This window comes from Emydura macquarii, unplaced genomic scaffold, assembly GCF_026122565.2.
Source record: "Emydura macquarii macquarii isolate MOO-44397 ecotype Brisbane River unplaced genomic scaffold, CSIRO-AGI_Emac_v2 contig_1094, whole genome shotgun sequence".
Classification (NCBI taxonomy): Eukaryota; Metazoa; Chordata; order Testudines; family Chelidae; genus Emydura; species Emydura macquarii.
The window spans coordinates 121,761-192,795 of NW_027131231.1; the positions used below are offsets into that span (position 1 = coordinate 121,761).

General features: G+C 48.1%; 3 protein-coding genes across 3 annotated transcripts; all 3 read left to right on the forward strand.

Annotated features, from left to right (window-relative positions):
* Positions 1-4,533: 4,533 nt before the first annotated feature.
* LOC137151503 (duodenase-1-like) lies at positions 4,534-8,658 on the forward strand. The gene is made up of 6 exons (XM_067545768.1): positions 4,534-4,896; positions 6,142-6,277; positions 6,525-6,672; positions 7,487-7,604; positions 7,997-8,211; positions 8,538-8,658. Exons 1-6 carry the CDS (start codon positions 4,534-4,536, stop codon positions 8,656-8,658), a joined length of 1,101 nt encoding a protein of 366 aa, XP_067401869.1.
* Positions 8,659-28,089: 19,431 nt separating this feature from the next.
* On the forward strand, positions 28,090-30,953 carry LOC137151504 (olfactory receptor 10D3-like). Its single transcript, XM_067545769.1, has 3 exons — positions 28,090-28,134; positions 30,081-30,482; positions 30,594-30,953. The coding sequence occupies exons 1-3, from the start codon at positions 28,090-28,092 to the stop codon at positions 30,951-30,953; spliced, it is 807 nt and encodes a 268-aa protein (XP_067401870.1).
* Positions 30,954-37,063: 6,110 nt separating this feature from the next.
* On the forward strand, positions 37,064-44,798 carry LOC137151505 (putative olfactory receptor 10D4). The gene is made up of 2 exons (XM_067545770.1): positions 37,064-37,970; positions 44,365-44,798. Exons 1-2 carry the CDS (start codon positions 37,064-37,066, stop codon positions 44,796-44,798), a joined length of 1,341 nt encoding a protein of 446 aa, XP_067401871.1.
* Positions 44,799-71,035: the final 26,237 nt, after the last annotated feature.

The following is a 71,035-nucleotide window of genomic DNA, read 5'->3' on the forward strand; positions in this document are numbered from 1 at the left end:
AGTGAAAATGGTTGATGTCTCTTTAAAACCAAGTACAGATTTGAATCAGATAACAGTTAAGACTTTGGAAACTCCTGAACTAGCTAGTGTGTGTGGGGGGGAGGGAGGTAATGCAAATTACCTTCTGGCAGGGGGAGGAGAATCCACCCATAGCTGTTAGCCAGGACAACTCATCTCTGGCGTGGCCAGCTGAATGTGGTTTGGTTGTGCCTGGGACGGCTCTGAATTTGAGTGAAATTCAGAATGAATTTGTTAGGGCTCAAAGAGGAGATGTTTCTTTGGAGGGGGCCAGAATGGGTGTCCAAAGCCTAGCCCCAGCAGGGGGAGCAGGCAGATTTTTCATGCACGAGGGCTTGCTGTACAGAGAATTCCCTCCAGGGGAAAAGCAGCCTCATGGAAAAAACTGCCATCAACTTATAGTGCCTGAGGGATGTGAAATTGAGCTGTTAAAGTTGGCTCACAATGATCCCTTTGCAGGACATCTGGGCGTAGGATAAATTTGTGACAGGCTGAAACAAAACGTTTATTGGCCTTACCTGTCAGACACAGTGAGGAGTTATTGCAGAAGCTGTGATTTGTGTCAGGAGCACAGGAGTTTGAAGGGTTCTAGGAAGGTCCCCCTGCAGCCTTTGCCCATTTGGGGAGGTGTTTTCCAGAGTGTCTGTGGATACTGGGGGGCTGCTCCCTAAACCTTCCAGAAATGGGAAGGAGTATATTCTGGGATGGGTGGATTTGGCCACCAGGTACCCTGAGGCTGTGGCTTTATCTGATGTTAAGACTGAGATAGTGGCCTCAGCTCTGTTTACTATTTTTAGCAGGGTGGAGTTTCCCAAGGGAATCTTGTCAGACCTGGATGCCAATGGTATGTCAGAGGTGTTTGAGCAGCTATGGGAAAGGTGTGAAATAAGTCATCTGAAAGCTGCCCCGTATCATACAGAGACCAATGGCTGGGTAGAAAGATTTAACAGGACATTGAAGGCCATGCTAAAATGTATGTGGGCAGACGCCAGAATGACTGGGATGTCTTGTTACCTTATCTGATGTATGCGTACTGAAGTGTACCCCAAGAGTCTACAGGGTTTGCTCCTTTCGAGCTGCTTTATGGGAAGCAGGTCAGGGGACCCCTGGATCTGATTTGTGATTCCTGGGAGGGTAATGCAGAGGTGACAGAACAACCAGTGGGGTGTATTTGTCACAGTTCAGAGAGCACTTGCAGGACATGATGAGTCTGGTTCAGCAGAGCCTGGAGATAAGTCAGGGAGTTCAGAAGTCTTGCTATGATAGGCATGCTGAGGAAAGAGCTTGCAAGATCACATAAGAGAGCATTGATTATGCACCAAGAACCCACTATTGAGCTAACTGAACCCTTACAACTGTGTGTAAAACTGGATAACATTGTTACCCCCATAATGAACCTTACAAAGAAAAGCCTGTTTTAGCTAAACATGATTTTGCTGTTAACATTTATGCCATTGTTAAATCTTGTAGTTAATTGGTTGCTAATGCAAGTATTGTAAGAATGGACCATGTGCCTGATACTTTGTAAAACCCTTGAAATATGTTAAAAACTGAAGAGGGAAAGTTCCTGTGATGCATTCAGCAGTGTCTAGGGACACCGCTTTCTGCATCAATTTTGTGTGCGGGGTGTCACGTTGGCTGGATAAGGGGAGCCTTGAGGTGTATTCAGAAGCTCCGATTACTCCTTCCTACACCAGTCTCCTGTTGGGCGTGTGACGCTGGTTAGATTGGGGGGAGGGGGCTTTTGTCATATTGTTTGACATCAATATGTCAAAATCATATTAATTCACGTGGGATAGGCCATGTCAGGCACTGTTAGAAAGGCTGTAATGTGCTCAGTCAGATGACGATGTTTATGTTCATGTCTGATGTGTTAAATGGAAGTTATAGATATATTTGATGTATCTTTATTTCTTCTTGTACTCTCTGGGTAACCACTCAGACAGGATGGCGGCAGGACAATAGCCTGCTTAATGGCCCATTAAGACATTCCCAGGTGCCAGGGGCCCAGGGGGAGAAACCAGAGATGTACCTGTTGAGGCACCAGGACTGGCCCATGTGGCTCTGGACTCCATTTTAGTTCCTGTAAAACTCTACAAACCGCACGGCCAGGGCCAGAGGGTATATAAGGCAGAGGCCTGGGGAATTCATTTTGTCTTCAGTCACCAGTCCTTCAGTCGGGACTCAGCTTCAAACACTTATCTACCTCTGAATCCAGTCACCTGCAACTGAAGCTGTGAGCAAAGAACAGAGACCCATCCATGTTCTGGATGTATAAAAGAGAGACTATAAAAGCCTGCAACTCCACAATTCTTCTAGAAACCTGATGTATATGGACTTACAACTATTTGTATGTAGCTGATTTGTTCTAATCCTTTAACATTTCCCTCATGGTTTATTTCTTTCTTTTTACAATAAACCTTTAGTTTAGTTACTGAAGGATTAGCTGGCAGCGTGGGATTTTGGGTAAGATCCAAACTCATATTGATCTGGTGCTGTGGCTGACCCCTTGGGGTCAGAGGGAACCTTTTTAGTAAAGAGCAGAGAGTTTAAATATGTGGTCTCTTTACTGGACCCAGTGCTGATTTAGGAGTTAGAGACTGGAATGCAGTAAAGGGGGCTGTGTATATTTGTGTACTGGCTTCTGTGGGGAATCAGAAGTGCAGTTTGTGGCTGGTTGGGAAGCCTGAATTCAGTGTCACCCACCAGTGCTGAGAGAATCTGATCTCCTTTTGAGACATCTGCAAGGTTACTCAGTCCTGTTCATCTCTGCCAACCGGAAAATATCATGCCCCCGGGGTCAGAATAGCCATGGGAGCAACTGTAGCTAGGCTGAGCCTGCAGCACAGTGGTCACGCAACTCGAATTGCACCGGGCCTCCAACAGGAAATACTTTACAACACCCGCAGCATGTCTATCACGTCTTTGTCGACTTCAAGAAGGTGTTGACAGAGCCTGGCACGAAGCTCTCCGGGCAACCATGAAGTAGACCAGCCTTGGTTGTAAGCTTATTTTTACCATTAAATGACCGCGTGCCCAGGCTGATAGTGCAGTTCTCATCAATGGCACAAGAGAGGAATGGTTTTACAGCATGGTTGGAGTCTGGCTGAGCTGCCTCCTTTCGCCCACGTTGTTTGCCATCTATGTGGAGCGCACTGTGACCCATCTGTGCCCAGGGCAGCCACCTGAAAATGCCAAGGTCAGGTCAGGCTGCAAACAGAGAGCAGATTCTCCCAGCACTAGTGGGTGGCACTGAAGCCAGACTTCCCAACCAGCCACAAACTGCACTTCTGAATCCCCACAGAACCCAGTACACAAATGCACACAGCCCCCTTCACTGCATTTCAGCTCCCGGCTCCCAAATCAGCACTAGGTCCAGTAAAGAGACCAGTTATTTAAACTCTATGCTCTTTACTAAAAAGGCTCCCTCTCACCCCAAGGGGTCAGCCACAGTATCAGTTCAATATGTTTGGGTCTCACCCAAAATGCCACGCTGCCAGCTAGTCCTTTAGTAACTAAAACTAAAGGTTTATTGCAAAAAGAAATAAATAAACCATGAGATAAATGTTAAAGGGACAAAGCAAATCAGATACATACAAATGATTGAAAGTCCAGATACATCAGATTTCTAGAAGAAATGTGGAGTTGCAGCTTGTACAGTTCCTCTGGTACACATCCAACACCTGGATGGGTCTAAGTCCTTCGGTTCAGTTACAAAATGAATTGATCCAGAGGCAGGTATGTGTCTGTAGCTGGACAGAAAGAAAGACAAAATGGTTCGTGTGGCTTGGCCTTATCTACCCTCTGTCCCTGGCCATGCTGTCTTGTGGGATGTGACAAGAACTAAAATGGAGTCCAGAGTCACATGGGCCAATCCTAGTAACTCTTCAGATCTGCCTTTAGTTTCTTCTTGGGCCCTTTGATTCTGTAAAGGTTTTGATGGGCCATTAAGCAGGCTATTGTCCTGCTGCCTCTCCATCTGGGGTGTGTCCCAGCCGGCACAATTTGAAACGCAGATACATCAAATATGTCCAGAACTTCCATTACAGATAGAACACGTGAACATAAGTATTGTCATCTGACTTAGCACATTACAACCTCTCTAACAGTACCTGAACATGGCATATCTCCATGAATTATTATGATTTTGACACACTGATGTTAACCAGTTTGACAGATGCCCCCCCAATCTACCCAGTGTGACACCCCCAACGCGAGACTGGTGTAGAAGGGAGCAATCGGAGCTCCTGAATACACCTCGGGGGCCCCCTCATTCAGACAGCACGACACGCATAACGATGGATGCCCTGGAGAAGATCACGTTTGGAGCGTCGGTATCGGGGGGGCGGACAGGCTCAAAGCTTCGACTGGATGATGACACTGACGGCCGGGCAGGCAGGGACAAGGAATTTGTGAACCTGGTGAAATGATTGGCTGAAACCTCGGCAAAGTAGGGCCTAAAAATGGATGCAGAGAAAGCCGGACTGAGACAAGCTGAAGTAATGGGATCAACCCATGCATCAAGAGCTGGAGGCAGTGAAACAGGTCAAGGAGCTGGGGGCAGTCCCCACTGATGAGGGGTCGAAGGCAGAAAGTCCGGCAAGGAGGGCACAAACAACAGCAGGGTCGGCAAAGCTAAAGCCAGTTACAGCAGGTGCTGGTGGTCTCCGGTTTTCGGTCTGCGCGCGAGATGTGGATCTGCTGGCAGAACTCAAATGGCCAATACAGGCCGTGGAGCTGAGATACATCCATAAAATCCCAGGCATCTCCCACCTCGGTCGTGTCCCAAATGACGGGGTTCGGAACACCATCGCCCTGTGGGCTGGGGCGTGGGAAGACGTCCCGATGACCGCGAAGGAGCGGCCGTGGTCTGGCCGTGTAACGAGATCATCCGGCCTCTCCCAGCTCTTCCGCCCAGGGACAGGCGAGGGAGGAGACGGAGAGGCTGGCAGAAGCAGGGTGACAACATGCAAAGGGGGCCAGGAATGGACATCGCGGAGACTCAGGTGACTGGGGGAATTAAAGGGGATGTTGGGGAATTAAAGGGGAGGTTGGGGGATTGAAGGGAGGTTGGGGGGATTGAAGGGGAATACTGGAGGGATTAAAGGGGAGGTTGGGAGGATTAAAGGGGAGGTTGGGGGAATTAAAGGGGAATACTGGAGGGATTAAAGGGGGAGGCTGGAGGCTTTTCAGGGAGTTCAGTGGGATGAGAGGGGATGCCGGGAGGCTGGCAGGAATTAAAGGGGCATGCGGAGAGAGTTACAGCACTGCAGGATGTTGAGGGTGTGGTGAAGGGGCCTGGGTGTGTGGTGGCACTTAGGCAGGACAGCGAGGAGGCCTAGCAGTTAGTGCGGGGGTGAGGGCTGGGACCCAGGACACCTGGGTTCTCTCTGTATCTGCTGTGTCTTTTCCTGGGAGCCAGGACTCCTGGGTTATATCCCAGGCTCGGGGAGGGGAGTGGGGTCTAGTGGTTAGAGCCAGGGAGGTCAAGGCCAGGACGCCTGGGTTCTCTCTGTATCTCTGCTGTGTCATTTCCCCTCTGGCTCTACATGGGCACAGCTCCCAGCCCTACGGCATCACAGATGCTGCGACATCCTCTTCGCGTGGTCACAGACTCTCTGGTAGGCTTCTCAGAAACCCTCCCGCTGAGGTCGCTGTGATGGGGGCCAGTGGCAGCTCTGCCCAGCCCACCCCTACCGACGGCTGGGCCGCGGTGAGAAAAGTTAAAGGGCTTCATTCCTGCCTGCCTCCGAGATCCAGGGCTGTCACCCACAGCCCCCAGCACGGAGACATGGGCGGGGAGCTGAGCGTGGCTGGGCCTATGTGAGGAAGGCCCCCAGATGTGTCCAGGCGTGAGCCGGCTCCCTTGATCCAGTTAGATACGGCCCCACCGTGGTCTTCTCCATCCAGGGGTGCCTCATCCCCCACTGGGCAGCCACCCAGCTGTGCATCATCCATCCATCTGTGCTGTAGCACCAGCTGTGCAGGATCCGCAGCAGCCAGGCTGATGCACGGCCCGTCCTGCCCCCCAGCCTGTGTGGTCAGCTGTGGCTGGAAACTGAGATGCCTCAGCCCTGCATGCAGATGAGCGTGTGGGCAACCCTGAGGTTTTCTGCCCCCCAGCTCCCTGCCAGCTCAGTCTATAAAGCCCACCCGGGCCTAGGCAGAGGCATCATCCTTGCACTGACTCTGAACATGCAGGTCTACGTCTGGCTGCTCCTCCCCACGGCCCTTCTCCTGCCCCCCGGGACTTGGTCTGGTGAGTGGGGCTGGGATTGGGGCCCTCTGATATTTTGGGGTGAATAGGGTGTGTGTCTAGCAGCCCGCAGGGCTGAACGGGGGCTCTTAACATCTGGATCGGTGCAGAGCAGGAGAGGGGCTGCATTCAGTTGTCTGCAGCTGTGAACATCTGGGGCGTGGGGCTCACCAGGCCTGGGGGTGACAATGCTGGTCCTGCCGGGGCGTCCCATGGGCTTCCGTGCTGATCCCTCCCTCCTCTCTGCCAGGAGAGATCATCGGGGGCCGGGTTGCCAGATGCCGTTCTCGACCCTACATGGCCTATCTCAGCAGAGAGACCTCCACGGATACAAGGATGTGCGGGGGCTTCCTGGTGTGGGAGGATTTTGTGCTGACAGCCGCCCACTGTGCCAATGGGTAAGAGCCTGTCTGTCTCTACATCCCGGTGTCTCTCCGAACCCAGGACCAGCTGTGCAGAGCCCCCATCTGTGCAGGGATCCAGCTGTGCAGAGCCCCTCTTCCTTTTACTGGTGTCCTGTGGGACAGGCAAAGAGAAGCCCCTTCGTATTCATGGTGTAAACACATTACGACATAATTTGTTCGTTAGGGGCCAGTTGTGTGGTTATTTAGTGTTCTTTAGCACCGAGATCAGGGCCTCCCCGCCCCCCCCCCGGTCGTTCCAGGTGCTGCCCAGACCCTGGCTGAGCCTCAGCCCTGATCCCCGCAGCCGGCGCCCCCTAGCTGTGGGTCTTCCCCTAGGTCCCAGCCCTAGGACAGCTGGGCAGAGCTCTGGACTGTGGGAGCCGGGCACTGACCCCATCTGGATCTAGCTGGGGGGGACCCCGGGGTGCAGAGAGCTGAGACCAGGGGCCGGGAGGACACCGGGCAGCGAAGGCGCTCAGGGGAACAGCACAGGGGGCTGGGGGAGACACCAGCTAGGACCCCCAATGCAACAGGGCAGGGGATCTGAGCTGCAACCAGCGCCCCCTAGAGGAGAAAGGCCCCTTGTGCCCCCTTCCCACCCCTGCAGCCAGCCAGTGCGCAGCCCTGTGGCCGGATGGCAGCCGAAACGCTTGCAGCAGGGTGAGGGTTTTCAGGCCGGGAGCTGAGTCCGAGATCTCGGCCTGAGAGCCCCAGGCTTCCCCGTCCCCCCATATCACTGTCCCTGCGCCTCTCCCCCAGCTCCCCACCCTGCCCCTAACGCCCCACATGTTGCTTTTGGCTCTCACAGCGAGATCACGGTGTTACTGGGGGCCCACAACTTAAAAAGCAAACGGGAACGGAGACGACAGGTGATCCCCATGCGCACCAAGATACCCCACCCGGAATATGACATCATGCTGCTGCAGGTACCGCCCCATCCCATCCCATCCCATCGCCCCACCCTCAGTGACCTCACACTTCTGCAGGCTCCGCCCCATCTCATCCCATCCCTCCGCCCCCAGTGACCTCACACTGCTACAGGAACAACCCCATCCCATCGCTCCGCCCTCAGTGACCTCACACTGTTGCAGCCCCCCCCCGTGACCTCAAATTGGTGCAGGCCCCACCCCACCCCATCCCCCCGCCCTCAGTGACCTCACACTGCTGCATGCACTGCCCCATCCCATCCCTCCATCCCCAGTGACATCCTGGCCACGAATTGTTGTAGTTTCTCTCTCCTGGGATTGGGATGTCTCTGCCCAGCATCGACTCTGACCTTCATGTTGGCCCTGGTGCTTGTGTCTTCTCCTGTGCGCAGCTGGAGAAAAAGGCAGAGCTCAACAAATGTGTCAATCTCATCCGCCTGCCCCGGGCCCATCAGCGAGTGCGTCCAGGGGCCAAGTGCAGCGTTGCCGGCTGGGGCCGGACTAGTGCAGACAGTGAGTTGCTCTCGGATACGCTGCGGGAGGTGGATGTGATGGTGATGCCGGATGCCACTTGTCCATATCTTCATTATAACCCCTCCATGATGCTGTGTGCGGGAGACCCACATGAGGGCAAAAACCCTTCCAAGGTGATTCTTCTCCAGACTTCAAGGCCCCTTGACCAATAGTTGTGATTTATGAGTCTGTCGAGGTCGCAGTCAGGTCACAAAGCACAGATCAAAGTTCAGGTCCCTCCCTGAGCTTGGTGCTGTATGAAAGAATGGGAAAATAGCTGCTCTTTTGCCAGGGGAGGCATAGAATGGGCAGATGCGATGCTGAGTTTGGCTGAGCTGGCGGGGGCTGGTGCTGGGACCTGTTCTTTATCTGGTTCCTGGTTCATTTCGCAGGGTGACTCTGGGGCCCCCTGGTGTGCAGGGGAATGGCCCAGGGCATCGTCTCTTTGGTACACAGTCGTGGGACCTGCCCCACGGTGTACACAAGAGTCTCCACCTTCATCCCCTGGATTGAAGAGACAATGAAGAAGCTGAAACCCTGAGCCCTGCCGCAAATCACTGCAGGGGCCCGAGCTGTGCCGTGTCTATCCTTTGGAGAGACCCAGCCATGGGGCCTGCTTTGCAAAGGAGCTCAGCCCCCTCCCACCTTTCGCTTTGCTCAGGCAGCACCCAAAACGTAAACCTCAAGGCAGGGAGCCTAGGGCAGTTAGGAGCCAGGTTCCAGGCCAGCTCCCTTGGAAATCCCAGGCCCCAGCCTGCCTCTTCGCTAGGGAAACAGACGGTTATTTCCTCAGGGTGATGGACAGACCCCAATGCTGTCGCACATGTAAAGTAGAATCCCCAAAGACCGACAGACGCGCACACAGTGGCACCGGATACAAAGTAACTTTATTGAAGAAGAACAAAATAGGTCTTTTAACAACTAGCAGCAGCAGTCAAAATTGCAACAAAACTATCAATCTATTAGCAGCTGGCAGAGGCACTTAAACTTGCAACAAAACTATCTTGTTATATATATATACAATTATTATGCTAGACCCTTGCCCTTACGGGGTAGGAGGAAGCACAGTATGCTGATACGTTACCAACAAACAGATTCGGCCGGCAATCGATTCACGCTCGGGGGAACACACGGGAGCAGGAGAGTCAGGACCAGATGATCAGGCTGGTAAGTTTCGGTGAGGCTTTCAGCCTGCCGCCGCTGTGCAGCGTCTTTTTAGGGGGCTAGGGTCAGGCGGGGCAAGCACCGCATAGGTCATCCTCTGCCACAAGGTGGTACACTGGGGAATGCCGTGGTCTGATTGGCAGTTAGGCTCCGCAGAGGGAGGTAGTAAATTCCAGGTGTACGAGGTGTACGTGTGGATCATGGCTTGCTAAGTTTCACTTTCACCTGGTGTTGTAGGTTTCGTTTTTACCTGGTGACGTAGGTCGGGGGGGGGGAGCAGCCGATCGTTTTGGCGGGTGCCCTAATAAGGTCAAGTCACGGCCAGGCAACAGGGACCCGAGCGTGCTGGGCGGTGAGGGATGGCCATGTGCGAGAAATTGTGCCGCGACATGCCCCCGTGGCCTGCCCGAGCCAGGCCGGGATGTATGACACCGCAGACATACCCAGGGCGAGAGAAAGGGAGGGGGAGTAGGAAGGGGTTGCCGAGCACGAAGCAATAGGGGACGCCTAAACGGCATCAGGTTGTAATCAAATGGGGACATGGAACTGTGTTTCTTCAGTACCCAGGAAGGGAGGGGGGTTCGTAACATATAATATACTTAGCCAAATTAATTTCAATAACAAGAGCAATTAATACTTCCAAAGAAATTAACAATTAATGATTAATAGTCGATGCCCATGACCCATTCCCAATGATTTGAGGCTAGTAAGCCACCAGCTCCTTCGCTCACGATCCTTTCAGATTTCAGTTGATAGGATGGTGAGATCATTGATAACATGAGACAAATTGTTTCAACTGGGTTTAAGGCGAAGAGAACAACATCCCACAAAACGAGGATTCCATTCTTCTTAAAGTGAGGCAAAGAAAATATTTTCGAAGCAATGACTGGAGCTGGATGCCTGGGGGATGGTGCGAGTAATGCGTTGCAATGGGACAAACTGTAACAGGGACGCCTCCCTGGATGGCCATGGGGGCCAAGCAGATGAGGCACTTGTGAGATGGTGGGACCTCGGAGAGGTTGCCGGCGGGGACTCCTTGAAGCATGAAGTTCCCTCCCCAGGCCTGCAGAGGATTAGATGGGGGGGCACGAAGCAGCCGAACTTGGGGTACATAAATCCTGAAACAAAAAAACAGAAATACACGGTTCGGATGCCCCCGTGTGGGGCGTAGGTTATGAACAGACATTTAGACAATTATGATGAGCTAAAACTGTGTTGGGGGTATCACAGAGCCGGATGTGATAAGTGTTGGGGTATTTTCCTGAACGGAGAACTTCCCACAGGAGGGGCCTCCGGGTATCGGTCGCATTGGGCTCAAGCATCCAGACCTTCTGGTTAGGGGTAAAGACCGGCTTCCATGGGCCTTGAGGTCAGGGAATTAGGTGAGGCCATCGTGAGTAGGCTCGATTCAGTGCAATTATGACGTTTGGGAGGTGACACTCCCATCCCTTGTAGTCCCTGATACCCAAGGCGGATCATAAAAGCGCTTTAAGGGAGCCGATTTTTCGTTCGACTACTCCATTGCTTTTGGGGTGGTACTTGGTGTGTACGTGAAGGTAGGCCTCCCATGAAGCAATTAAGGTCCCGAAAGCTTTGCCCGTAAAGGGCGGTCCCCCATCGGTTTGCACTTACAGGGGGAGGCCCCAAGAGGCGGCCAGAGAAGTGAGAGCTGCGGCTACCGCCTTGCTCGTAGAGACACAAAGGGGCTGGCACCACACTTGCCTAGTACCCAAGTCGACTACAACAATGCCTTTCGGGTGGGATTTGGATCCTGGGAGGGGCCCCATAAGGTCAACTTGCCAGGTTGATCTGGGGGCATAGTGCTTGGGATGAAAGGCACCCTTCTCAAAGCGGGGTCGGTTCATAGCTCGGGCCTGATTACAGTTAAGACAAGCTTGGGCCGTTCGGGTGCATTGACGAAGTGAGATTTCTGAGGGTTGCTGCCCGTGATTGGTGAGCACATTATACATGGCTCGCGGTGGCAGGTGGCCCCACTCATTGTGTAGCCATCGGGCAAGGGAGTCAGAACTTTGGGGGTCGGATTGAGGGCGGGCAATGGCCACTTCGGGGAGACTAAGCTCCTGCAATTGCTGATCGAGTTTAGAGTGCAGAGGGTCAGAATCAGGTCGATGGGGGGGGCAATGGGTGACGAACCAGGGAAGTTTGGTATGCAGAGCTAGATTGGTAACTTCCTCCCAGACTGCTGAGTGTGCGGTAGGTTCCCCTTCCCCCGTTAAAATGGCTATGCAATAAATAGAATCGAGACCAAGGACGACCCGAGAGCGGGGGTGGGCTAGGGCGATATGCCGGGCTGCGAGGCGCACAGCTATGGCCTCAGCCAACTGGGCCGAGGCATCAGGGGTCGGGGTTCGGCTTCGAAAGTATGGCATTTGGAGCACAACATTCCTGCCCGGGGCGAGGGGGATGTATCCCCGTCGGATACAATCCAGGGAGCGTATCCGCTTTCCTCCACCAACAAAGCCAGCACGTTTGTGGGGTTGGGTACAGAATCAAAGGCCCACGCTTGAAAATGCTCCGTCACCGCATACACCATTTTTTCCCAAGTGGCCGGGGTACCGCCAAATTGCGGTGTGGGGGGGTGAACGTGAGCCATGGGATAAGTCCCACATGTGGCCCCCGGACTTTCCCGTGGGCACGTCGGCCCCAATTTTGGGCTGCCATTATGGTTAGGAACATTTTTCCTATTTCCCCATAACGATGCTCCAGCCCATTGAGTTTGTGTGACCAATTATAGATGGCTTGATTCTGTTGTGAAATGGTATACCCAATATGGGTGGCATCGATATAGATTTCAAGTTGCAAAGGCAGCAAGGGTTGCCACCGGGAAAGAGTGGGTTTGGACTGGAACCACGTGACAAACTGGAGCAGAGCCAATAGTGCCTCCTCCATCCAGATCGATTTCTTTTTGCGCTGACTAACGCGCTGCTGCAATACGCCCAGTGAGGGGAGCAGACTTGGAGGTATAAACTGGCAGTGGTAGTTGAGGACCCCAAGAATATGTTGGACGTCCCGCTTAGTGACAGGGGTGCGTTCGGCCCAGGATAAGAGGGAGGTAGGCATGGAGTGGCTAACAGTTTTGTCTGTGACTTGGAATCCTAAGAACTGGAAACTTTGTGTGGGAGTGAGGACACTTTTGGAGGTGTTTACTTCCCACTGGTCGTCTTGTAGGGCTTTAAGGACTGACTGGGTGGTCTCCCCCATGGTTGTGGGGTCCGGTAGGCAGATAAGGATGTCATCTACATAGTGAATGAGATGAACCGTGGCTGGGACCTGAATTTTGATCAGTGTGCACACAAGGGCTTCGGTGGCACAGGCCGTGGAGTTACGGTAGCCCTGGGGACATACCCGCCATTGGTACTGCGCCCCCTCAAATGCAAAGTTTAGGATTCCCTTGGGGTCGACAAGGGGGATCTGGTAAAACATGTCTTTTAAGTCTAGGGTGCATCCCCACTGGTTGCTAGCTTCATACAGGGCGTGCTCTATTTGAGGGATTTCCCACTGAGCCGCAAATGCCAGAGGTTTAATACGTTGATTGGCCTGCTGATAATCAATGACCATTCGAAAGGTGCCCGAGGCGTGGGGTTTGGGCACCCCCCATGCGCTAGATAAAAACAAGCTAGCCCTAGTTTGTTTAATTTTTTCTAGATTGACCAAGGTTCGCAGGAGTGTGCGAATGGGTTCAAGACCTGCCGCTGGGATAGGGATTGCCTGGAACTTCCAAGCGGTTTGATTCATGAGTGCGGGGTGTTTCATTGTGAGGGGCTCGGATGAGGATCGGGAGTGCCTCATAAATAATCTGGGCCAGATTAAACTGCCGGATTTCATTGACCCCAAGGAGATTCTGGTTCCCAATGAGTGCCTTTATGGTTTTAACCAGAGGTCCGTGGAGGAGAGTGACTCGAACGACAATGCGAGATTCCACACTATTGAGCCCCTGTACGTACATAGTAGAATTGCTAAGGCGATGGGGGACATTGGACCGGATTATGGATACCTGAGCTTCCGTATCCAGGAGGAACTGTACGTCCTGCCCGCTAGAGGTAGTAAGGGTAACGTACGGCTGAGTGTCATCGGAGGACCTGCCGCACACCCGGCCGTTAATCATTTTTTGGTTTCCTTTCTGTGGGTCCGGGATGGTCTTCCCACTACAATCGTACCACCAAATGTTTTTGCTGTTCATCTGACAATTTTCTAATGGCCTCTTTGGTCAAACCCTTGATGAGCAGGTAGCCGAACATGGCACGCTCGGCTTTTGACCGTTCTGGATAACGAGGCTTGCCGGGTTGGGCGGCCGGTATAGCGGTGGGCTGCATGAGGAATGCCTGTGGACCTGGACCAGGGACCCCCGTCGGCCATTTCATGCATTCCACGGCCTCATATAGCCAACTAATGGGTCTTCCTACAAACCCTCGCAACCACATAAAGCCCCCATATCTCCCAAATTACTACCCTCCAGGGCCAGGTCGACCCCCCCCTCGTCTATAGGGATTGTGGTAATGTCCTGGACGAACCAGAGGGGGAGGGGTCGGGCTACCTGAGCCAGGGTGAGCGCCAGGGGGTGTTGGGCCGGTGACCATAAAATGATAGATGCCCCGGCCAGAGCGTAAATAAGGGTTTGGGGTGAATTAATGCTACCTGGAGGGAGATGGAGGCCACGGAATGAATTGTGTAAGTGGAGGTGTGCTATGGCCGGGGTGGCGAGGGGCCAGACGGTGTTGGCCATGACCTCGTGTCCAGGAAACCCTCTGGCCCAGTTAGTGGTGCGGGAAATAAGGGTGCCCTCCTCCTGGTCAATTGAATCCTGGCCATTTTCTAAGGCAAGGTGGCCTAGCCAAATCAATGGGGATTCGTCAAATCCCCGGGTGGTTTCACGCATAAACTCCTTTAGTTCAGGTTTGGTTCGAGTCCTATACTCGGTGACCTGAGTGGTGTTTCCTTGTTGGTCAATTTTAGTCTTAGTTACCACCACCGGGAGAGCCTCCAATGAGGCCGTTGGGATAACGGGATCCTCTTTTAATGGAAGGGGTGGGTATAGGGGCGACAAGACTTCCCCGGTAGGGGCTGCTATCACCGGGCTCTCATACGGCAGGGGCTCGCTGGGATCGGGTGTGGGGATTTTTAATGCTGTATCCGAGTGTGGTGCGGGGCTATAGACCGACAGAGGTGTCTCCCGGGCGGTTGTTACCAAAGCCCCATGTACTACAGTCAATTTATCTAATACCCTCCCTAGAGTTTGATGGAGCACGGAGGCTACATCCTCCGGCTTGTAGGTGTCCTGTTGCATTTTTTTTTTCTTTATTTCCTCCATGGCCCCTGTCAATTGGACCAAGAAGGTATGGCCGGGAGACCCCGAATAAACTCTAGGTTCTGGGTTGAGCTTGGATGGGCTGCCCCCGCACGTTTTCACAACTTTAGAGCAGTGCTTCCACAACCTCGTGGGGTCAGAGTCGGCTGCTATTTCCCCCGTTTGAGAACATTTGGGTTGGAGACTAGTGTCGGCGGGGGTTTCATGGAACAATGGGTGACTGAACATTAAACATCCGGCATCCGGCAAGGGTTAGAGGGACCGTATAGGACTTACAGTTCTGACCCCATCCTATAGAACAGACCCAATCTAGGGCCTGGCACTGACTTTTACTAGTGAGGAGGTGAAACTGGAAATGTTTAAGTTGGTGGTCCTCACTGTCGTTTTCGGTGGAGCCCTTCCAGGGACACTCGTAACTATTGGTATTTGGGGATCCTGTTCATGATGCCATGTCGCACATGTGAAGTAGAATCCCCGAAGACCAACAGACGCGCACACAGTGGCACCGGATACAAAGTAACTTTATTGAAGGAGAACGAAATAGGTCTTTTAACAACTAGCAGCAGCAGTCAAAATTGTAACAAAACTATCAATCTATTAGCAGCTGGCAGAGGCACTTAAACTTGGAACAAAACTATCAATTTCTTAGCCGCTAGCAGAGGCACTTAAACTTGCAAGAAACTATCTTGTATATATATATATATATATATATATATATATATATATATATATATATACAATTATTATGCTAGACCCTTGCCCTTACGGAGTAGGAGGAAGCACAGTATGCTAATACGTTACCAACAAACAGATTCAGCCGGCAATCGATTCGCGCTCGGGGGAACACACGGGAGCAGGAGAGTCAGGACCAGATGATCAGGCTGGTAAGTTTCTGTGAGGCTCTCTGCCTGCCGCCGCTGTGCAGCGTCTTTTCAGGGGGCTAGGGTCAGGCGGGGCAAGCACCGCATAGGTCATCCTGTGCCGCACAAGGCGGTACACTGGGGAATGCCGTGGTCTGATTGGCAGTTAGGCTCTGCAGAGGGAGGTAGTAAATTCCAGGTGTATGAGGTGAACGTGTGGATCGTGGATCGCTAACTTTTGCTTTCACCTGGTGTAGTAGGTCGGGGCGGGAGGGGGAAGCAGCCGATCATTTTGGCGGGTGCCCTAATAAGGTCAAGTCACGGCGAGGCAACAGGGACCTGAGCATGCTGGGCGGTGAGGGATGGCCATGTTTGAGAAATTGTGCTGTGACACTCCCTAAAGCAGAGAGGAATAATTCCTGCTTCCTTGCTGCAGACCAACTCCTAGCAGACTGACTAAGATCTCATAATTTCTTACAGAGCCCCCTAGTCTGCTATAGCATGACCAGGGCTAACTCCCCTCCCACCTTAAAGTGATAGCTTGCAATTCCAACACAGTCTTCAATACATCACCATTTCCTCTGGAGACACCTACCTGTCTGGTTGGAAATGGTCCCTTCTGGGCATGGAGCACAGTTATAGCAGCAAAGTGGCTCCCCCTGGCGAACTGTTCTAAAGTATTCAGGACGGCAGCTCTCGGTGCATATGGACTGTGGAACTGTCTGAACAGAAATAATAGGAGTGGGTTAACAACAGGAGGTCCTACAATTATTGTAGGGATTTTATCTCACTGACCAGTAGCTCTGAAATTTCAATGGTTCGGTGACATGATATAGTATTTGTACGGAACAGTCTTCTGTAAAGATCTCAGAGCACTTCACAGATGATGGGAAAAAATCATCATCCCTATATTACACAGAGTGAAACTGAGGTCTAGGGAGATGAAGCCAGCTTGCCTGACTTCCATTCCTGGACCTTACGCAGGTCTACCAGAGCCAGAACCACTTCCTTCCAGAGAAGGGAACAGAGTCCAACTCTTTTGACTTCCAGTCAGAACCACTAGTGATTGGTACATATTACCTTTCATAATTATTACTTTTAGTAATGATTAATGGTTGCAGGCTTCTGTGGTGATGCTTGCATGGATAAGAGCATCTTATGCGGACGAGGAGGAAAATTAGGCACAAAATTAGAGACCAAATATTGGGAACATTATAATTTTATGCAACTACATTGTTCCTAAATTAGTCTTTATGTTCATGAATCTGGGCTCAATTTTGCAGGGTTCTGAAAATCCTTGTGTATATGAGCATGATCAAGCCTCACTGATTTCAACAAGAAATGAGGAAATATAGCCTTTTATTGAATCAATCACCTTGACGCTATGGCTGAGATTTTCAAAGCTACCCAAGAGATCTGGTTACACAATTCTTATTAATTTTAATGGGAGTGGAGTGGCCAAATTCCCTAGCCTACTAACCTACATTTTGAATAAAGCTGGCCAGTTTTTTTTTTTTTAGGGGGAGAGTTTTACAGAAAATGTTGATGAAGTTGTGATTTGCAGATAAACCCCCAAATCGGAAAACTAAAGAATTTTGGAAAACATCTGAAAACTTAAAATCTTGCGGTTTTCATCTGCACATTATTCTTGGTTTGGAAAGCAGATGCTATAAGCAAACATTTTTGTTTGATTAAAAACCCATTTTTTCCTAGAAAGAAAGTTATTTTGAAAGAAAGAAATAATGATTTTTAGATTTTGGTGAAAACTAGAGTTGATTAGATAATGTTTTCTTCTTTTTGTGGAAAATTTCTACACAAATGAAAGAGCATTTTCTTGACTAACTCAAACCCAAAAATTTTCAGCCACCAGAAACTGAAATTTTAAAGCAAAACCAAAACAATAAACACGAACAGGTCAGCCAAAACGCAAATTTTTTTCAGCTTCTATGTTTCTGTGATCTCAATGTAAACCTGAAAATGTTCAAGGAAAGCAGATGCTGGCTTTGAAAGCTTTCATTTAACCCTAAACCCAACTAAAGGAGATCACTGGCTGGAACATTCCAAGATACAATACCTTGGGGGCACATTCAGAAAAGGTGACTTTTTAACTGGTAAATGTAAGTGTTTGCACCAGAATCATGTTTCTAAGAGTAACAGTCATGCATTCAGTGAACTCACAGTTCCAATCTAAAGTAGCATATTGAATTTTAATACAGTGGCCCACAGAGTTAGATTAAAGATATTTTTTGTACCAGTAACGCAAAATCATACAGTCCTACATTCTGTAAGACATTAGCTTACATCAGAGGTCCCTGAATTGTGTAGGGGAAGGCATGGAGGAACCTTTGGGGCGGGGCACGGTGGGACCTGGGCCAGTCACCGCGGCGGCAGAGAGGAAGCCCCATCCAGCCCCACTCTGCCCCTATCTCTGCTCCAGCCCCATCCTTCACCTGCAGCCCAAGCCTCAGCTTCCGGTTGCAACCCCAGGCCTCACTCTTGGCTGCATCCCACACCCGGGCCCCGCTCCTGGCCACAGCCTGCATCAGTGCCCCATGTCCCGGGCCCAGCAGCTCTGTTCCTGGTCCTGGGCCCTGTGGCCCCATTCCTGGCCTGTGGGCCTGGCTCCTGGGCCCATTCCCTGCCCTAGGCCCCATGGCTTCAGGTCCAGCCCCCACTCCAGCCCCAGCCGTAGCTTTGGACCTGCTCCTGGCCCTGGTTCCTGATTGTGGCTCCTGAGGAGGGTGTGGACCTGGTAAGGGGTTGTGTGACCCCCAAAGCTGGAGGACCACTGGCCTACGTAGTCAGCATAAGGCTTTGAAGCCCATGAGCTTTAGCACAAGTGAGTTACCCAACAGTGACTCTGAGTTATTGGGGAACCGGGAATATTACATTTAGAGTTTTGGGGCTGTGGGGTTATATGAAATGATACCAGGTAACTGCAGGAATAGGATCTCACACCAGCTCTTCCATATTTTAGGATAGGAACATCCACGAACTTGCTTGGCAATGAATTGACGTAGATGTCAATATGTTGAGATCATAAATCTACTGGCCTTTAGGATAAGGACAACCCCACATTAATAGGGTGAAGAACTCAGTAGTGGGCAAAGGAGGCTGGGTGTTTAGATGAATATTCCTGGTAGTCACCAGACCCTATAACAGGCCGGGCCACCATTTAAACCTCGAGATCTTGACCATCAGATGTGCCAGAGGCAGGGTAGGCCTCTTGTAGATCTTCTCCTCCACAACTAGGTCTCCATGAGCAGGGAGTGAGTATGCATAAGGCATGCCGCCTTCATTCTCCATCACAGTTACTTTCACGTGGGGGCTGGAACATTGGTGGTTATGCTAAGCATGGTAATAAAAGTATTTAAAGTTTTGCTTTGCCCTCAGTGAGTGCTGTTGTTGTGCAATTTGGGGTTCCCACCCAACCTCTGAACTTAGAATAATGGAATCATAGGAGATTAGGGTTGGAAGGGACCTCAGGAGGTCATCTAGTCCAACGGTTCCCAACCTGGGGTGCAGGACCCCCTTGGGGGGGCACCAAAGATTAGAAGGCGTCCATGAGGCTTCAGTAATATTGAGGTCATTTAGTCCCCCAAACCCCACGCCAGTCAGGCTCAAGCCCTGCACCACCCAGAGTGGTGGAGCAGCCTGAAGCCAGCCGGAACAAAGGATCAGCCCCGCCCCGAACCCAAGCCAGCCGGGTGCCTGGCCGGAGCGGAGCAGACTTGAATTGGTGAGGGCCTGGAGCAACCACGGCCAACCCGTCAGCCTCTACTGCCTTCATTACCCTCAGTCCATGAGGCACAGGAAGAGGAGTGTGTGTGCTGTGGCGGCTGCACCAGGGAAGGGTTAGTTTCTTACTCAGGTAAAAGTAATTTATTATTATTATTTATGTCATGTTGTGGTATTATTATTATCATTATATGTGTTTGTAGGAGAGTAGAGTTAAAAGCTGGACAAAAGGTCAGGCCTAAGCCACAGGGAACGGGTTCAAGACAAGGGCACACCTTGTTTCTGTTAATTGGTGTGAATTTTAGTTACAGTCTGTTATCTCTCTTCTTTCCTCCCTTCCTGGCCATCTGTGCTGGGAATGAGGCTAATAAAATACCTATCGCCATTCCTGTGCAAGACCTTTTGGTGGGAAGAAAGCATTATCTTCCTTCCCCCCTGGCATGCCTTTACTTCAAAGAATGTTGGTGTAAAATTTATAGGTTTTAAGGTGGTGTGCCTGCCCTCTGTGTGGTAATCCTGTAAGCAACAAACAGGGGCGGGTATAATTGTATTCATTATGTAGTTGTTAATATTCATTTTATAGGTGTCAATGTAACCAAATAAGGGTCTATGGGGAGTTGCTAAAAATGTATACATTTACATACTGTTATGGATAAAACAATTGTAAAATAACCCCTCGTTGCTCACTCCTGGCGTTGAGGTGGAATGAGCAGGCAATAAAGGGTTCTGTCTCCCTAGTCCACCCCCGGCACAACCTGTTTGATTATTTATAACAGTGTTTATTGGGGTTATATGAGTTTAAGGCCAGGTCAGGGGGTGGGCTGTGGGGTGTGTGTTTTATATAATGTTAACTAGTGGGGCTTTCATTTAAAAAGTTTGGGAACCACTGCTCTAGTCCAACCCCCTGCTCAAAACAAGACCAACCCCAACTAAATCATCCCAGCCAGGGCTTTGTCAAGCCAGGCCTTAAAAATCGCTAAGGATGGAGATTCCACCACCTCACTAGGTCACCCATTCCAGTGCTTCACCACCCTCCCACCGGACTTCGTTCTGTTGTGCCTGATTCTGGGACTAGAACCTTTTAAACCTCAGAAATGTAATCAGTGACTAACTGGAAGTTCTCCAAAGTCAATACACTCAATAAACACTCAGCAAATCAGACATGAATACTGAGTAACTATACACGTGCATAATCTTAAGTCTGACCCCACAAGATTCACTTATGATTTTTTTTAACCTCAGGGCCAGTTTCACCCTTGGCTAGAGATGCAGCCACGTGAGGAAAGTTGCGGTGATGGGACCTGAATTGAAAACACATGAGCCCTGCCCAGCGGCCTTAAAAAGGGAGATCACAGAAGCCAAACAGCTAGTGGGACATTATGGAGAAAGTGGGAATTTTTTGTAATAATTTCATGAACTCATGTGACTCAGTTTACCCTCCCACATTATATTGCTGCCACTGGGTGCCCGTGACTGAGGCACAGAAGTTGTGTCATGTGCCTTTCTAGCTGCAAGCAGCACAAATGACCGGAGTGCCCTTGGAAGACAACAGAAGATCGAATGACCAGACATTAACTTTAAATCACTGGAAGCCAAAGAAGACTAAATATATGGACACAGCATGGCTGCAGCTAGAGACAAATGGACCACATGTGAACAGCCTGGTTTTTGAGTTTTGCTGCTGCCCACAGCAAGGGGACACAGGATCAGAGAGAAACACATATTTAGATGGGCTCCAGCAAAGTATGGAAAGTTGGAGCCATTGCTTTGGCCAGCATAATCTCAGACAAGCTTGGCTTTTCCATGCTGACTTAAAGACTCTCAAAGACTGTGTTCCAGTGGAATATTACACTTTGGCTTTTTAGGACAAGGCTGCCCCAGGTCACTGCAAATATTTCTGGTTGCATTGCTTCCTGAAGGGGGAGATGTCTCCAACAGAAGTCTGAACTCCTTTGGACTTGCTGGAAGACCACAGAGAGAAACATGTATGCTAGAACCCAGCTATAGGGTTTAACTTTGCACAAAGCTCGGCGTAGGGCTTGCCAAATAATAGGGATACTGCCACGGACTGTGCAGTATGTGGGGCATTGAACTCCCTGTAGATCCATTACAGACGTGTCTTCCTGTTCTCCAAGAGTGGCTGTATCTGTGTCCTCTGAAATTAATAAAGCTACAGCAATGGGGAATTTGGCCCCGTATGACTGAGCTGTGAAACTCCTCTAACACCCCTTCACTCCTTACCTGTGAGATCTTGTAGATGCCTAAGATGGTTGCTATCTGGATGGATGTTTCAGATCCGAGCCCCCCAATGACAGCTGACAACTTGTCCTGTGTGTTGCAGTTGTAATTGGGGACCAGTCCATACCTGGAGGAGAGCAGGGTAAGAGCAGCCTCATAGGTCTTCCTTGCACTGAAAAAGATCTCGTAGATGCGGAATCCCAGCGTGCTATTGGGTAACAGCTCGGGATCCTGGTTGATCTCATTAATGGCAAACACCAAAGCCAAGACGTGCTGGTAGTTTTTAGGCAGCAGCCTGCAATGAGATTTCCATGGCATGTCACATGTGCACCCTCCAACCACTGAGAATGTGGCTGTTAGGTGACAGGAGAGACACAGAACTCTACACCCCAGCTGTTTGTTAGCAATGGTTGCTTCCTTCACTCGCAAGGCCGAGTCATCCTTGTGGCCAGCGCATTGCTGCAATGGTGCCAAATTTTGAGATGTTATTCTGAGCCTTGCAATATTTGGTGTTTTCCTTAAAGTCCCAGCCCAGGAATCATGTGACTAAGTTGTAGGAGAGTAAAGAGTTAAAAGCTGGACAAATGGTCAGGCCTAAATTACAGGGAACGGGGTCATGGCACGGGCAAACCTTGTTTCTGCTAATTGGTGTGAATTCTAGTTAGAGTCTGTTATCTCTCTTCTTCTCCTCCCTTCCTGGCCATCTGCGCAGGGGATGAAGCTAACAAATAACTATTCCCCCTCCTGCGCAAGGTCTTGGTGGGACGAAAGCATTATCTTCCTTCCCCCCGGCATGCCTTTACTTCAAAGAATGTTAGTGTAAAATTAATAGGTTTTAAGATGATGTGCCTGCCCTGTGCATGGTAATCCTGTAAACAACAAACAGGGGCGGGTATAATTGTATTCATTAGATAGTTTGTGGAAGAACAAAAGCAAGGCCTCGTGGGCCTTACACTGAAATGAGTGATGGAAATGTAAGTTAGCATGACTATAGATGGAAAAACCCACTGAAGACGGTTGATTGCACTTAAGCTGTTTTTGCAACTATCTGCTCTTGTAATCGCTCCTAGCTATTCTTTTAACAGCCAAGAGGATAGCCATTAGACTTGTGTAAGAGATAAGGATGTGTGTGTCAGACTTGTTTTGCAATGGAGAACTCCACTATGCGATCAGTATGGGAAGAGCTATCCCATATAAACCAGAGGCATTCAAACTTATGGGGGGTCTCCTGATAGCAGCACAGAAACCCTGTGCTGTCCAGGGCTCCCCTATGACCATAGCTCTGTGTGTGTGTCTGTCAGAATAAATCTCTGCTCGATTTGACCCAAAAGAGAAGCTATATGATCTTTTCCACGACAATTTGGTGCTGTGACTCGGGTCTCCAAGCGCTGGTATCGTCCAGGAAGGACCGTGGACCGCTCCCCGCCGAACCCCAGGCACCACTCAGAAAGGTAAGAGACCTTTTAAATCTCTATTTGGGGTTTCGGAGGAGATCTGCCCCTAGGCTTCCTATGCGAGAACAGCCAAGTGAGATCCAAACTTTGTTAAGGGTCAAGGTGAGCTTTAAAACTGCATGTCTGTCTGTCCTGTCTGTCTGTCTCTGAAAAGCGCACAGGGAGAATCTAAGGGTTTGTACTGCAGGCTGAGGACACTATCAGGTCCTCACCTGGGCATTTCTGAAACATTACACCGAACAGCACATTAAGGGGTGCTAAGATGGATGAGTGAGTCCCGAATGATTGTGTTTGACAAAATGAGCCGTTGACCAGGTCTTGGACTAAGACAAGTTCCAGCCACCCTGATTCCATTGTGAACCTTGTTGGCAATGACCAGTGTGAGTCAACTGCAAGGGGGGCTTGCCTGAACCCAGTGACCCAATGGATAAGCGGAGTGTTTGCAGCTGCAAGGCTACCCTCTCCCCTTCTCTGGATCATGAGCCTCCTTAGATCTGTTGTCCAAAGACACCTTAGCCCCTGTCAGTGGACGGGCCTAGGGTTCGGACTCCTGTGACTTTGGAGGACCCCTTTTGTGTCTTGTCTCCTTCCCAAACCCCCTCCCGCTAAATAAGCATTCCGATATCGGGTTCTTCCTCACCTCGGCAGTGGAGATTGCGGGCTGAGAACAAGGTGGTGAGGATCCCTCAATAAGCCATTCCTGCGTCTTGTTAGTGAAAATGGGAACAGGACAGTTTAAACAAGTGCCAATTCCCTCTAAAGGAACCCCAGCTTGTTATATGTATACACATTATTCTCCCAAAACTTGCAAGTTTCTGGGTAAAGGGAATTTTTTCACTAGAGATGATCCCAGCAAACAATTCCCCGAGGCAGGAACCTTTGATCTAGACAAAATAATGTATTTGAGAAGGGCATTGGGATGTATGGGATGTATTTTTTGACTGGTATGATGAAGCTTCAAAAAGGCATAATAACTCACAAATTCAGAATCTTAAAGATTCCCAGGAAAAATTAAAACAACAATTGAAAGAGGTATGGGAGAAATTGGCCTCTCCCCCAAATTCGGGCCCTAGACAGCTGTATCCAGCATTAGAAGGGGTACCCCATCTTCAAGAAACAACTGAGGACCTGCTAGATCTATGGTCCCCAATTCCTACTGCACCCCCGGGTCAGCCAGCTAGTTCTAATCAACTCAGACGGCCACAAGCTTATAAAGAACAAGAAGCTCTGCCTGACTCTACTACCAGCCCTGACTCAGGTATATCTGCCCAGACTGCCAGCCCGGGACCCACTTCTGTGATTACTAGTCAACCCCAACGTAGTCCCGACTCCTCCGGATATGACCTCTGGCCGCGACTCACTGCAGATCCAACTAAACTATTCCCGCTCCGGCAACTTCCAGGCCAAGGGACAGAGCTAGTAACTGTGCATGTCCCATGGTCCCCGACAGACTTATTTAACCTATCTCGAGCATTTACAAAAATCAGGGAAGATCCCGTAAAATTCCAAGAAGAGCTCCAAACCATTATCACTTGTTATGACCCTACTTGGGCAGATTTAAATCAACTCTTGCGTGCCATCCTTCCCCGAGAAATTATTCAAAGACTTCATACCGCAGCCCGCTGGCCAGCCCAAGAGCCTGGTACCCACCAACTGTTAACCGACGCTCGTAATCAACTACTAGATGCGGTACTTAAAATTTGCCCACGGAAAGCCGATTGGACCAAAATTAATGCGTGCAAACAAAACAAAGGGAATGAACCAGCTGATTACCTCCAGAGATTAAAGCAGGTGTTTGAACGCCACTTGGGTATGAACGATCCTGAGCAAAACGCGCCACAAGCCGTGGCTGCTGCCTTTGTTCAAGGACTTTCACCCAAGATTTCAAGTGAAATTCAACGGGTAGTGATCGGCTGGGAGGAAAAACCTTTGCCAGAACTATTAGCTGCTGCACAACATTTCCAGAAGAAATTAGAAAAATCAAAAGAAGATAGCGAGACCAAGTTAATGGCCCTTCAGATTCAACAATTACAAAATTACAAAAAGGCAATGGGGGAAGACAACCGAATAAGGGGCAAGTACAAATACCCAACCTCGGCAACATGGTCAATGGGGTCTACGGAAACCAGTGCCATTATTGCAAACAAAATGGTCACTGGAAATCCACGTGTCCCAACCGACCAGGTCGGACCACAAACCCCACATTTCCCCTCCCGCTCTCCCCAACCAACCCCAACCCTAAACCACTATAGTAACCCCGCATAGGACAGCGCGGAGGGTTGTGACATCATCGCTCCCTTAATTCCCCTAGATCAGTCTGGACCCAGCCTGCAGTGCCTTGTAAATGGTCAAACTGTATCTTTCCTAATTGATACCGGTGCCTGCCACTCTACTTTAAGGGTTTCAGAAATCTCCCATGTTCCTGTTTCCACAGAAATTGTGACTGTGATAGGTATAAGTGGTCAGTCTATCCCTCACCCTGTGTCTCAACCCTTGTCAGTTACTATTGGAGCTATCTCTGAGCAGCATGCCTTTTTGCTCAGCCCATCCGCACCAGTTAATCTATTGGGCAAAGATTTGTTACGCAAATTAGGTTGTGTCATTTATTGTACCCCGGATGGTATTTATCTTGACATACCAGAACCCGGAGGAGAAGCAATATTGACATTATTACAAGAATCTGACCTCAGAGACACCAAGCCTGACACTTCCTCGTTGCAACAGGAACTGTTAGCATAGGTGCCTCCACAATTATGGTCAACCCATTCAAACCTATCTGTCTGGCCCATAACATAGGCCAGAAAGAAAAGACCAAACCCTCAGCACACCCTCCTCCGTGGGGACCTTTTGTGAACTTACAAATGGATTTAATCCAAATGCCTAAATGTTGTAATTTTGAATATGTGTTAGTCATAGTTGATATGTTTTCAGGATGGGTAGAAGCATATCCTTTTAAGCGAGTGGATGCAGTAACCGTCGCCAAGAAACTGTTGAGGGAATTCATACCTAGGTTTGTGTTGCCCCTCATTTTGGACAGTGATAGAGGAACTCACTTCACAGGACAGGTCATTCAGAGCTTATGTAAAGCTTTAGGAATTCAACAACACCTGCATTGTGCATATCACCCCCAGTCTAGTGGAGCTGTGGAAAGAAAAAATTCTGATTTGAAAACTAGATTAGCTAAAATATGTGCAGAAACTAGCCTGAAGTGGCCAGATGCCCTATCCATAGCTCTCATGTATATTAGAAACACTGACAACCAGAAGCATGGACTATCTCCATATGAGATCCTTATGGCCAGACCTCTGAGACTGCCACACACCTCTCTGCCAAACCCGCAAGAATTTGACTTCCAGTTAACAGATAATGTGATACTGGACTATTGTAAAATGTTAATACCGTGTATCAAGTCTATCCACTCACAGGTTCAAGAAGTCCTCCCAACACCTGCAACAGAACCCTGCCACTCCCTCCAACCTGGAGATTGGGTCTACGTGAAAGTCCACCAGAGAAAGTCAGCCTTGGAACCACGTTGGAAGGGTCCATTCCAGGTATGCCTCACCACTAACACTTCTGTAAAGTGCCAAGGCCACCAATCCTGGATACATGCCTCACACGGTAAAAGGGCCTCTGGACCTGAAGAAATAAGGTCAGAAGAGCAGGGTGTAAGTGCTCGTAACCTTTCCCCTGCACAGGAAGAGAATTTGCCACATCAAAGGGAAAAAGACGTGATACAACCTCACCCACATAATTTGAGAAGCAGAACTTAACCCCTATCCAATGATCTACAACAATTCTTCCCCTGAAAACTACAAATCCATGGATTATTCTTGACAACTATTGGGACTTAGAGGCGAGACAAGGACAAATTGCTTTTTGCTTAATGGTATTGATTGTGTTAATGCTTATTGTAGTGTGGAAACCAAAGTTTTAAAACTTTGGGCCCACATTTGTAGCAGGCAAGGGCGAGTTGGAAGATTGTACCGCACCATAATAGTGGGATGCGTTGGTGAACTCACCAGGAGGTGAAAGCCAGGGTGTCTATGGTCTCCAATATCTCACTGCTACAGTATAAGTGGTACAAAATGCAACACTTTCTTATATGGACCCTGAGACTCACAGCCTTTGTTAAAGGAAATACTTTCCTATCGACAGTAATTCAATATACAAAAGATGTTAATGTTTCAAATTGTTGGATTTGTGCCCATCTTCCCATTCATGCTCACGTAGGAATTCCTATGATCCCTGTACCTGTTCCCCTAGAGACACCAAACTAGGCATTTGCTCAAAGCCCTCACAATTGGAATGCAACCTGGAATTCCATAAAATGAAATATAACTGAATTTATTAGAGTAGTAAACCCTAACAACTTGGTTCCTCTGTGTTATGTGTGTGGAGCTATAGTCGGAATGCATCTTACAGCTAAAACCTTAGGAGAGGTACCAGACCATCAATGTGAAATGACCATAGGGAGTACAACCCCAAGTGCTTGTTATACTCAAAATCCTACACTAGGACAGTATTGGGTATGTGGCACGCGGGCTTATAAATATTGGCCATGGGGATGGGCCGGTAGATGTTATAAGGCATATTTAAATCCGGCCATAAGGCATGTTCAAGGAGACCTTGTTAAATCACCAAACTCTCACCGGTCTAAAAGAGAAATAACGGAGACTGGTAGATTCTTTGCCATAACCTTCCCTAGCTATGGTGTAGGACGAACCATAAAAGAACTTAGACAGGTTGCATTAGTCTTAGAGGAGGTAACAAATGGAACTACTGAAGCTTTTAAATTCGTCACCACTGAAGTTTCAGAAATAAGGCAAATGCTCTTACAAAACAGAATGGCTCAGACATGGTGCTGGAAGCAAAGGGAGGGGGATGTGCCTTAATAGGAAAAGAATGTTGTACCTATATCCCTGATAATGATGAAGGAATTTATAATGCCTTAACAAAGATACAAGAAGCCACTGCCAAATTGCACCAGACTGACTAACTGGAGTCTTTGGAGCTGATTTGGAGATTTGTTAGGAAATCTAGGCTCCAAAATTGTTCAAGGGTTACTATCGTTCCTTGGAATAATAATAGGAATATATGTACTGTTCATGTTATTCAACTGTTGTTGTCAATGTATAGTAACTTAAACCCAGAAAAGTATAAAGACCACAGAAATAAAACAGATGGTCCGACTGATGTACGCAGAAGTACTAAGAGAGAAGGAAGAAGACGATGAGGAGGTAAATGGATTAATGCAAATGAGTCTATAGATGTGGTGCTACAAAGCACCAAAGGGGGGAATGTGGAAGCACAAAAGCAAGGCCTGGTAGGCTTTGCACTGAAATGAGTGATAGAAATGTAAGTTAGCATGACTATAGATGGAAGAACTCACTGAAGACGGTTGATTGCGCTTTAAGCTGTTTTAGAAACTATCTGTTCTTGTAAACCCTCCTAGCTATTCTTGTAACAGATAAGGGGGTAGCCGTTAGACTTGTGTAAGAGATAAGGAAGTAGCCGTTAGACTTGTTTTGCAATGGAAAACACCACTATGCGATCAGTATGTGAAGAGCTATCCTATATAAGCCATCAGAATTCAAACCTGTAGGGAGACTCCTGACAGCAGCACAGAAACCCTGTGCTGTCCAGGGCTCCCCTATGGCCATAGCTCTGTGTGTGTCTATCAGAATAAAGCTCTGCTCGATTTGACACAAAAAGAGAAGCTGTGTGATCTTTTCCATGACACCTCACACCTTCCTGTAATGCAGGTGGCCCATTATCCCCATCTACTAACTGGAAAACAGCTGAAGCAAATTGCTGGTTAATTGCTCCCTTCTCTCAGGTCTCAGACTGGGAGAGGGGAGTTGCCCAAGGGATAAACTCCCAAAGGCCAGGCCGGAAAGCAACATAAATGTTCCTGCAGCTGGAGATCCTGGATGATTCTGGAGTCACTGTGGTGGCTGTGTCAATGCTATGTAGGTCTTGTGTGCAACGGTTGCACTGTCCTTAAGAGAGAGCATCTCCTCCAAGTCAGAATAATGAACAGATCTCAGCCTCTTTGGATATGTAGGAACTGCTTCAATGTCTGCAAACTGGGAAGAAAGGGCTAAAGACTTCCACTGCACGGTGACTGTGTGACTCTTGGCTAAGGCACCGAGTGTGAGGTTCTGGGGTAACCTTCTAGTCTATTTCCTCCCCTTTGCTCTGTCTCTTTGACTCTCTCTTTCTCCATTTCTATCTCCCATTCTCTCTCTCACTGTCTCTCCAAATCTATGTAGCAGCTTGGGTTGACTGGAACTCTGAGCTGGTACAGAACATTCTCAGTCTTAGATACTTGACTGGTTGGTATTTGCTCACATGCTCCCAGTCAAACTGATCACCAGATTTGGGAGTCAGTAAGAAATTTTCCACCAGGTTAGATTTCCAGGGACCTTGGGGTTTTTTCCACCTTCTCCTGCAGCATGGGGGGGTTGTGTTTCCTGCCAGGATCAGCCAAGTATATCGCACTGTGTCAGGCATTGGTGATGCCTGGGCCTCTCCTGTTCTCTGCCTGAGTCACAACTGTTTAGTCTTTGGACGTCTAAAGAAGTGCTTTGGTTTAAGTGAAATTGTTGGCCTCAGCGTGGGGTATATTTAATGGCCTGTAATGTACAGGAAGTCAGACTAGATTATCTAATAGACCCTTGGGGCCTTAAACTCTATGAAATTCTCTCTCTCTCTCCACACAAAGAGGAGAATTTTGCATTATCATACTGAAGTATTTTGGTGGTTTCTTTCAGTCTTGCACTCTCTCTGGGAAGGTACTTAGGAGTCAGCTAAATTCATGTTCCAATTCATATAATTTGCTTTCCTTTTATTAATTTTTCTTTGGCTCTCTGATACCACGATGATGGATGAGCTATAAGAACTAAATAGACTAGAAGGTAGTTGAATAGAAAAGAAGAAAGGAAAATAGAATTGAGTAGAATTGACCAAATATGAGTCCTGGTTCTCCACTCACTTCCACCAAATGTATGCGGGTTAGAAAGGTTTACAATTTGAGAGTAAAACTTGTGGGGTCCAAAGAATAAACAAATCATGATTTATTGAGATTGCTAATCTGGCTGCATTCTCTCTATACCTCCAGGAATGACCCCGTCTCGCATGGAAATGAAGAATCGCACTGTGGTGTCAGAATTCATTCTCTTAGGGATCCCCAACACCAAAGGCCAGGAGACCATCCTTCTTCATCAGATTCTTAGCTTTCTACTTCTGCACCCTGCTGGGCAACTTGCTCATCTCATCAGTCTTCCTCGCCAACTCCCGCCTACACACCCCCATGTACTTCTTCCTCTGTAATCTCTCTGTGGTGGACCTTGGATTCGCCTCCATCAGCACCCCTAAATTCCTGGTCAGTCTCTGGACCAAGAGTAGAACCATCTCGCTGGGAGGGTGCATGTCCCAGGTCTTCTTCTATCACTTCCTGGGCAGCACAGAATGCCTGCTCTACACCGTCATGGCCTTTGACAGGTACGTGGCCATCTGCCACCCGCTGCACTACTTGATCATCAGAAACTGGAGGCTGTGCGCCATCCTGGCTGCCGGCACCTTGGTCACCAGCTCCTTTCACGCCACCATTATCACCAGCCTGACCTTCACGCTGCCCTACTGCGGGCCCAATGTGGTGGACTATTACTTCTGTGACATCTTCACCATGGTGAAGCTGGCCTGTGCGGACATGTACGTCATCAAGACCGTGACGTTTATCAACACTGGGGTGGTGCACATGACCTGCTTCCTCCTCATCCTCATGTCCCACGTCAGGATTGCTGCCTCCATGGTGAGAATGCGCAGTGCTGAGCACTGTCGGAAAGCGGTTTCCACTTGTGCATCGCACCTGTCAGTGGTATGCTTCTTCTTTGGGCCCTGTGCCCTCCTCTACACCCAGCCGTCCCTGAGCAATGTGCTGGCTACCCCCACTCAGATCTTTTGTAACGTGGGCACCCTGATGCTGAATCCGGTCATCTACAAGCTGAGGAATAAGGAAGTCAAGGCAGCATTCAAGAAAATGAAAGGGGGCTAATCCCAGTCCTGCAAAAATTGCTAGCTGAAATGGAATGTCTTCCAATAGAGGTGGTCAGGAAGTCAACGGATTTATGCCAGGGCTAGGTTAGAATTAGAAAGGAGGCCAGTGGAGTTGCTCCAGGGTTAGAGTTAGATTAATGGATTATAGGGCCAAAAGGGTCCACTGTGATCATCTGGGTCAGACCAATGGTCCGTCTAGCCCAGTATCCGGTCTTCCAACAGTGTCCCCTAGAACATGTCTTTTAGAAAAACATCAATCCTGATATTAAAATTGTCCTCGATGGAGACTCCATTAAGGCACTGGAACAATTTACCAAGGATCAAATTACTCTGAATCCTCTCCAATTTAGCAGCACACTTCTTGAACTGTGAACCTCAGAACTGGATAGAGTATACCATCAGCAGTTGCATCAGTGCCAAATCTAGAGGTAAAAGTATCTTTCTGCTCCTACTCGAGATTCCTCCTCTATGCACTAGGATTATATTTGTTCTTTTGGCCACAGCGTCTCACTGAGAGCTCAGGTTCAGCTGATTTTCCACCACGACTGCCCAATCGTTTTCAGAGTCATTGCTTCCCAGGATACAGTCCCCCAACCCATAAGCATGGCCTAGATTTTTTGCTCCCAGATGTACATGCTTACATTTCGCCGTATTAAAATACACATTGTTTGCTTGACCCGCCCTTACCAAGAGATCCAGACTGGTGAGGAGGTTGGTGGGGTTATTCCAGGTTTAGGATTAGGTTTAGGATGGAAGTCAGTGGAGTTTTCCAGGGCTAATGAGGAGGACATGGGTGATTTCTTAGGAGTACGGAAAAGGTCAAAGGAATTATGCTCTTACTGAGGTTGGGCTGAGGGCAGTTAGGTTATGCTAAGGGTCAGGTTACACATGAAATCAATCAAATGATCCAGGCTTTGGGTGAGGCAGAAGTGAATATATTTATGCCAGGGTTAGTATTAGAGCTTGGCAGGAAGATAGACAAGTGACTTTATCTCCTTAGGGCTCAGTTCCCCAGCTGAGGCATTGAGGTACAAATCATTATTTTCTCCCACCCATTTCTCCTGTAAGCTCTCCGGGGCAGGGTCTGTCTCTCACCAGTGTGGGTGCAGTGCCCGTTACCCTCTAATGACCTTCTACAAAAGAAAAATAATAATATTTTTGTGAATTGTCATCACCTCTTATGAAGTGAAGTTTACCTATAAATAAAAAATAAATAAATAAATGAAATAAAAAAAGGAAGGGAACCCGAGGCAGATAATATGAGCCATGTTGTTTTCCCTTTTCCCTGCAGGACAGTCCACACTACCACAGCATCCCGGCATTGAAAACAGCCTTGACTGAGGGAGGAGCGTCCCTCCTGAGTTGCCTGCACTACCCCCTGCACTGCAGCTCCCCTTTGCACAGCTGGGGCTAAGCCTGAATTTTCTCTGCTGTTTCTTTGCCATTGTCCAGGAAACCAATTTCCAAAGAGCCACAAACCCACAACAGGGCGACTGAGCAAAGAGAACTTGGAATGGAAGAGAGGTGCACAGATGTGGACATTGACTCTAAAAGCGGCTGTAACTTCTGATGGACAATGGGAAAGCTCCATTGACCTGCAGGCCCTGGGCACTGGATGGCTACCGAGAGAGAAGGAGGGAGAGCAGGTGGCTATCACGTTTAGTAACTGAGAACTGTATCAGTTCAATGTATCTACATTTAAAGAGCCCATGGGAATTATTTGCAAAGCATTATCTTGTGGCTAAGACAAAGGTGTGGGACACAGGAGATCTGGTTTCATGTACATTTTCTGTGGAAGATTCCCTATTTGACCTTGAGTAACTCACTATAGTGCTTTGTGCCTCAGGTTCCCCAACTGTTAAACAGGGATCATTAAATCCTTTGTCTCTCCCATCCATTAAATGTGCATCCATTTCAGACAGTGACAGCCTCTCACTATGTGTCCATGCAACACGCAGCAGAAAGGGGCCCACATCTGAGTTCCACTCTGTAGGTCCTACCAAAATACCAATGATAAAAATCAGAGGCAACCCAGGGTGGGGATATGAGGACTCAGGTGACCGTGCAGATTTGTGCCAGTGTTTGCTGGCCAGGCCCCCTCCCTGTCCAGCAGCTCCTGGAGCAGGCTGCAAGCTGCGACCCCGGGGAGACGGAGAAGCAAACACTTTGCTGTGGGAGCTGCAGGGAGGGGCAGCTGAGAGCAGAGCGTGTGCGTGCCTTTGAACTATGCCCTCTGCCCACCAACAGCAGGTTCCAGCCGCCTCTGATAGGAACAGTGAGAATACAAGTAAAAAGAGTAAAATGCAGCTCCGGCCCTGCTGTTTGTGGCAATGACACATGGAATTCAGCTGTTGCCAGCCAAGAGTAACCTGGGAGCTGCTACCCAGCACAGTGATAAGGGCCCCCCTGGGCATTCATTAGAACACCTGCATTTTAATTAACCCCAAAGGCCATTCCACGTCATGGTATGTTATGACTGAGCTGGGATAATCTGTCTACAGAGACTAATTATAACTTCTGCCTTCTGCCACTTCAGTCCGGCTCCCAAATAAGATGTCCACCAGAGGAACAGCAAGAAATGACAGCGATGAAAAGAATTGCAAAGGGCCTTACTGACACTGCTCTGCTATGGCAGCAGCAAACGGATCCATGAGCTCAGTGCTGACAAACCCCTAACACAGCCCTGCTTCCCTGGCTCTGTCACACCCTCTGTGTGTGGGGTCTATGGCCTGGTTTAGGTTACAGGCTATGCCAGCGATGTAGCTAACCACTGCTAAGCCTTTAGCATCGAGGCACAGCAGAGGTGCAAGATGAGCCTTACCTGACCAGTGAAGGAGCAGCTTTGTTAAGTTAAATGAACCTTAATTCTCTAAAGATCCTTTCCCCCCACGAACACTGGTTGCACAAAGGGCTGGGTAAGAGAACATGCCCGGGACCCAGAAAGAAGCAGAGTGATGTTCATCCCAGTGGAAAGAGAAGGGATGGTGTTGGGCGTAATGCTCAGACTGGAATCCTAGACCGCTGGGTCAGATTCCCGGTCCTTCCACACACGCCTTTTGTGACCTTAGACAATTCAATCAGTCTGAGATTTTCAAGAAAGCCAATAGGAGTTAGGAGCCCAAAGCCCACTGCACTAGAATGAGTTTTGGGAGCCTGGCTCCTTTGAAAATCTCACCCTCAAATGCTCTGTGCCTCAGTTCCCCCTTGTAAAATGGGCCGGTAACCCTTCCTCTGTCTGTGAACTCTGAAAGGCAGGGACTGTCTCATGCTGTGTCTGAGCAGCACCCAGGACATTGGGGCCATGATCTTCCTGGAGTTGCTAGGGACCACAATACTGCCAGTCTATACTGCATTGCAAAAAGTGATCCCAAGTGGTGGACAGGACATACGCTGTCCATCTGCACAGCGCTGACTTTCACCCTCACAGATGATAACACAACTGCATGAATACATCCATGTGCACAAAGAGACAGAAGGGGGCACAGGAGCAATGGCTTATTCAAACCAAGGAGAAAACTCTGTTGGCGACAGACACCACTAGCTGAACACCTGGCCCAGTTCACTTCTATTTCACACTGCTGGATGGAATTCACTGGCTTGTGTTACACGGCGGGAGAGACTAGATGATAATTAACATCCCATGTCCCCTCATCATTTATGGGTTAGATTCTCAGCTGGTGTAAATCTACATAGCTCCTTTGAGTCCAATGGAGTTAGTCCTGATTTACACCACCAGGGTGAGTGACAGAGGGGACTCAGCCCCATTGAACCCAATCGAGTTACTCAGGATTGAGATCATGCCGAGTGAGAGGAGAATCTGCAGCCTGGTGGAAATGAGGATCCAGCCCTTTCAGGTTAATACTGCTACCCTTATTTATGCCAGCTGAGCTGCTGGTCCTGGGGGTCTGTGAGTGTCCTCTAAAATGATGCAACATCTCAGTTAATTGGTGACTCTGCTGAGGTCTGAGACCAGGAGCCTGGAGGGGATTCAGAGACCGGGTCCCAAAGGGACCTTGGGTGATTAAAAGACCATGGACAGCCTAAAGGCTGTGGGAAGCTTTGAAAAAGCTCTGGGACGCTGCAGCCGCCTGTGGCAATAGGCTGTGGACATCCCTGGCTACCTTCAGTGACGATTAGGTCTGCAGGCTGGATAACAAAAGCACAGACCGGGCACCTCTGCTGTGTGATGTGCTGTTTTGGGTAAGAAATCTGGACGCTTCTACACAGGGGTCACGGCCAGTGGGAAGAGGAAAATTCCATTCAGCTGGAGCGTCCTCTCCCAATGCAGCCAGTGTAAGACATCTGGTCTGGTAAAGATTTTCTCTCTGTCCCTCAGTCTCTTCCTGTCTTGAAATCTGTCAGTCTGCACCTCACTTGAGGACAATGTCACCCAAATATTTTCTTCAGAGAAAAATCTGTCCATCCATCTGTCCCTGTGTCCTTCTGGAGTACCTGTCTGCCTGTCTCTGTGTTGTGCATGTGTATCATTTATCTCCCTCTCTCCGTTAATCTCTGTGTGGCTATGTACACACCACAGCTTAGCTTGGTATAAGTTACGTTGTTCAGGGGGCTGAATAAGCCAGTGTAAGTTATACTAACCTAAGCGCTGGTGTGGAAAACTCTGTGTTGGTGGGAGAGCTTCTCTCACTGACATAGCCACTGCTGCTCGTGGGGGCTGGAGAATTTAACATGACGGTAGAGCTCTGTCCCATCGGCTTAGCCTCTCTGTACTAGCCGTGCTACAGCGACACTGCTGTAAGCTGTGTAGTATAGTCAGCAGGTGATAACCCCAACATGGCCCCTTCTCCCTTTCAAGAGAACCTCTCGTGCTTGGGGAAAACTCCCTGAGAAAATGCAAATAGACACTTCATTATTGTCCTTCTAACCAGACCTTAAAAATCCCCTGTTGTGATATTTACAGAACGCAGCCTGCTGATTATGGCTGAGCAGATGACAAGCTGTCTCTATTCCTCCTTCTTTCCTTTTCCCTTTTTCTCTAACCCCTATAAAACCACCCAAACAATTCATATATTTTAACAAACCTGGGGCAATTCTTCACCAGATTCATTATTTTGTATGTTGCATCCTCACCCTCTCCTTTAACACAAACACAGAGCATCAAAACATTGATAAAAATGAATCCCTGCCAAACAAAGTACTCCACTGCATGCACAATAATCCCTCTGCAGAGAGGATGAGAGAAAGAACAAACCACATATGACAAACGTAGGTCACATCACCTAATCCACCAGTGGAAGGATCTAAGATGCCGTCGTGATAAAGATGGGGTAAGAGCCTGTATAGAAAAGAGTTGAAGAAATTAGAACAGGATAGGACAGAAGACAAGAAACTGGAATCGAGTAGAATAGAATAGGACATCCCATTTGTCTGTTCGTCTTTGGATGGAAAGGTTTTCAAGGCAGCCATTTCCTCTTTCTGTGTTCTACACTGCACAGTGAGGACCTGATCCCAACTGGTATAATACTGATGTTAATATATACTACTACGAATTAAAAGGAGTAATGTGGTGAGATGCAGTAAAGAGGTGGGAGTGGAGGGAAGGGTGAACATTGCGGTAAAAGGATGATATATCTTTTTGTTTCAGTAACTCATGGGCATTATTTCTCTCCCCTACCACAGGAATGAGTCCTACATCGGGTTGGTCAACCACACTGTGTTGACTCATTTCATCTTCTTAGGAACCCTCAAAACTGATGGCCTCCAGACCATCCTCTTCGTCACCATCTTAGCTTTCTACCTCTGCACCCTGCCGGGAACCTGCTCATCTTCTGAGCCATCCTCGGTGACTCCCACCTGCACACCCGCATGTATTTCTTCCTAGTATGATCTATAAGAACTGAATAGGTAGAAGATGGTTTAATGGAAAAGAAGAAAGGACAATTAAATTGAGTAGCATCAAATAGAATCAATGAAATATTAGAGTCCTGATTCTCCACTCACTATCACCAAACTTATGATGGTTAAAAAGGTTTAGCCTTGTAGATTAAGTTGTGGTGTGCTATCAATAAACAAACCATAATTTATTGAGATTGCTAATCTGGCTGCATTATCTCTCTGCTTCCAGGAATGACCCCGTCTCGCATGGAAATGGAGAATTGCACTGTGGTGCCGGAATTCATTCTGTTAGGGATCCCCAACACCAAAGGCCAGGAGACCATCCTTTTCATCGGCTTCTTAACTTTCTACCTCTGCACCCTCCTGGGCAACCTGCTCATTTTTTCAGCCATCCTTGCTGACTCCCACCTGCACACCCCCATGTACTTCTTCCTCTGCAATCTCTCTGTGGTGGACCTTGGATTCACCTCCATCAGCACCCCTAAATTCCTGGTCGATCTCTGGACCAAGAGTAGAACCATCTCGCTGGGTGGCTGCATGTCTCAGGTCTTCTTCTACCAGTTCCTAGGCTGCACTGAGGAGCTGCTCTGCACCGTCATGGCCTTCGACAGGTACGTGGCCATCTGCCACCCGCTGCGCTACCTGATCATCATGAACTGGAGGGTGTGCGCCATCCTGGCTGCCAGCACCTGGGTCACCAGCTCCTTCCACGCCACCATTCTCACCAGCCTGACCTTCACCCTGCCCTACTGCGGGCCCAATGCAGTGGACTATTACTTCTGTGACGTCTTCCCCGTGGCCAAGCTGGCCTGCGCGGACACGTACGTCATCAAGACCGTGACCTTTACCATCACTGGGGTGGTGCCCATGATCTGCTTCTTCCTCATCCTCACATCCTATGTCCGCATCGTCTACTCCATCCTGAAGATGAACTCAGCTGAAGGGCGACACAAAGCAGCCTCCACTTGCGCCTCACATCTGACGGTGGTAACACTGTTCTTTGGGCCTTACGCCTTGATCTACACGCAGCCACAGCTGAGCCAAGTGGTGGTGACCGCTGTGCAGCTCTTGGGTGATGTGGTCACTCCCATGCTGAACCCGGTCATCTACACGCTGAGGAACAAGGATGTGAAAGGGGCTCTGAGGAAAATGAGAGGGGGTCAGACGACTGCACATTGATGTGCTGTATCTGCAGAAGTAGAATGTGGGTGAGCATTGAAATATGTCTACAAATTCATCCAAATGGTTCTTCAGTGGCTTGTGTGAGTCTTTCTCTTTACTGCCCCATACAGCCTCACCTATCTATCTGGAGCTCTACAAATCATAGAAGTGCTGCTAAAAGTGTCTAGCTGTCTTGGACATGCTTTAAGGCTGACATGTTCAAAGCTGCCCAAGAGACAGGCACACTCAGTCTGCATTAAAATTAATTTGAATTGGAGATCCAAATCTGGTAGCTGACGTTGAAAATCTCAGCCTCATTGCACAAATCTAGAGAAGCCAGGGCAGCATCTTCTGCAAACTCAAGAAATAAATTCTCTTCATCATCTGACACAAACCACATATCAGCAGGAAGCTGTGCTGGAGAGCTGCCTAACGATCCTGGGAGAACAGCTGGGTTTTGGATTTATGATAAAATTTTCAAAACTACCTAAGTGATTTAGGAACCTATATCCCATTTTCACAGAATAATAGAAGAATAGAGTTGGAAGGGACCCCAAGAGGTCGTCTAGTCCAGCCCCCTGCTCAAATCAGGACCAACCCCAGCCCCATCAGAAGTGATGGAGGCATTTAGGAGTCTAAGGGCACATCTTCACTGACGGTGGCAAATTTGCCACCCTCAGATCGATCTATGCGGATCAACTGAGCCGTCAGTGAAGACCCACTCAATTGATGAGGAAGTCGACTTGTATTGTATTAAAAATGCAGCTGTGTGTGTGTTATTGTGAAGACCCCCATCAGCAAGGAGAGAGATGTGGGTTTCCACCCAAGAAAGGCAACAGCTACGGAGCTGGGAGCTGAGAGTGTTGGCCCTTGCTGGACCATTAAGGGAAAATGCAGGTGCAATTGCCCTGAACTGTAACAAAAACCTTGGCATAAACACCAGGATCCATTTGAAAATCCCACTACGTGCCTGTCTGCACCTTTGAAACTCTGGCCGTTGGGAGCCTACGTCCCACTGAATGTCAGTGAGAACTGGGCTCCTTAATGGCTTTTGGAAATAAAACTCACTCTCCTAAGTCACTTGGGTGGTTTTGTAAATTTTACCCTCTGCTCAGACAGAGAGAGAAAGATAAAGAAAAAGGAAGAAAAAAAGCTAAAAGAAGTTTTAATGGATGTGAGAACTTTACACTCATCACACGCACTGTGTTTTGGGATTGTGCTATGTATGTATTGTGTCTTCTGCATCCGTCGCACTTGAATTTTGAGTATCATGCAGTGTGCATGAAACCTAAATCTGGGATTAAACAGGATTTGTTCCTGTTTCCCTCCCTCAGCTGTTTTATTGCAGCTTGTCTCTAAGTTGTCTTCGCTTTTTCTTGGTGTGCAAATTAAAAATAAACCTGCAAACCACTGTGTGGAGAGGACTGGACCCATTTATGAAACTGGAAAATAAGAAGTGAAATTTAACAAAACAGCAAGAATATGAAAGGAAAAATAGCTGGACACTGAGGCTGTGATTTCCGAAGCGCCCAAGGAAATTAAAAGTCTGCGGCAATTGGAAAACTAGTTCACTTCAGGCCCCTTTGAAATTTCCAACCTAAAGTGGAAGTGTGAGATTAGAAGTTAGAGAAGTGACAAACGCTCTGGGGCTCAGTTCTCCACCTGATGCACTGTGGTACAAATCACTCTTTTCTCCACTCATTTCTCTTGTAAGCTCTCCGGGGCAGGGTCTGTCTCTCACCGGTGTGGGTGCAGTGCCCATTAACCTCTAATGGCCTTCTACAAAAGAAAATTAATAATATTCTTGTGAATTGTCATCAGGTCTTATGAAGTGGGTTTTTGCCCATAAATGAAAAAAAAATAAGATAAATGAAGGAAAGACACCGGAGGCAGATAATGTGAGCCATGCCACTTGCCCTTTTCCCTGCAGGACAGTCCACACTACCACAACATCTCGGCATTAAAAACAGCTCTGACTGAGGGAGGAGTGCCCCTCCTGAGTTGCCTGCACTACCCCCTGCACTGCAGCTCCCCTTTGCACTGCTGGGTCTCAGCCTGAATTTTCTCTGTTGTTTCTTTGCCATTGACCAGGAAATCAATTTCCAAAGAGTCACAAACCCAGAAGAGGGCGACTGAGCAAAGAGAACTTGGAATGCAAGAGAGGTGCACAGCTGTGCACATGGACTTTAATAAGGACTGTAACTTCTGATGGACAATGGGAAAGCTGCATTGACCTGCACTGGATGGCTGCCGAGGGAGGAGGAGGGAGAGTAGGTGACTATAGTGTTTATTAACTGAGAACTATCAGCTCAACACACCTACATTTAAAGAGCCAATGGGGATTAATTGTAAAGCATTATCTTGTGGCTAAGACAAAGGTGTGGGACACAGAAGATATGGGTTGAAGTACAGGTTCTGTGGAAGATTCCCTATTTGACCTTGAGTAACTCACTATATTGCTTTCTGCCTCAGTTTCCCCATCTGTTAAACAGGGATCATTAAATCCTTTGTCTCTCTCATCCATTAAATGTGTATCCATTTCAGACAGTGACAGCCTCTTACTATGTGTCCGCGCAACACCCAGCAGAAAGGGGCCCACATCTGAGTTCCACTCTGTAGGTCCTACCAAAATACCAATGATAAGAATCAGAGGCGAGCCAGGGTGGGGGCATGAGGACACATGTGACCATGCAGATTTGTGCCAGTGTTTGCTGGCCAGGCCCCTTCCCTATTCAGTGACTGCTGGAGCAGGCTGGAAGCTGCGGCCAGGGGGAGACGGAGAAGCGAACACTTTGCTGTGGGAGCTGAAGGGAGGGGTAGCTGAGAGCACAGCGTGTGTGTGTCTTTGAACTGTGCCCTCTGCCCACCATCAGCAGGTCCCAGCCGCCTCTGATCAGAACAGTGAGAATACAAGTAAAAAGAGTAAAATGCAGCTCCAGCCCTGCTGTTTGTGGCAATGACACATGGGACTCAGCTGCTGCCAGCTGAGAGTAACCGGGGAGCTGGTACCCAGCACAGTGATAAGGGCCCCCCTGGGCATTCATTAGAACACCTGCATTTTAATTAACCCCAAAGGCCATTCCACGTCATGGTATGTTATGACTGAGCTGGGATAATCTGTCTACAGAGACTAATTATAACTTCTGCCTTCTGCCACTTCAGTCCGGCTCCCAGATAAGATGCCCACCAGAGGAACAGCAAGAAATGACAGCGATGAAAAGAATTGCAAAGGGTCTTACTGACACTGCTCTGCTATGGCAGCAGCAAACGGATCCATGAGCTCAGTGCTGACAAACCCCTAACACAGCCCTGCTTCCCTGGCTCTGTCACACCCTCTGTGTGTGGGGTCTATGGCCTGGTTTAGGTTACAGGCTATGCCAGCGATGTAGCTAACCACTGCTAAGCCTTTAGCATCGAGGCACAGTAGAGGTGTAAGACGAGCCTTACCTGGCCAGTGAAGGAGCAGCTTTGTTAAGTTAAATGAATCTTAATTCTCTAAAGATCCTTTCCCCATGAACACTGGTTGTGCAAAGGGCTGGGTAAGAGAACATGCCCGGGACCCAGAAAGAAGCAGAGTGATGTTCATCCCAGTGGAAAGAGAAGGGATGGTGTTGGGCGTAATGCTCAGACTGGAATCCTAGACCGCTGGGTCAGATTCCCGGTCCTTCCACACACTCCTTTTGTGACCTTAGACAATTCAATCAGTCTGAGATTTTCAAGAAAGCCAATAGGAGTTAGGAGCCCAAAGCCCACTGCACTAGAATGAGTTTTAGGAGCCTGGCTCCTTTGAAAATCTCACCCTCAAATTCTATGTGTCTCAGTTCCCCCTTGTAAAATGGGCCAGTAACCCTTCCTCTGTTTGTGAACTCTGAAAGGCAGGGACTGTCTCATGCTGTGTCTGAGCAGCACCCAGAACATTGGGGCCATGATCTTCCTGGAGTTGCTAGGGACCACAATACTGCCAGTCTATACTGCATTGCAAAAAGTGATCCCAAGTGGTGCACGGGACATACGCTGTCCATCTGCACAGCGCTGACTTTCACCCGCACAGATAATCACACAACTGCATGAATACATCCATGTGCACAAAGAGACAGAAGGGGACACAGGAGCAATGGCTTATACAAACCAAGGAGAAAGCTCTGTTGGCGACAGACACCACTAGCTGAACACCTGGCCCAGTTCACTTCCATTTCACACTGCTGGATGGAATTCACTGGCTTGTGTTACACGGCGGAAGAGACTAGATGATAATTAACATCCCATGTCCCCTCATCAGTTATGGGTTAGATTCTCAGCTGGTGTAAATCTACATAGCTCCTTTGAGTCCAATGGAGTTAGTCTTGATTTACACCAGCAGGGTGAGTGACAGAGGGGACTCAGCCCCATTGAACCCAATCGAGTTACTCAGGATTGAGATCATGCTGAGTGAGAGGAGAATCTGCAGCCTGGTGGAAATGAGGATCCAGCCCTTTCAGGTTAATACTGCTACCCTTATTTATGCCAGCTGAGCAGCTGGTCCTGTGGGGTCTGTGAGTGTCCTCTAAAATGATGCAAAATCTCAGTTAATTGGTGACTCTGCTGAGGACTCAGACCAGGAGCCTGGAGGGGATTCAGAGACCGGGTCCCAAAGGGACCTTGGGTGATTTAAAGACCATGGACAGCCTAAAGGCTGTGGGAAGCTCTGAAAAAGCTCTGGGGCTCTGCAGCAGCCTGTGGCAATAGGCTGTGGACATCCCTGGCTACCTTCGGAGATGATGAGGTCTGCAGGCTGGATAACAAAAGCACAGACTGGGCACCTCTGCTGTGTGATGTGCTGTTTTGGGTAAGAAATCTGGACACTTCTACACAGGGGTCATGGCCAGGGGGAAGAGGAAAATTCCATTCAGCTGGATTGTACTCTCGCAATGCAGCCGGTGTAAGACATCCGGTCTGGTAAAGATTTTCTCTCTGTCCCTCAGTCTCTTCCTGTCTTGAAATCTGTCAGTCTGCACCTCACTTGAGGACGATGTCACCCAAATATTTTCTTTACAGAAAAATCCGTCCATCCATCTGTCCCTGCGTCTCTCTTCAGCACCTGTCTGCCTGTCTCTTGTTGTGCATGTGTATCATTTATCTCCCTCTCTCTGTTAATCTCTGTGTGGCTATGTACACACCACAGTTCAGGGCGGTATAAGTTACGTTGTTCAGGGGGCTGAATAAGCCAGCGTAAGTTACACTGACCTAAGCGCTGGTGTGGAGAACTCTGTGTGGACGGGAGAGCTTCTCCCACTGACATAGCCACTGCTGCTCGTGGGGGCTGGAGTATTTAAGTTGACAGTAGAACTCTGTCCCATCGGCTTAGCCTGTCTGTACTAGCCGTGGTACAGTGACGCTGCTGTAACCTCTGTAGTTTAGCCAGCAGGTGATAACCCCAACATGGCCCCTTCTCCCTTTCAAGAGAACCTCTCATGCATGGGGAAAACTCCCTGAGAAAATGCAAATAGACACTTCATTATTGTCCTTCTAACCAGACCTTAAAAATCCCCTGTTGTGATATTTACTGAACGCAGCCTGCTGATTATGGCTGAGCAGATGACAAGCTGTCGCTATTCCTCTTTTTTCCTTTTCCCTCTCTCTCTTACCTGCATATAAACCGCCATACAATTCATATCATTAACAAATCTGGGACAATTCTTCACCAGATTCATTTGTTTGTATGTTGCATCCGGACCCTATCCTTTAACACAAACACAGAGCAGCACCTACACTGATAAAAACGAATCCTTGCCAAACAAAGAACTCCACTGCACACAAAATAATCCCTCTGCAGAGAGGGTGAGAAAAGGAACAGACCACATATGATAAATGTTAGTCACTTCCCCTCATCCACCAATGGAAGGCTCTAAGATACCCCATCTTTATCACCGTAGTAAGCGTCCATATAGAATACAGTTGAAGAAATTAGAAAAGGAGAGGGGAGAAGAAACTGGAATAGAGAGTTGGACATCCCCTTTGTCTGTTCGTCTTTGGATGGTAAGATCTTCAAGGCAGACATTTCCTCTTTCTGCATTCTGCACTGCACAGTGAGGACCTGACCTCAACCTGCTCGTCTCATTAGCCATCCTCCGTGACTCCCACCTGCACACCCGCATGTACTTATTCCTAGTATGATCTATAAGAACCGAATAGATAGAAGATGGTTGAACGGAAAAGAAGAAAGGAAAATTAAATTGAGTAGCATGAAATAGAATCAATGAAATATTAGAGTCCTGATTCTCCACTCCCTTTCACCTAAATTATGATGGTTAGAAAGGTTTACCCTTGTAGATTAAGTTGTGGTGTGCTAAGGAATAAACAAACCATAATTTTTTGAGATTGCTAATCTGGCTTCATTATCTCTGTGCTTCCAGGAATGACCCTGTCTTGCATGGAAATGGAGAATCGCACTGTGGTGTTTGAATTCATTCTGTTAGGGATACCCAACACCAAAGGTCACGAGACCATTCTTTTCATCGGCTTGTTAGCTTTCTACCTCTGCACCCTCCTGGGCAACCTGCTCATTCTATCAGCCATCCTCGCTGACTCCCGCCTGCACACCCCCATGTACTTCTTCCTCTGCAATCTCTCTGTGGTGGACCTTGGATTCGCGTCCATCAGCACCCCAAAATTGCTGGTCGATCTCTGGACCAAGAGTAGAACCATCTTGCTGAGAGGGTGCATGTCCCAGGTCTTCGTCTTCCAATTCCTAGGCAGCACCAAGGGCCTGCTCTGCACTGTGTGGAAGAACCCAAACTCAGGGGTCCTTACTTACAAGTCCATTGCCCAGCGGATAGTCCAGAAATAGCCAAACAACAGATTAGCAAAGTCAGATTTTTATTCTTTACGTAAAGGAGGTGGTCTCTTCAAATGTAAGGAACGACCCTTAACATAAGAATTTAACCATATTTATAGGCTGAAATAAACAAGTCTTTATACGTCACAGTTTCCATGGTCATACATACTAAAAAAACTACTATCTAGGAATTTTTCTAGCTGAGTATATTCAACTCTCCTTATCTAAGTTACAAGGTCTTTATCTGCATTCCATCCCTGCTGGCATCTAGGCCTCTTAATTATTTTGTTAACCCTTAACATTCTAAGATTAAAACTTCTGCTAGAAAGGCACTTTCCATGTCAGGCTTTTACAGCCATTACTAAAAATCAGTTCTCAGCAGAAACAGAGACCCCATCTTCTTTTTCCTTCACAGTTCCCCCCTTTGATTCTAATAGTTCTACTACTAGAATCACAATCATGATACATTCTTTCATTTTCCTTGCCAATATACCAATACCGTATTGACCTTTGCACCATTTGTTTCTTAGGGAGTTTAAACCTTTTTTACTGGAATAATAAACAGTAACATTGCTTACAACAAAACATTAACATTAACATTATCATAAACACTATTATAGCTACAAACAATTTTTTAAGCCATAATAAGTCTGGTAACCAAAGTCAGAGCATTCCAGATGGATGGCCATGAAATATCAATGCCAGACGGTGGCATTGGAGGGTTAGCGAATTCATGAAAAAATTTGCTGACATTCCAAATTTTGTGTACATCCATCTCAATTTGACCTGATTCATTTTTATAAGAACAACAGGTTTGATTCAACATTACACAAACTCCTCCTTGTTAAGCTAATAATTGGTCTAGGGCTAACCTATTTTGGATACTCATTTGTGCCAATGATTCAATTTCAGCCTATAATTTTAAAATAGCATCTCCAGTTACATTGGCAAATATCTCAAATTCTGTTGAAAAATTTCTCAGTGCATACTCCAAATCACCCACTCCTTGCCAAGACAAAAACATTCTCCATCCTTTCCAGAATGCTGAAGAGTGTTCAGTTAATGGGTTATAATGGTAAGCATCCAGGGTGGGCCTAAAACTTTTTTTAGGTCGGTGATTATACACAACCTCATGTAAAGAAACTGGATGCACACCTCCAGGCCAGAGATATACTAGGGTACATCTTCCTTTCCACCTTGGTGGAAAGGTTCTTTTTTGCCCAGTTTCCACATGCCCACCATACACCTTCTTCGATTGGAGTAACTCCTCTGCAACTGTTGGAATGGGCTTGGTATAGCACATGTAACATGATGTTAGCCCATTCAAACCAAGTATCAGTTACATATTGATTGATGGTAGTAGCCTTTTGAATTTTCTAAACCTCTTCTCTAGACTGGTCATTTTTATATATATTCATATTCTTTAGCTTCATCCACCATTTGTGGGTGTTGTTACACTAAATTTCTCGGGTGGCATCTAGCGTACAATTATAAACTCTCTTCTGATTCAATTTAATGGCATTTGATCCTTGTTTCTGTATCAAAGTTTTACTATTTTTTCTTCCTTCCATCATAAGTAAATGGACAATGTATTTGCATTTTGAATATTTCCCTACATTCCTTACTTCACAGGTAATGTTTAACCAGGGTTAGTCTGTTTCTGTTACCGGTACAGGTTGTGTCCATTGCACACATATCGGTGCTGCTGGTTTCTTTCCCGAGAGAATTAAGTCTCTGGGATCAACCCTCATTCCCAACCGGTGTTTTTTCCTACTACTGTTCCCATGGGATTAGTCCAGGCCAAACTTTCCCATTCATCAACTGGCACAGGAATAGGTATTAGGGGTATTCCTTCCCGATGATGGGTTGCCATAAAAGAGCACACCCAACAATCTTTAACCTCCCAAGATGCAGTTAAATTCTTTATCAATGTATACAATGAATTGGCTTTAAAATCTGCATTGTCCATGTTTAAATTAACTAAAAACATCATCAAAAATAACACATCTATCTTCTACACTAATTCTAAAACAATTTATCCCCTTAATATAATAAACACACCAGAAAATAATCAACTAAATGATTAAAATATTATCAAAATAATATAGTCCATTAGTCTTTTCTTTCCTGCTGCACTCTTGACTCCGTCGACCATCTACTTCAGAGCAACCACAAGGGGATTGCCCGTAGTTCTTCCCCTTCCACGTCTGCTTCTGGGACCTCGGTCCAGTGGAGCTCCTTCGTTGCACTTGGAAATCTTCTCCTTCTAAGGATTAGTATCAGGTGATTGTACTTTCTTTAGATGGGTGCAGTGGTACGAGGCTTCTTTTCCCTATAGCTTTGCAGCAGTGTACGTTGTTAACAGCACCTGGTAAGGACCATCCCACCTTGGTTCTAAGTAATTCTTGCGTGAAAACTTCTTTAGCAATACCCAATCTCCCGGCTGGATGTCATGCACGGCCACATCTAAAGGAATTCTCTGAGCATCTCTAGAAAACTTAAAAATAGCAGTAAGTGTCTTTTATAATTTTATAACGTATGCAACCAACTCCTCATCTCCACCCATAAGACTGGCGTGTGCAGGTATCAGGCTTATCCCCAACTGAAATGGTCTCCCAAAAAAAAACTTCATAGGGAGAAAAAATTGTCTTTCTAATTGGCATAATTCTTAGATACATTAAAGCTAATGGTAACGCCATAGATCCATTCTGGTGCCCCTGGTTGTTGTGGCTTGTGACGTCCCACGTTATACTTTTGACAGGTAACACAACCTTAAAATACTTGTTTAGCCACTTGATGAATACCTGGAGCACACCAAAATCGCAGAACCTGATCAGCTATCCCCCCTTTGCACGCATGGCCACCTTGGTGGGCAGAGCAGGAAAGTTTAGGCAAAAAATCATATATTGTCCAAAAAAAAAGTTGCCCAAAGAGTCTTCCAATTGTCCAATTCTGAAGATGGAACTGAATCATAAATCTCCAAAGGGGAACCAAAAAATTGAGCTGGCCAGGAGGCACAGACTGCTTGTATACCCGGAGGGTGAAAGGCGTTCCTGGCTGCAGCCTTTGCAGCTCGATCTGCAAATGTATTTCCACGTGAGACTTCATCCAAAGCAGAAGTATGAGCTTTACAAAAAATAACAGCAATAAAAAATAACATAATAAAAACAAGTAAATTATTCACAGCCTAATCATGTGCTATGGGCTGTCCTGAAGAAGTAAAAAAAAACAAAACTCTTTGCTTCCAAATTTGTCCTGAAGCATGACAAACTCCAAATGCATAACAAAAATATATATATATACAAACAAGTGTAGGTTTAGTCTGGGAAACACGGTGTATTTTTCCTAACACTCCCACTACCGGAACAAAATGCTTAGGGTTCACAGGGACCTCAGAATTTTTAAGTAAGCTTGACTCCACTCCAAAATCAATTAAACAACTATAAACTTGTTCCCCTACCTAAATTTTTAATTGTGGATCAGAAGAATCTAAATAAAATGAAACAACAGCAAGCAAAGATAACAGAGTGAAGTCTCCCTCTTCATCCTAATCTATATCTTCTAAATCATCCTCCCTTTGAATGGTCGGAACATTTTCACTTTGGGGTCGTTAATTTAAATGCGGAGTATTCTGCTGCCATAAGAGCAGATCTTGTGGAGCAAAAGAAATATAAACAAGAAATTGCTGAATGCTTCCATCTCCAATAGGAACAGGATAAGTTCTTAATGGAGCCTGAACTGTAGGAATAAAAAAATTAAAAAATAAATCAGAAAAGGAAGGCTCTTCATCAAATCTGCGACGAACCTGAGCTCTAGTTCCCTTCTGACAGGCTCATCTGACAGTCTGGGAGTAATACAAAGGGGTGCGGTTGGGGGAAAATGAGGATTCCTCTCGAGTCTTAAACTTTCCCTCTCCCTCAAACACACAGCAAGGAGGTGGTGGCCAATCCTTCTCCTCTGCTTTTCTTGCTTGTAAATTCTTTTCATTGTAAGGCAGAGGATTAGTAAGAGAAAGATAGATTTTTGAAATAAATTCAACTGTGTTAGAAATTGGCGGTTCAGATGACGGCGCAACAGTTGCCAATTTCCTTTCTAAATTCTTCACAGTTGATTTATAGCTAGCTAGCTGACTTTCCATACGGCATTTAAAAGCTACATTATCCCACAGATACCAATATTTCATTTGCTTAGGGTGTGGATCTTCTATTAACCCCTTCAAATACTGCAGTTTATCTAAGTCAAAGGTATCTTCCTGTGGCCATTGTTTACTAAAATCTCCAGAAAAACAACCTGGCCATATCATTTTACATAAGAAAATTAAGCGCTTTACAGACAAACCCTTAAAACCTGGAATAGACTTATTTTTTTTTAAACCATATAGTCCAAAGGACTCCCAGGGGTGGGAGAAATTTGCCCCGCACCCATAACTGGGGTTTCTGATCAGAAGTTGCTCACCAACTCTCACCTACACAGGGGATTACAGATTGGAATTATAACATTGCTCACCAATTCTCACCCACACAGGGGATTACAGATTGGAATTATAACAGTAGACTTTGCTAATAAAATAAACAAGGGTCCTTACTTTATCACCTCCCCGTCGCCTCAGCTACCCAGAAGTAACCCCAATAGGTGAATTCACCTAGTGCCGGCTGCGTAGTTCAGTGGAGCCGGGACGAGGAGGATGCGCGCTGGGCGTGTCCCATCTGAGTGACAATTTGTGGAAGAACCCAAACTCAGGGGTCCTTACTTACAAGTCCATTGCCCAGCGGATAGTCCAGAAATAGCCAAACAACAGATTAGCAAAGTCAGATTTTTATTCTTTACGTAAAGGAGGTGGTCTCTTCAAATGTAAGGAACGACCCTTAACATAAGAACTTAACCATATTTATAGGCTGAAATAAACAAGTCTTTATACGTCACAGTTTCCATGGTCATACATACTAAAAAAACTACTATCTAGGAATTTTTCTAGCTAAATATATTCAGCTCTCCTTATCTAAGTTACAAGGTCTTTATCTGCATTCCATCCCTGCTGGCATCTAGGCCTCTTAACTATTTCGTTAACCCTTAACATTCTAAGATTTAAACTTCTGCTAGAAAGGCACTTTCCATCTCAGGCTTTTACAGCCATTTCTAAAAATCAGTTCTCAGCAGAAACAGAAACCCCATCTTCTTTTCCCTTCACAACTGTCATGGCCTTCGACAGGTACGTGGTTATCTGCCACCCCCTGCGCTACCTGATCATCATGAACTGGAGGGTGTGCGCCATCCTGGCTGCCGGCACCTGGGTCACCAGCTCCTTTCATGCCACCATTCTCACCAGCCTGACCTTCACCCTGCCCTACTGCGGGCCCAATGTGATAGACTATTTCTTCTGTGACATCTTCCCCGTGGCCGAGCTGGCCTGCGCAGACACGTACATCATCGAGACTGTGACCTTTACCAACACTGGGGTGGTGCCCATGATCTGCTTCTTCCTCATCCTTGTATCCTACGTCTGCATCGTCTACTCCATCCTGAAGATTAACTCAGCCGAAGGGCGACACAAAGCAGCCTCCACTTGCGTCTCACATCTGACGGTGGTGACACTGTTCTTTGGGCCCTGTTCCCTGGTCTACATGCAGCCACAGCTGAGCAAAGTGCTGGTGACCTCTGTGCATCTCTTTGGCTATGTAGCTATGCCCATGCTGAACCCGGTCATCTACACACTGAGGAACAAGGAGGTGAAAGGGGCTCTGCGGAAACTGAGAGTGGGTCACACGACTGCTCGTTGATGTGCTGCATCTGCAGAAGTAGCATGTGGGTGAGCATTGAAATATGTCTACAAATTCATCCAAATGGCTCTTCAGTGGCTTATGTGAGTGTCTGTCTCTCTCCTTCTGCGTAGAGCCCTACCTGTATATCTGGAGCTCTACAAATCATAAAAGTGCTCCTAAAAGCATTTAGCTGTCTTGAACATGCTTTCAGGCTGATATTTTCAAAGCTGCCTAAAGGATAGGTACACTAAGTCTGCATTAAAATTAATAGGAATTGGAGAATCAAATCTTCTAGCTGACTTTGAAAATCTCAGCCTCATTGCACAAATCTACAGAAGCCAGGGCAGCATCTTCTGCAAACTCGAAAAAGGAAGAAAATAATTCCCTTCATCAACTCGCATGGACCCAATGTCAGCAGCACCTGACTTACTTAAAAGTCTCAGTGCATCCCACTAGGCACCTCATCCTCTTTGTAAATCTAGAGCTTAGGCCACATTATAGAAGATATTTAGGCACTCAGTGAGATTTTTCAAAAACACCTAGCTCCCAGGGAGAACTGGGCTTCTTAATGGCTTTTGAAAATGGGCTTATTCTCCTAAGTCACTTTGGTGGTTTTCTAAATGTTACCCTCTACTCAGACAGAGATATAGAAAGAGAAATAAAAAAGGAAGAAAACATGCTAATAGGAGATTTAGTGGATGTGAGAACTCTACACTCCTCATAGGCACTGTATTTTGGACTTGTTGTACATAGATATTGTGTCTTCTGCATTCATTGCGTTTGAATTTTGAGCAACATTCAATATGTATAAAACCTAAACCTAGGACTAAAATGAGGGTTTGTTTTCTGTTTTTCATCCTCAGCTGTTTTATTGGAACTTGTCTCTAAGTTGCGTCTTCTTGGTGTGCAAATTAAAAATAAAGCTGGGAACCAGTGTGTGGAGAGGACTGGACCCATTTATGAGACTGGAAAATAAAAAGTGAAATTTAAGAAAACAATAAAAACATTAAAGGAAAAAAAAAGTTGGACTTCGAGGCTGGGGTTTCCAAAGGGTCAAAGGAAGTTAAAAGTCCATGGGAATTAGACACCTAGCTCCCTTTAGGACTCTTTGAAATTCCCAGCCTAAAGTGGAGGTGTGATATTATGTTCATTCGTTTTTGCAGAGGGTGAGTTTAACAGTTATATACCACTTAGGTCCTCAAATATTTATTATATTTGCAAACTTAGCCCGAAAAACTGATCACCACAAGACATTATTGAGATCAACAGCTTAGTAGATTTCAGAAAAGGATCAGACATTTATAAGAATCATGAACACTGTGAGTTGTATAAAACTCCCTCATCATTGTCGTCAGGGACTAGTTGTACATTTCCCTTTGAAGCTTTTTTTTGATGGAAAATTGGGTTTTCAAGGGACCTTCACAGGGATAAACATCACCTTCTAGATGGGAAAGGGAGCTTCTGCAACTGAAAACCTGCTTACAACAACCCACAATCAGCTGGGCACCAAGGAAAGTAATTCTATGGGGCCAGAAATGTATAGAAATCTCACTGCATATAGCGATGGCCACTTTGACATCACTTGGCGATCTGAACCACTGACTCCAGCGGAGCTCCGGCTGGTTCACTCCAGTTGGGGAATCTGGTCCATGGACTCCAGTGCAGGTAGAGCAGATTCACAGCACTCAGGGATCTGTCCTATTTAACGCTGTGTGGATCTCTAACAATGCCTAGAGCTCTAGCTCCATTGTGGCAAGTACTGTGCAGGGTCAGTCCTTGCCCTAAGGAGCTGATGCTCTAAATCTCCAAAGGAGGCATCATTATCCCCATTTTACAGATGGGAAACTAAAGCACACACACACATCAAATGACACAGGAAAGTCTACGGCGGAACTGGGAACTGAGACGGGCTGTCTGGAGTCGCACTCCAGCGCCCTCACCACAGATCCAGCCTCCCTTGTGAAATATTGAGCATGGTCTTTTGTAGCACTGAAGAGCCTGTCCAGGATCATGGCCCCATTGTGCTGAGTGTGGCACTAGACAGACAGACAGAGTGTGCTCCAAAGACGGGACGTGCTGACGGGAGACAAGACGTGTTCATGTGGCATAGCAGGGGAGGGGGTGGGGGTTTACAAAAATAAGACTATGGGGTGACATACGTAATTTTCTTCGTATGAGCTGAAAAGCGTGGACAATTCCAAGGGGTGGGAGAAGGGCATGGATGAACCGATGGGCTGATGCACTTTGGCCATTGCTATGTCCCCAAAGAACGTCAAACACGCTGGATTCTTCCCTGGGATCCCTTCTTATAGGATCTTGAAATTCTGTTTTTCCTTTTTGCATTAGAACATAAGAGCCACAGTCACGGCCCAGGACCCCATTGTGCCAGGGGCTGTACAAATACAGAACAAAGACACAGCTCCTGCCCCACAATGCTAATCCCATGCCCCTCCCCCCCAGCGGTCAGAATGGCTTTTCTATGGCCCCTGTGACTGCAGACCCACCTCCAACCAGGCCTGAATGTATTTAGCCTTGACGCCCTGGGTTTTGTGCAGTCAGAAAATAACCCTCATGGAGAAAGGAATTCCAAGTGACTTGCCCAAGGTCATACAGTGAGTCTGTGGCAGAGATGGAAAAAGAACCCAGGAGTCCTGACCCCCCCCACCCCACCCCCCCCCACTCTGCTCTTACCACATGAAAGAGAAATGCAATCCAAGAGTCATGCATGCCAAGCTGTGCTTCTCTAGCCATAAGAGTATTGGAACAAACGCCCCCAGAAGGAGGGCTCGATCCCAGGAGTTCAAGCGTTAGACCCCTACGCTCCCCCAGAGCCACAGATAGAACTAGGAGTCCTGAGAACCATCTCCAAGTCATCCAGTTCTCAGGCAACTCCTGCTGAAGGCAGGATAAATCACAGCTCAGGCCTGGGCAGTTTCCTGTCTCCCCCCGCCCCCAGTGCAGTTAATGCCCCTAGGTCTTTTTACACTGAGCAAATTCACTTTGACTTTTGGCTGTAATGTGTAGACGCCAAGGTGCATGTCTGTCAGACTACATGTGAGCAGGTCTCCTTTCAAAGCAGGGCTGGGTGGGAAAAGGTTTTCCCGTCTCAGGAGAATTTTTGACATTTTGAAATTTGTCAGAATGGAAAAAAGCAAAATCTCAACAGTGTAAATTACAAAAAATCACTTGGGGGAAAATAAATGTTTCATTCTGATCACTTCAAAGTTTTTCAGTCAATATTGACCTTCTCCCCTTTTTAAAATGTCTAAACCAAGAGCTGTTTTCACTCAAACACCTTACAACTTTCTGGTGTGACAAGATTGAAACGGGATGCTTCGACAGTCTTGAAAATTTTTAACCAAATATCTATCTTTTGGGGTCAGGTGTTTCATTGAACCAACACTGTTTAATGAGCAGTTCTGTTACAGAAAAATTGGCATTAGCCTACCAAAAACATGCCCCTCCCCCCCAAAAAAAAACCCCAACGAAAGAGATCCTCACACACAAAACACCAGAAAATTCCTGACCAGCTGAATTTCAAAAGTTCTTTTTCCTGGCATGTGGCTGAGCTAAGTGGAGGGTTAGGGGAAGTGTGAGGAGCCTTGGAAATATACCATTTCTACCTGAGTGCATGCATCGCTCTGGGTTCCTCCATGGCCCCTCATTTACACCAGTGCATCTAACCTCACTCCTGTGAGGGACGGAAGGGTTTTCATCCCCATTTCACAGGCTGAGCAGCAGAGGTTGTCAGATGCTCCTTTGACGTGCCCAGCATAGGTAACTCACCCTAAGTCACCCAGGCAGTCTGTGGCAAATCTTGAACCCAAGTCTCCTGAGTTGCAATCTGCCCACAACAGCAAGTTGTGTTGTTCCTACAAATGGCAGGAACTCTGCTACACGTCGCTGAGCGCTGCATCCTGGCAGCTTGTCTGTTAACACGCCATGTGCACACACCCGGGCACCTGTCCTTCACAGAGAGCTCTTGGAACGCAGCCCAGCACTGCGACCGCACGAGCAGCCTTTGCAGGAGGAAAGGTCTCTGCATCTTTCTGAAGAACCCTGGCCCAGATCCTTCGCTGGTGAAAATGACCCCAAGGGCTGCAGCCCTTTTCTCTGATGCCATGGCTCTTGGCTGCTCGCAATCTGGGCAGCGTTCAGCCTGCAGACCTAGAGGTGAAAGGTTTCCTAGGACTGCCTCAAGTCAAGTGCCCCAGGTCTAGGCCAGCCTGGCAGATCTCATTTATACTTATTGCGTCTATTATGGTAGCGCCTGGAGGCCCAACTGAGACCGGAGCCCTGTTCTGCCAGGGGCTGCACAGACAAACAGTACCAGCGAGAGCAGGACCCCACCTGGCCGGGTGCCACCCAGACACAAAGAGCCACAGAGATCAGGACACCGGCGTGCCAGCGCTGCACAGACAAACAGTAACAGAGCTCGGGACCATCACGGGGTCTACTCACCGCTAGGGTGCCTGGGGAGTCTCACCTTCCAGGCCCAGCACCTCCTTCCGCTGCTCATCCATGCACCCTGCCGTGTCTCTGAAACTCAGAGTGCTCTATCTTCGTGGCTTGTCCTTCTGGCCAGGTCATTAAAATTCTCCCCTTCCAGGGTAGGAAAGTCCCAGCAGACAATTGTCCGAGGCAGCCTTCTGCTCCATGGCCGGGTCTGTGCCACTGCCCAGTGGGTGGGGTGGGAACCAGGCCCACCCGCTACTGCAGGGTCCAACCCAGGGGGACCCTCTGTCTAGAAACGATGGGCTGCTTGCTGCCAGCCCCTCTCGCGATTTCCCTGGAGCTCTGCCGGCTCACCCCCTCTCTGGGCTTCCCAGCCCAACCTTCCTCCTTCCAGGGACTCACTGCTTCACTCCATAGCCCCAAACACCCCCTGCCCCTTCTCCCAAGGAGCAGTGGCTGCCAACTTCCAGGCTTTATACCAACCCCACCTGTTCCTTCCCAGCTGGGCTCCATCAACCTTCCCAGCCCTGCTTCTCCCCAGGTGCAGGTTAATTAACCTAATTTAACCGGATTTGCCTCACCTGGGCTGGACGCTCCCTTGTGCCAAGCACTGCACAGATGCTCAGGGACTGGCACCCCTTTGTGGCAGGCACCGCTTAGACACACAGCAACAGACCCCTCCACTGTGCCCGGCGCTTGGCAGACACACAGTAACTGAGACGGGAACCCATTGTGCCGAGCGGTGCACAGACAGTTCCACCCTGGAGGAGCTCACCGTGTAGCCGGCAGCTGATGGAATCTAGTGGCTGAGTCAAAGCAATGGGTGAGGATTGGTGGGGCGGAAGGACAAGGTAATCATGTGATCGTCTTTTCATAGCCTTTAGGGCCAGAACAAGTGTCCCTGCCAGTGACCTCCAAGGGGGTAATGATTAACCAAGGGTGAAACAAGGAGTGATCTTTGCAGGGGCGTTTGGGCTAAAACTCACTGCTATGTAGAGGCCAGAATTGAACCCAGGAGTCCTAGCTCCCTGCTCCCCCACTCTAGCTCACTCGACCTTCCACTCCTCTCCTGCATCCAGGAATAAAACCCCAGAGTTAAACAGAGATAAATTCCAATCCGTAACAAAGCCCATATTTATATGCGGGAGGGTGAGAACCACTGGCAGAAATGCTCAAGGGAAGCAGTGCATGCTCTGGCTTTTGAGGTCTTCAAGTCAAGATTGCCTCTGTGGATGACAGGCTTTCTGCAGGCACGAGTTATTGGGCTCGGCCCTCTATGGAGACCTTCTGTGGCCGGCCAAGTCCAGGTCAGGCTAGATGCTGCTGCTGGTCTTCTCTGGCATTAAACACCGAGCAGGCTGTGAATCCCTGCATCCGGACACACTGCCTGGCAGGGTGCTCAAGCTGCGAGGCCATGAGCAGAGCCCTACGCTCTGAGAGCTCCATTCACCCCTTTACATCTCCCTGACCAACCTCTTCACGCAGAAGGAGGATTTGTCCCCCCAGGTGAAACCAACGTCGGCCTGGAAGGGTTTAAGGGTAAACGTTCTTGTGGTGATTAGCCCAGAGTCGCCCACTTCAGGGTCCATCCACCTGCTTCTGAAGAAGCTGGTACCAGCCACTGGGGGAAACCTGGCTGGAGGGGCCTCGGTGCTGATCCCATCAATAGAATTAGAGAAACTGCCTAACTGTTTCTCTGCTCTGTTAAATTTCTTCTTCAGCTCTGAGGTGTCCTTTCTCTCTGCAGCTTCTTATAACCCTGCACCCTCCCTGTGCCCTCTCCTGTGTTCTCTGCCCTTTCCCCCTGGTGTATTGCACTCCCCTGGGTCACTCACAGCTCCACCAATATTAAATCCCTGGACATTTGCTGTGTTTTTAAGCATATCATGATCCGCCCCCCCCCCCCCGTTGGCAAACTCCCACGGGCATTATCAGCATTGTCTGGGGCAAAGCGAAGGAGATCGCTCATGTATTCCCTGAGTGAGGCGAGTCCGAGGGCCTTGCTAGAACGGATTGGTGTTGTGGATTGCACCGGGTGCTAACTAGGAACATTACACTGAAGCTCCTGTCTTTGCTCACACTGATATTTCAGGTCTGGCCTCCCTCTCTGAGTCCCGCGCTCTGCTAGGAGGTGCTGTATTGCAGAGTGGAATGAGTTACTCCGTAGGATGTGCTCTCTGCTCGGAGTCAGTGCTGAGCTGGGTCCCAGCCAGCTGCTAGGGGAGCACTGTGTTGCTGGGAAAATGGTGGGGGGGGGCTCAATAGACGGCCTTGTTCTCTGAGTTCTTGCTGACCCCCTGTCCCAGCATAGAGCAGGGAACTGTCGTGGGCGCTCAGCAGGGGATGAGCTCTACTGGAAGTCAGAGCTAAGCCCCAATTGTGAATGTAGCACTTGGCTCCTGGAGAACTCACAGCACTTTTTGGTCAAAGCAGATGTTTTAACCTTCATTTCCTGGCTAAATCCGAACTCAGGCTATGTCTTCACTGATGGCGGCAAATTCGCCGACTTATCTGGATCGACTGAGTGGTCAGTGAAGACCCACTCAGTCGATCCAGAAATCGACATATTAAGACCACCTCCTCAAGTGGCATAGCGCTGCGTTGATGGGAACACAGTTCCCGTCGGTGCTGTGCAGTGAAGACGGCCTGCAGAACAGCAGCACAGAAGTCGACGGGAGTTACGCAAGTTTTTTGCATAGAATCAATGAATCATAGAATATTAGAATTGGAAGGGACCTCAGGAGGTCATCTAGTCCAACCCCCTGCTCAAAGCAGGACTAACCTCAGCTATATCATCCCAACCAGGGCTTTGTCAAGCCTCAGCTTAAAAACCTCTAAGGATGGAGATTCCATCACCTCCCTAGGTAACCTATTCCAGTGCTTCACCACCCTCCTAGTGAAAAACTTTTTATCTCCAACCTAGACCTCCCGCCCTGCAACTTGAGACCGTTGCTCCTTGTTCTGTCATCTGCCACCACCGAGAACAGCCTAGCCCCATCCTCCCTGGAACCCCCTTTCAGGTAATTAAAGGCCACTATCAAATCCCCCCTCACTCTTCTCTTTTGCAGACTAAACAAGCCCAGTTCCCTCAGCCTCTCCTCATAAGTCCTGTGCTCCAGCCCCCTAATCATTTTGGTTGCTTTCTGCTGCACTCTCTCTAACTTGTCCACATCCTTTTTGTAGTGGGGGGCCCAAAACTGGACACAATATTCTAAATGCGGACTCACCAATGCCGAATAGATGCGAATAATCACTTCCCGTGACCTGCTGGCAATGCCCCTCCTAATGAAGCCCAATATGCCATTAGCCTTCTTGACAACCAGGGCACACTACTGACTCATATCCAGCTTTTTATCCACTGTTACCCCCAGGTCCTTTTCTGCAGAGCTGCTGCCCAGCTCGTCGGTCCCCAGTCTATAGCTGTGCATGGGATTCTTCCTTTCTAAGTGGAGGACTCTGCACTTGTCCTTGTTGAACCTCATTAGGTTTCTTTTGGCACAATCCTCCAGTTTGTTTAGGTCACTCTGTATCCTATCCCTACCCTCCAGGGTATCTACCACTCCCCCCAGCTTAGTGTCGTCCGCAAACTTGCTGAGGGTACAATCCACCCCATCCTCCAGATCATTAATAAAGATGTTGAACAAAACCGGCCCCAGGACCGACCCCTGGGAAACTCCGCTTGTGACCGGTTGCCAGCTAGACATGGAGCCATTGATCACTACTCGTTGAGCCCTATGCTCTAGCCAGTTCTCGATCCATTTTATAGTCCATTCATCCAACCTATACTTCTTTAACTTGCTGCTAAGAATACTGTGAGAGACAGTATCAAAAGCTTTGCTAAAGTCAAGGTATATCACATCCACCGCTTTCCCTACATCCACAGAGCCAGTCACCTCATCATAGAAAGCAATCAGGTTGGTCAGGCATGACTTTCCCTTAGTGAATCCGTGTTGACTGTTCCTGATCACCTTCCTCTCCTCCAAGTGCCTTAAAATGGATTCCTTAAGGACCTGCTCCATGATTTTTCCCGGGATTGAGGTGAGGCTGACAGGTCTGTAGTTTCCTGGATCCTCTTTCCTCCCTTTTTTGAAGATGGGCACTAGATTTGCTTTTTTCCAGTTCTCAGGGACCTCCCCCTGTTGCCACGAGCTTTCAAAGATAATAGCCAATGGCTCTGAAATCACCTCAGCCAACTCCCTCAGCACCCTCGGGTGCATTGCATCCGGCCCCATGGACTTGTGAATGTCTAATCTTTCTAAATAGTCTTGGACCCGTTCCCTCAGCACTGCGGGATGTTCGCCTCCTTCCCATTCTGTGCCACCCAGTGCAGCAGACTGAGAGCTGATCTTGTCTGTGAAGACAGAGGCAAAAAAGGCATTGAGTACCTCAGCTTTCTCCACATCCTCCGTCACTAGGTTGCCTCCCTCATTCTCTAAGGGGCCCACACTTTCTCTAATCTTCTTCTTGTTGGCAACATGCCTGTAGAAACCCTTCTTGTTCCCCTTCACGTCCCTTGCTAGCTGCAACTCCAATTGTGCTTTGGCCTTCCTGATTTCATTCCTGCACGTTCGAGCAGTGTTTATATACTCCTCCCTAGTCATCTGACCAATCTTCCACTTCTTGTAAGCTTCTTTTTTGCGTTTAAGTTCGCCAAGGACATCTTTGTTAAGCCAAGCTGGACGCCTACCATATTTGCTATTCTTTCTGCACATCGGGATGGTTTGCTCTTGTCCCCTCAATAAGGTCTCTTTAAAATACAGCCAGCTCTCTTGGGTTCCTTTCCCCCTCATATTAGCCTCCCAGGGAATCCTGCTCATCAGTTCCCTGAGGGAGTCAAAGTCCGCTTTTTTGAAGTCCATGGTCCGTATCCTGCTGTTCTCCTTTCTTCCTTTTGTCAGGATCCTGAACTCGACCATCTCATGGTCACTGCTGCCTAGGTTGCCACCCACTTCTACTTCCCCTACCAAATCTTCCCTGTTTGTGAGCAGCAGATCAAGAGAAGCTCGGCCCCTAGTTGGTTGCTCCAGCACTTGCACCAGAAAATTGTCAGCGACACTCTCCAAAAACTTCCTGGATTGTTTGTGCTCTGCTGTATTGCTCTTCCAGCAGATGTCAGGGTGATTGAAATCTCCCATGAGAATCAGGCCCTGTGAACTGGAAACTTTCCCTAGTTGAGTAAAGAAAGCCTCATCTACCTCATCCTCCTGGTCTGGTGGTCTGTAACAGACACCCACCACGACATCACGCTTATTGTTCTTGCTTCTAAGCTTAACCCAGAGACTCTCAACTGGCTTATCTCCAGTTTCATACTGGAGCTCAGAGCAGTCATAGTGCTCTCTAACATACAGTGCTACTCCTCCACCCTTTCGCCCCTGCCTGTCCTTCCTGAACAGTTTATACCCGTCCATGACAGTGCTCCAGTCGTTAGAGTTATTCCACCAAGTCTCAGTTATTCCAATCATGTCGTAGTTTCTTGACTGTTCCAGGACTTCCAGTTCTTCCTGCTTGTTTCCCAGGCTTCTTGCATTTGTGTACAGTCACTTGAGATAAGTAGCCGAGTGGCCTACTTTCACAGTATGAATCGGGAGGCCTCCCCTGCTGCACCCTCCTCCTTCTGCTTCCTTGTGGTGTCCCTCTTCCCCACTAACCTTCGGGCTTAGTTCCCCATCCCCCGTCAAAACTAGTTTAAAGCCCTCCTCACTAGGTTAGCCAGCCTGTCTGTGAAGATACTCTTCCCTGTCTTCGTTAGATGAATCCCGTCCCTTCCTAGTAATCCTTCTTCCTGGAACAGCATTCCATGATCGAAGAATCCAAAGCCCTCTCTTCGACACCACCTGCGTAATCACACATTTACTTCCGCAATGCGACGGTCCCTACCTGGGCCTTTTCCCTGAACAGGGAGGATGGATGAGAACACCACTTGCGCTTCAAACTCCTTTATCTCTTTTCCCAGAGCCACATATTCCGCAGTGATCCACTCAAGATCATTCTTTGCAGTGTCATTGGTGCCCACGTGCAGAAGCAGGAAGGGGTAGCGGTCTGAGGACTTGATAAGTTTTGGCAGTCTGTCTGTCACATCCGTAATCCTAGCTCCAGGCAAGCAGCACACTTCTCTAGTTTCCCGGTCCGGATGGCAGATGGATGACTCCGTCCCTCTTAGGAGGGAGTCCCCGACCACCATCACCCTTCTCTTCCTCTTCGGAATGGTGGTCGTGGAACCCCTGTCCCTAGGAGAATGCATCCCTTGCCTTCTGATCAAACGGGTCTCCTGATGATCCATTCCCTCCGAAGGGTCCTCCAAATCATTCTCTGCCGTAGTACTTGTGCAGAGAGGATGAAAACGATTCCTTACTTCTATCTGCATGGTGGGCACATGGGCTCTCTTTCTTCGGGAGGTCACATGCTGCCAATTTTCTTCCCCGTTCTTCAGTTTCGCCTGCCCGGCCTTTTCTGAATCTTCCTTATGCTCTGCCTGTGCCTGATGGAGAAAGACATCGTTTTCTGTAATACAATGCAGGGTTGATATTTGGGTCTCTAGTCCTTTAACCTTCTCTTCCAATAAGGCAACCAGCCTGCACTTGGTACAGATGAAGTCATTTCTATCCTGTGGGAGGAAGACAAACATAGCACACCCAGTGCAGGTGACAACAACGGATCGCTCCATCTTCATATCTCTGCTCTGAGAGCCTCCTCAGATGCTCAAATTCCTGCTCAGCAATGTCTGAAAGGCAAAAACCTGCAGTGGGCTCTCTCCTTAGGAGAACTCCCAGGCAAACTCCCTCCTTCTCCTTCTGTTAGCCGCCCCGTCTGTTCACCGCTCAGCTGGTTCGCAGCTGGCTGCCTTTTATAAGGCTGGGGCAGTTGCCCCGCCCGCCCCTGCACTTACCCCTCAAAGCCCTGCCCCCGCAATTAACCCCACCTGGATCCAATCAATCACTCAAACAGACAAACCCCCAACTGCCAAAATGGTCCCTGTAACTGCACCAGTCACAAGCTCCCACCCACAGTCAGCTGTAACTTGCACCAGTCACACACCTGGTCTCTCAGATACTCCCCCCTCTAGCACAGCACACCCAACACAGCTCCCCTCACTTAGCACTCACCTGGGACAGCTCCCAGGCAAACTCCCTCCTTCTCCTTCTGTTAGCCGCCCCTCTGTTCGCTGCTCAGCTGGTTCGCAGCTGGCTGCCTTTTATAACCCACCAGGTTAGCCAAGGCAGCAGGGCCCAGCCGTAGTGAGCGAAAGGCAATTCCAGGTTTCTAGGCCTCAGTGACAGAGATCAGCCAACGCACCTGGATTGTGACGGGCTTTGCTGTCCTGCCCACAAGCCCCAGCTCTGCCGGTGCCCCTCAGTCCTGACCCGCAGACCCTGCTATCTCCACCCTGGGTTCCATTCACTAATGTGCCTCTGTCCTATCCTATAAAGCCCCTGCTATTGCTGTCCTCTAACTACTTCCCAGCTCTACCAATTCCCCTCAGTTGGGAGTTACAACCCCTCTGTGCTGGCTGTCCTGTCCCAAACACACGACACTGGCTATTCCCCTGGATCCTGACCCTCTGCTAGTCACGTGCAGCCCAGCCTCTCTCGCTCCCTTCCCCACACAGAGTTCTCTGGATGCAGCACGGCTGGGACCTGCCCCTACTCCTACCCCAGTACCCCAGGTGTGCTAGCACACAGCCCTGAGAGGGCACGAGTCTGCAGGCCTGCCCCAGAAGGGTACAAATGCACACATACACACACACACACAGAGCAGATCCCATAGAGTCCAGCAGAGGCAGCAGCAAAAAACCACAGACCAAATACCCACATTCCTTCCATCAGGGGGCAGCTGTCACACATACACTAAGCAGGTCTTATTCCTTTCTGGAAAGGCCTGGTGTGAAACAAACACACAAACACACACACACTGATCAGGCCTCAGTGCCTTCAGCGGTCACACGCACAACCACATGGTGCTTGGAGGTCCATGGAAGTGCCATAGACGAGCTATGCCTGGCATTTTGAAAGGAGATGACAGAAGTGAGATGCCCAAACTCCATTGACGTTTGGTAGGATTCAAGTGTCCAATTCCCTTTGGCTCCATTGCAAAGCCCAGCCAGATTATTATTTTTAGCCTTAGTCACCCAAGTTTGAAAATGTTGGCCACAAATCAATCTGTCAGTGAATTAGTATCTATGAAAACCTTCCTGAATCTGTCATTTCGGGCAAAGGGGGGTTACAAAATTAATTTACAGTCAGGGGACCCAGGCTAAAAGAACATTTTGAACACCTATTTATCACAGTTTCTCTAATGCCTGGTCGACACTTAAAAACCCCACACCCGTGACCAACGCAACTATGCCGACAAAACCTGCAGTGTGGCCGTCTGTTGGCATAGGCTCCATGGGTAGATTTAGGGACAGATGTGTAAAGGAGCTTAGGCACCTAGTGGGATTCTCAGAATTACCTGGGCACCAGCAGCTCTTGACATTAATGGGTTTGAGGTGCCCGGCTGCTCCGGAAATTCCCACAAGGCCCCGAAATACCTTTAAAACCTGGCCTCATATGGACAGAGTGCGTCGCTCAGGCCAGAAACCCTCCCCCCGAGATTCCAGCGCGGCGGTGAAGCTGATCTCGTGTTTCAGGCACTGGGCAGGCATTCAGAAACCTCAGCTCAGTCAATGAGCTGGTCAGTTTGGTGGGGGATTTCAACCTAAAATTAACGGGAACTGTGTATCCAAATCCCCTCGTCTCGACCTTCGTTCTTGTGGGCCAGATGCCCGGCTGGTACAAATCACCCTTTCCTCCATTGTAGTGTGCAGGCCACATTCCCAGCTGGTGTAAATCAGCCGTAGCTACACTGGAGCCAATGGGCCAAACCCCAGCGACTATCAACCCAACGTAGCGCCATTAGAGTAAATGATCGAGACCCCCAACTGGTGTAAATCAGCCACAGCTCCACTAGGGTCAATGAGACAGAACCCCAGCTGGTGTAAATTGGCTGGGGCTCCATTGGAGTCCATGGGCCAGTTCCCCACCTGGTGTAAATGAGCCATGGATCCATTGGAGTCCATGGGCCAGATCCTTCCTGGCTACCTGTGTGGCTGCACAAGTCACCTATTTTGCCCTGTGCCTCAGTTTCTCCAGGTGTCAATTAGGGGAAATGGCACTTTTCTTAACCCCTGGGGCATTGGGACAGTAAATTGTTAATGTTAGTGACCTCGAGGCATTAAGACACCGTAGGGCTGATCTTAGGAAGGTGGATTTTCAGTGTCTGAGGAATCAGTCATCTGTGCCTCAGTTCCCCTATCTTTAGAAAGAGGATAAAACTCTTTCCCTATCTCATGTGGACAATTGGAGGTTAAATTTATCACTGGCTGAGCAGTGTCCGGATACTGGTGTGCTTGGAAGTCTCTAGCTACCTTGATAGACACTGGAATCCCAAACAATGGGCCCCAAACTGGACCTCACAAAGAGCAAAGCCAAGAGCCCCAGTGTTGCCAGGATTGGGGCCTGCGAGCCGTGCTTGTGGCTGGATTAACAATAAAGAGGCAAATCTCTGCGGGGGCCTGGGATGCTGAGATTGATAAAAATTCAGAGAGCCCCCAATTGGCTGGTATCTTGGAATTATGATTGAGAAATGCAGTATGGCAACAGAACAGCAAAGAGAAAAGACCAGAGCAAGCGGATGATATCAGATAAATTCTGTTTGCTTTATGTGATCATCAGAGAGCAGCAAAGGAAAAGTAATGAAACAAAAGAAGAAGTGGGTAGAAGGGGAGAATAATTTGTAGATTAATAGATTTTTTAAACCCGGAAATTACCATTGTGATCATCCAGCCTGAACAAGATCACACAATCTGGAGAAGTTCCCTGAATTAATTTCTGTTTCATATCTAATAGTTGTGCTTGAACTCACACAGATGAGTTAGCGAAATAAATTCAGACAGGGGCAGCTACGCTGTGAAATGAGATTGAGGAATATGAATAAAATATATTGATCATCTCAATATATTATTAATTATTATTATTATAGCACCTAAAGTCCTTGCCCAAGATCAGGGTTCTTTTAACTATCCATGGTATAGAAACAAAATAAGACACAGCCCCTACACCAAAGTACTTGCAATCTAAATAGAGAAAACAGAGAACGGTTAGAAGGGGAAACTGAGGCACAGAGAGGGGAAGTGACTTTCCCAGGTTCACACAGCAGCCCAGTGGCAGAGCCGGGAACAGAACCCAGGTCTCCCTGTTTACATTTTAGGAGAAGGGAAAAGTTGAGAGCTTCATGGTACCCTGGAATGAAAATGAACCGGCAGGCTTGCATCTTCCATCATCGTTATTAGGCATTACTATGGCAACCAGAGATCCCAATCAAGATCAAGGCACCATTGTGCTCGGCACCGTAGCAACACATGGCGAGAAACAGTCCATGGCCAAAAGCATAATGAGACAAGACAGACAAAATGTGGGAGGGGAAACAGAGGCATGGAGGCGTTAACGACGCTCCCGTGAGTAAGACGGAGTCATTTAAATACAGGGGGAGTGATGGGAAAAGTTATGGATTCCTCGATTCCAAGGCCAGAAGGGACAGTTAGATCATCCAGTCTGAGCTCCTGTATAGCGCAGATGTCCCTGTGCTGAGATGTTAGTTAGACTTAAACTTTGCGGTCCTCAGGAGACTGCGATGCTTCCCAGGGCACCCACCTGTCCTGAGCGTGTCTGTCCAGCTAGGGGTCATCTCCCCGACTCCACCAGCCACGGGCAATGCAAGACACACCTCTCTCAGCCTACGCGGGCCCTGCTGTTCCTCTGCAGGTCAGGATAGGCACACTCCAGCCTGTCCCGTGAACCAGCGGCTGGTCACTCCTGGAGGATGCCGTGGGGCCCCAGTCCTGTCGCTAACCTTCACAGGGACAGTGGAGCCAGCATAGGCTAAGAGCGGAGTGTCTATGTTGCCTGTGGCCAATGGAGTCAGGAATTTGACACTCGGCACGCATAGACAAGGCTTCCTCAGCCCTTCAGGCAAGTGAGGCAGAAGAATGACTTCCCCCTCTTTGTAAAGCACTCTAGGGCTAAGGCGTCCAGCTGCCCAGAGCGGACAGCGGTGAGCATTCCCGTAGGATCCTGTCAGAACCATTTCTGCAAACATGTTGGTACCAAGTGATTTTAGGAGCCTACAGATTTTCATAGAATCATAGAAGACAAAGCCTGGAAGAGCCTCAAGAGGTCATCTCGTCCAAACCCCTGCTCAAAGCAGGACCAGCCTCAACTATTTTCAAGTATTTCAGCAGCAACTGATTACTTTCTCTTTGTTTGTGTGTTTGTTTGTCTTTTGGAATACCAGTCCTATCTGATTATGGGATTTAGACACAAAAAGTGTCAGTTAGATGCCTGAATCTCTTTGCCAATCTACCATAAGGCCATTTTCCACCACTCCAGTAATACAAGCACACTTTAAAGTGAGTCTAAATATAACTTACTCCCATGAGCAAGGGGGTTGGACTAGTTGACCTCCTGAGGTCTCTTCCAACCCTAATCTTCTATGGTTCTATGATTTTAAAGCCCCACACATAGAGTGCTACAAATTGGCAAGCTGCAGTGAAAGGAATTGAGCAGAGGAATTCAAAGCACCTGGGAAATCCATGGGATGTCATGGAAAGGGGGCCCGGAATTCTAGAAATTAGTGGAGATGTTCACAGCAGAAATGAACAAAATGATGGGTGAATATTGACGTGACGAGGCGGCCCACACCTTCTGGAATGTTACCCAATTGGGGGGTTGCTACATGGAATCAGAAGGTGATGGGTGGACTGGAAGAAGAGAACAATACTATTGTGGCCATCAATCCCACCAACTGTAAAGATCCTGAATCCATCATGACACTGTTCGGCCTTCTTTGTCCACTCCATCTCCTCACTCGGATTACAGTATTATGCATGTAAGAATTTCATGTCCATGCCAGCCAGGCCCAGAAGCAGGGGACTTAGGTACAGGGTTATACCACAGTTCCAATTAATGTCATACATGACACAATTTATACACATTTTTACTGACTACTAAGATATATTATTCTTGAATCTAATTGGATGACACATCCTACAGACCATGTGAGGACCAATAGCTTATGTCTTCACCGTATCTACATTTCAGTGTTACCAATCCAGGATATTTCCCCTTATCTTATCCAGCCCCAAAACACGGTCTTCTGCAAAATACCCCTCTACCCCCCTGTCAATAGAGAATTTCCATATACAAAAACCCTCAATATCAATTTGTTCAACATCTTCATTAATGATCTGGAGGATGTGGTGGATTCCACTCTCTGCAGGTTTGCATATGACACTAAGCTAGGGGGAGTGGTAGATACGCTGGAGGGCAGGGATAGGATATAGACTGACCTAGACAAATTAGAAGATTGAGCCAAAATAAATCTGATGAGGTTCAACAAGGACAAGTGTAGAGTCCTGCACTTAGGACAAAAGAATCCCATGCACAGCTACAGACTGGGGACTGACTGGCTAAGCAGCAGTTCGACAGAAAAGGACCTGGGGGTTACAGTGCACAAGAAGCTGGATATGAGTCAGCAGTGTGTCCTGGTTGCCAAGAAGGCTAATAGCATGTTGGGTTGCATTAGTAGGAGCACTGCCAGCAGATCGAGGGAAGTGATTATTCCCCTCTATGCAGCATTGCTGAGGCCACATTTAGAGTATTGTGTCTAGTTTTGGGCCCCCCACTACAGGAAGCATGTGGACAAATTGGAGAAAGTCCAGTGGAGGGCAACTAAAATGATTAGGGGGCTGGAGCACAGGACATGAGGAAAGGCTGAGGGAACTAGGCTTGTTTACTCTGCAGAAGAGATGAGTGAGGGAGGATTTGACAGCGACCTTCAATTACCTGAAGGGGGGTTCCAGGGAGGATGGAGCTAGGCTGTTCTCAGTGGTGGCAGATGACACAAGAAGCAATGGTCTCAAGTTGCAGTGGGGGAGGTCTAGTTGTATATTAGGAAAATCTTTTTCACTAGGACGTTGTTAAAGCACTGTAATGAGTTACCTGGGGAGGTGGTGGAATCTCCACCCTTATAAGTTTTTAAGGCCCATCTTGATAAAGCCCTGGCTGGGATGATTTAGTTGGGATTGGTCCTGCTTTGAGCAGGGGGTTGGACTAGGTGACTCCTGAGCTCCCTTCCTACCCTAATCTTCTATGATTTTATGATAAAAGGAAAGGAATAATGGGAAACTGTTGCCATGAAATCCTTACTTAATACTTTATTTTTTATAAAAAAATACCAGAACTGTTTGTTGAATTGTCTTTTTCTTTTTCTGGCAATGTACTAGTTTACTCCAGCTGGATCTGTCCCATTGACTTCATAGGACCAGTGGAGATGTAAGATACTACTCCATGTTATCAGAAGTTGGCCTAAAAATTATCTTAGTGAAGCCATTGATGACATTCTAGAAGGGAGAATCAGCTCAGATGATTCAATGAGAACTAAGGATCACTGACAGCCAAAGAAGTCTGAGGGTGAAATTCAGGCCCCACTGAATTCAAGGTCAACATTCCTATTAATGCCCGTCAAAGAAGGCAGGATTTTACCCTGAGAACTTACACATGCAGACTCATTGATTAATATGGAATCTATCTCTATTGATAGCACTATGTTCAAAAAGAAATATATTGATGGAAATGAAGTTTTCACTTGGAAAATTCAATACAATATACATTTGGATCTAACATCAAGTGGAATTTTCTCAATGTATAAAATGTGTTTGTATTGATTTAAATGACTTTCCTTTACCTTCTCCTTTGGAGCTTTGTTTGAGAGATAACTCTTGTCCACATTCACACGGGATTCAAGATCTCCCCACAGAATGTTATTATATATGAAGAACAATCATCTTCAAGAAGTTAAAACTCATTCGGAGTCTGTATTTAAATTATAGTCTGGTTGATGGTATTTGAGGATCGACTGAGAGGTGAGAATATTCTGTTGCCTGGCATGCTTGCTTGCTTGTTTGTTTGTTTTCTTGCTTTCTGGCAATTCATGGGTCTAAATAAATGTTTCTGCCTTTTTTTTTAATGGAATATGAAAGTTCCTAAGTGTGAAATTCAATGCGAGTTGAGTCATGAATTCCTTTATAGGTTTCTGAATATTAAGCTAAATCTAATGTACGTGTTCTGATTTTTTTTTTGTGTGTAATTTGTCTAACTGTGCTTTGCAGGAATATACATTTCCACAAATATAGTTATGAATCTTGGACCATATTTTGATCTCAGTTTGACCAATACAAATCTGATTAAAATTCTCATGCAGCAGTGGAGTTCCTTTGAATTTTATTGTAGTTGAATCTAAAGTAAATGGAGATTTAATGTTGTAACATTGTTATGACGGGTGGAAGATTCACAACCTATTGTCTGTGCCCTCAGAAGTTTGTAATGTAATTTGAAATGTGAAGGAAAGGGTGGAAATTTTTTAGATCACATTCATATGAAATATGAAAAATTAGTCTAATCAAACCTCATGATTAGTTAGATTTATTGATCATGTTGCTTTTCTTATTTTCATCACTTTTACAATTCAGTAACTCAACTGATGTAAATGGAGATACTTCTGTTTTCTTGCAGCAGGAGAGAGAGGAAAATCGGGAGAAGCAGTGAAGGACTAATAAGACTAATGTGGCTGATGGCCGGCTTCCCTCAGTGGGTCTTGCACCTTCCTGCTTGTAGTGGGCCAGGAAGTTGCCCTTCACCCCGTCTTCCCTGGGGGAGAGGGGTAGGGACCCAGGCCCACCCGCTCCTCTGGGTCCCAGCCCAGGGTCCCTATGAACCACAGCTGTATACTGCTGGCTCTGTATTGTTTGAGCTGCAGCCTCTTCCCCTGGGCTACTTTGCCCCCTCAGTCTTTCCAGCCTCTCCGGCCCTATGTCCTTGCCACCCCTTCCTGGGCTCAGTACCTCCTTTGGGGTTCTTCTGATCTCCCCACTTTGCTTCTCCAATCTGCTGCTGCTGCGTTCCACCCAGCACAGCACAACACCTCTGCTTGCTCCAACATGTACCCTGTGTGTTTGGGGCAGAGCCCTTTTATGGAGCACCTGGCTGATCCTTAATCAGCCTCAGCTGCTCCTAATTGTCCCCAGGGCTCTGAGTTAGTCAGCAGGGAACAAAGCCCGGAGCATTCTGGGGCTCACATATCTCCCATCCTGCCCTCTTCTACTGTCAGTGGAGGAGCCTGTTGCTGCCCTGGGGATCCCCTGCTGCTGCTCCTCCTTCCTGGGGGTGCTGCCTGCTTGCCCCCCAGCTGGGTGGGAGCCTGCTGCTTCCCCTGCTGCTTCCCCTGCTGCCATGAGCCCCCTTCCCCTGCTGCTCCCTCCCCCACTGGCCCCAGCCTTTGGGGCACCCTTGCCCCTCCCCTTCCCCCATTCCCTGTCACTGCCCCCTCCTGCAGCTCTCCCCACCCTGCAGCCCCCCTTCCCTAGTTTGTTTGTTTATTTGCTTCCCCCCAGTTTGTTTGTTTGTTTGATCTCTCCCTGCCCTGCCTTGGATTGTTATTCTGGTTGAGTTGCCCCGGCCCTACCTTGGTTTGCTCCCTGCCCCGCCCTGGCTCAGTGGGTTTGCCCCTGAGCCTTCCCAGCCCTGCCTTAGTCCCACCCCTCCCCCTTCCGCTGCCCTTTTCCCCCTCTGCCCTGGCCCAGTACTCCTGCCCCTTGGTGATCATGGCCCGCCTCTAATTGCCCCCCCCTCGTTTTTTGTTTTTGTTTTTTTTGTTGCCCCCTCCCCCCACATATTGCACCCCCTCCCCTAAGTTGCAATAGTCCTTGCCCCCAGTGCAGCCGGAGGAGCCGGTGTTCCACCCAGGGCTGGTGAGTGTGTTCTTTGTGCCCCTGCCTGGACTGCTCTTCCCTTCTACCCCTGTCTTGGCACACTCCTCCCCTGCTTTCAGCCTAGCAGGGAGGAGCGGTTGCCGTCCCTTCCCCCCTCTCCCTCCCCTTCCTCCTCCCCCTTCCTTCCCCCAACCAGTCCCTCCCCCTCCCTTCTCCACCCCCTTCCTCTTCCT

Excerpts from the sequence above, each read along its gene's own strand:
- LOC137151503 (XM_067545768.1), top strand. The coding sequence starts at position 4,534 with ATGCATCAAGAGCTGGAGGCAGTGAAACAGGTCAAGGAGCTGGGGGCA. Across the intron at positions 6,673-7,486 it reads GCCGCCCACTGTGCCAATGG|CGAGATCACGGTGTTACTGG; the intron begins GTAAGAGCCTGT and ends TGGCTCTCACAG. Across the intron at positions 8,212-8,537 it reads TATAACCCCTCCATGATGCT|GGGAATGGCCCAGGGCATCG; the intron begins GTGTGCGGGAGA and ends CCTGGTGTGCAG.
- LOC137151504 (XM_067545769.1), top strand. The coding sequence starts at position 28,090 with ATGTACGCAGAAGTACTAAGAGAGAAGGAAGAAGACGATGAGGAG. Across the intron at positions 28,135-30,080 it reads AGGAAGAAGACGATGAGGAG|GGATCCCCAACACCAAAGGC; the intron begins GTAAATGGATTA and ends TCATTCTCTTAG. Across the intron at positions 30,483-30,593 it reads TCCTGGCTGCCGGCACCTTG|CTGGCCTGTGCGGACATGTA; the intron begins GTCACCAGCTCC and ends ACCATGGTGAAG.
- LOC137151505 (XM_067545770.1), top strand. The coding sequence starts at position 37,064 with ATGGAGAATTGCACTGTGGTGCCGGAATTCATTCTGTTAGGGATCCCC. Across the intron at positions 37,971-44,364 it reads TCTGAGGAAAATGAGAGGGG|GAATGACCCTGTCTTGCATG; the intron begins GTCAGACGACTG and ends CTGTGCTTCCAG.